Source organism: Vitis riparia, chromosome 14 (genome assembly GCF_004353265.1).
Source record: "Vitis riparia cultivar Riparia Gloire de Montpellier isolate 1030 chromosome 14, EGFV_Vit.rip_1.0, whole genome shotgun sequence".
NCBI classification, from domain to species: Eukaryota; Viridiplantae; Streptophyta; class Magnoliopsida; order Vitales; family Vitaceae; genus Vitis; species Vitis riparia.
In genome coordinates this window covers 8,207,671-8,268,618 of record NC_048444.1, presented here as the reverse complement: position 1 = coordinate 8,268,618, position 60,948 = coordinate 8,207,671, and the positions used below count along the sequence as shown (strand labels likewise).

Here is a 60,948-nt window from a genome sequence, read left to right as displayed (position 1 = left end):
GCACCTTATTTATAATGTCAGATTGAACAAAATATTTTTGGGTTAATTTCTATTTTTACTCACCTTTTTTCTTATTTAAAATAATGAAATATTTGACAAAATTTCAAATCAACGAGAATCAGATGAAATGAACTCGATATTTTATGTCACAAACAAGAATCACCAATTATAAATTTTTAATTATTTACTGAAAGTATATTATCCTTGCACAAATTACAATTAATGTTAATTGTAAAGCATGATAAATTGAACCATTCATAATCCGACCTAATTCTCATCCAAATTTTAGTCAAGTCTACTGTCCTAGTGAACTATCACCTTCCATTTTCAACATCTGAAGCAATAACTCATTCCAAGTATCAATGGGGCCAGGCAGGCACCAATGGACGCAGTCAGGTATCGTCACATTCTCATCTACCCTTTTCCCATAATAGCTTGGATTCCCCGTCTGGCCTCACCACCATTGCCTCAGTAGTATCCAGCAATCTAAATTTTAAGCCCCTCTTCCTCCCTAACCTTGCTGCTGCCTTCAGCTCCTCCACTTGAGTTGAGTACATCTCCCGATACAGCCCTTCCAACCTCATTTCTTTGCTGGAAACTGGCTTAGTCCTCACACAATTCCCTCCTGTATTCCACTCCCCATACTCAAAGTGTGATGGTGACACTGTCCTCAAAAATGTCACTCCCTTGAAGTTTTTTAACCTCAAAAGGGTTCTGAAAGTCGTCTGAAAAGCTTTTCTGTACCCATAGAGCGCTGTAAGGTTTGTAACGTTTTTGTTGTGGCATAAACGGCACCCAACAATGTTACCATTTTCATAGTACACTTGTGGCCTAAAGAACCAAATTCCAGCTGAGACGATCACATAGCTAAATTTCTCAATTTGATTCATCCAGGCCTCATGTGCCTCATCTACGAAGACATTCATGAGGCTATTGGCGGTCCCTGCAGTGGGTTTCGCATCAATGTCCTTGACCAGGTATGGGGACCAGAACGATGCTACAGTGAAGTTGTAGTCGGTGTAGAGACAGCTTTTGCTTAGTGGATATTTTGTGTTTGAAACAGCTATAGGATCTCCCTCCTGAAAAATAATCAGCTTAATTAGAAATTAAAGATCTAAAAATGAGCAGAGGGCACCTAAGTAGCTTCTACATCATAGGATCTCCCTCATTATGTCATTCACCATAGTGAACTCATTATAACTGAAATGTACTTACACTGGCTAAGAGGCACAACAAAGATTCCATTTGGTTTCTTGCCAGCGAGTCCCCGATGAATGCCATTGACTTCCCTCTAACAAGCTCCAAGAACTGCGCAGCATCAAAGAAAGGCAGCTCACATTCATCTGGTTTCCACCTCCATTTTAAGAACTCGGTGTCGGGTCTGCCAAACTTCATGCAGTTCTGCTGATCCAAGATGTGATGACAAGTTACATTAGTGTAATAAGGTCCTTTGGGGAACTGAACCCATCTTCCACGGAATATGTCACATTTCTTCCCTAGTTTTGTACTCACAGGGGACGGCCATGGTGAAGAAAAATTATTGAAAAGGTTGAGAGGGATCATAGCTAGGAGAATTAGAGCTATGGTTACCATGATAATCTTCATTGTGGCATTGTGTAGTAGCTTTTTCCCGGTGGGAAGCAGCTCCATCAAATGAACCGTCGCCGGAGAGGAAAATGATGAAAAATGAGTGTCCATTTGGGTTATCATATAGATGGGCTAGGTTTGAATTTTGAATCGCACGAGAAACACGCCACCTTCTTTCCTTCTTTTGGGAGGCAAGGGTGGAGTAAAGCTAGCAAATAATCATGCGATCCTATCATATAGTGCCACGCAATTTCTTTTTTCTAAACAGCAAAAGGATTTACACATTTTAATGGCCAAACAAATTTAACAAGTGTGAGCTTTTTTCACTTGATCAAAATTGATTATATGATTGAATATTTTATTTGGAGGGTATCTATTAAAATATAATAATTTTGAGTTTAATTACATGATATGTAGTATAGGAGCTTATAATTCATTTTCATTTACTAAGAGTATAATTTTTTTTAAAAATATTTGAGTTTATATTATAAATCCATAATGCATTATTAAAAATAAATTTATTTTATTTTATACAAAAAATATTTTCATAGCATAAGTTGTAAAAAGTAGAATACATTAATGTTTTTATCAAATTGATTGAAAATGATTTAATAATAATAAAATAAATTCAACAATGTTCCCATTTTCATAGACTAAAAGAAAAACTTAATACTTCACACTATTAAATACTATTTATATTTAAGTTAAATTAGAATATATTTAGATTTAAGATAAAAGAAACAAATAAATGTCACCTTTATGAAAACTTCAACAACGGCAGCATTTGCATTCCTAATGCTTTATAATAAGATCGACGATAATTTGTATTGGTACATTATGTTTATTTCATGTTAAAACTTAGACATTCTATTAATAGGTCAATCTAAATACGACATAAATAATAATTGGGTTAAAAATATAAACTCAAATATTACTTAATTATTAAATAGGTAACATATTTTGTAACTTATTTAATTAATTTAATAATTAGATCTTTTTATTTAATAATCAATTTGAGTTAGGTTTTTATATAAGTTTATATTATTAATATCTTAATCAAATATGTTTATAACTCAATTGATCTATTTATTAAAAAACAAATTTAAAAAAGAAAAAAGAAGAGTTAAATAATTTAAAATTATAATTAAATTAATTAACACAATTATTAAATGGGTCAATTCAAATTAAATTTATATTATAAAGATTATTTAAATATTAATATAACTATACAGTAGAAGAAATAAAGGAAAAAGATGAGAGATTTCAATATAGTTTGACCATCAATGCAAGATCTCTACATCCATGGAGCTCCACACACTAGAAAATCCACTGATCCAATAAAGATAGAAGGTTTACATTGGTGAAAACCCTCTTTCTCCTATCAATTATAATTGCATATAATTGTTCATTCACTAATGAGCCCCGAGAGTTTAGGTGAGAGTTCGACCCCCAAGGCCCCAATACTAAAACCATCTATTTATTGAATAAATTATGTGAGTCAATACGAATATGATCTAACTACTATTATACATAATATAAACGTGAGAAAAGTATATTAGATTAATTCGAGTTGTGTTGAAAATTTTTATCGTGCTTTGTAGTCTTGCATTTATTTAGAGGAAAAAGTATAGCATAAGAGTTAAGTCTAGCCTAGCCTACGGCTGAAGTAATTGATATGCTATGTTTCTGTCTTTGAGGGCTGATTCTTGGTGTAACGACCCGCACCCAACCATGTAGATATTGTCCGCTTTGGGCCCAAGGGGACTCTCACGGCTTTAAAACGCGTCTACAGGGTTAAGAGGAGTCTTTACATATATAGCGCCAGGAACATTCTCCCCTATCCGATGTGAGACATCACAAACACCCCCCCATGCAGACACAACGTCCTCGTTGTGTCCCATGGGATTGCGGGGCCAAACAAACAAACACCCCTTACGGGGCCAACAAACCCCCACATCGGGGTCAGGGATCGACTCTGATACCATTTGTAACGACCCGCACCCAACCATGTAGATATTGTCCACTTTGGGCCCAAGGGGGCCCTCACGGCTTTAAAACGCGTCTACTTGGTTAAGAGGAGTTTCTACATATATAGCGCCAAGAACATTCTCCCCTATCCGATGTGGGACATCACAAACACCCCCCCATGCAGACACAACGTCCTCGTTGTGTCCCATGGGATTGCGGGGTCAAACAGACAAACACCCCTTGTGGGGCCAAACAAACCCACACCAGGGTCGGGGATCAACTCTGATACCATTTGTAACGACCCACACCCAACCATGTAGATATTGTCCGCTTTGGGCCCAAGGGGGCCTTCACGGATTTAAAACGCGTCTATTTGGTTAAGAGGAGCCTCTACATATATAGCGCCAGAAACTTCCTCCCCTATCCGATGTGGGACTTCACAAATACCTCCCCATGCAGACACAACGTCCTCGTTGTGTCCCATGGGATTACAGGGCCAAACAGACAAACACCCCTTACAGGGCCAAACAAACCCCCACACCGGGGTCGGGGATCGGCTCTGATACCATTTGTAACATCCCGCACCCAACCATGTAGATATTGTCCGCTTTGGGCCCAAGGGGGCCCTCACGGCTTTAAAACGCGTCTACAGGGTTAAGAGAAGTCTTTACATATATAGCGCCAGGAACATTCTCCCTATCCGATGTGAGACATCACAAAATTTGTAACGACCCACACCCAACCATGTAGATATTGTCCGCTTTGGGCCCAAGGGGGCCCTCACGGATTTAAAACGCGTCTATTTGGTTAAGAGGAGTCTCTACATATATAGCGCCAGGAACTTCCTCCCCTATCCGATGTGGGACTTCACAAATACCTCCCCATGCAGACACAACGTCTTCATTGTGTCCCATGGGATTATAGGGCCAAACAGACAAACACCCCTTACAAGGCCAAACAAACCCCCACACCGGGGTCGGGGATCGGCTATGATACCATTTGTAACGACCCGCACCCAACCATGTAGATATTGTCCGCTTTGGGCCCAAGGGGGCCCTCACAGCTTTAAAATGCGTCTACAGGGTTAAGAGGAGTCTTTACATATATAGCGCCAGGAACATTCTCCCCTATCCGATGTGGGACATCACACTTGGTATGAGAAATGAATGTGGCTTCTCCCTTAACTTCGATGATCTTAGAATTTTCCATGCTTGAATCAACAGGGATTTAAGTACAAAAAAATTCAAAGATTTATTTATCATCATTGGGGATGGCCACGTTCAAGGCATGTAATTAGTTAAATAAAGTTTCAAAGTTTCAAATTTTAATTATATTAAAATAAATATATTTTATAAATAATTAAAATATTATAATTTTTATAACTTATTTTATTGAAAAGTATTTATTATTATTATTATTAAAAAATAGGAAATAAAAATTAAATTAAATTAATTTTTAAAATTAATTTTATGTATAATCGGGGTGGGACGGGATGGGACAATACCCAAATCCGCCTCGAATCCTACTTGAACTCACCCTCTTGTCCTGAGTTAAAATAAAATAAAATAAGATAAAATCTCAAACCTATGCTTGACCTATTAATTTAAATTTCAAAGTTATCTCATTAGAAGAAGGATGGGTATATAAAAAAAACCCACTCTATTGTTATCTCTAGGGGTGAGGAGACATAGTATGGTGATAGATAAAAATATGCAAATTTTAATTGATGGTGTTTAAAGATTAGAAGAACACTAAAAATTAGTATTTTAAGATTTAACTCTATGATAGAGTTTTAAAAAAAGGTAAATATTTGGAAAAATTGCGAGAGTTGTTGAGATTTATTGACGGGTCATTTATTATCAATATTTAATGTTAAAAAATAAAATAAAATGTTATAATGGAATCACATTATTGTAAATAAAACAAGTAGTATTGTTTTAAATACAATGAGCTGACGTTAAGACTTTCATGATCGACCGGGTCGCTAAATGGGTTGGTGAACCGGCTCGGGCTCCCCCTTTGTTTAATGGGGCCTAGTCCTTTCTTGTCTATGATAGGCCCAAGCTCTTTTTTTCCCCTCCCTTCCAAAACCCAACATATATTCACCCAATCCATTAATATCCCATATGTGGGCCCTTCACGAATAACCAATTTAAAGAAGTTTTTGGCTTTCTACGTTTCCGATATGGGAAGTTTTTGCATGCGGGTGATTTGAACCTGGATCTCTGATAAGTAAGGTGAGCAAACATGAAAGAGCTATATAAACCTTATTGTAAAATTTAAAATGAATATCAATTTTTATAATTTAATTATTAATATATATATATATATATATATATAAATCGGGAGATAGTAATATTGAAATTCAAATAATAAAATCTTATTTTATTTTAATAATTAAAAGTTAAATATTTAATAAAATTAAAATTACCAATAATTGAATAATTTTTTTGTGTTGTTTATTATAATTTAAGCTATTAAGATTAATGATAATAAAATAACATAATAAAATAATGAAGTATGTTTAAAATTATTTATTTATTTCTTTTTTTTTATAATTATTTTTATTTTTACTAATATATAAAATATTTATATTTGCGATGTCATTGATTCAACTAGAGTTCAATCATCCCTGGTTCGTTGAACCATGAATAAAAAACTTTTCTAGTTCAGATTATGAAAATATTATTTAATACAACTATCTCAATTGACAACAATGATATAATTATTCATTAAAAGGGGAATTTAAAAGAAATAAATTTGGCGTTGGTTAGAATCAATGTAAGGTAAAATTTTATGAGCATTAAATTTTGCTTTTTATTTATCTGTTATCTTCCATGAACCAAATATATATATATAAAAAAAAAAGCAGTCTTAAAATGAAAAACACTTGGACAACTGAATTTGAAGAGATGTCCAACTACACCTTGGTAATTGTAAGTGAGACCTTCATTCCCTGGAGGGCAGATGGTGTTTTACCTTTCCATTTTCCCTTAGTTTTTCTCCCAAATAACTCCAAATCTATCACTATCCAGTAACCACCAGTGAGGTCTTATTTTCTTGCCCCCACTTCTTTCTCCCAAGTGACTGAAAAAGTTCTGAATGAACCCTTTTCATAGCATTAGGCTGTTTTCTTATGATCAAACTGTTTGGGATTATTCATCCTGCTAATTTTTATTTTTTTTTAATGTTCTATTATGAGGCTTATTTGCGATTGGAAAGTGGTGTGATCATATTTTCTTGTTTTAACTGAAAATTCTTGGTAGCTAGCTATTCACCCTCTCTCTCTCTCTCTCTCTCTCTCTCTCTCTCTCTCTCTCTCTCTCTCTCTCTCTCTCTCTCTCTCTATACATATATATATATATATATATGTTCTGGTGAAATTTCAAACTCAAAAAGGCACTCTCTCTCTCTCTGTTTATGTATATATATGTTCTCGTGAAATTTCAAACTCAAAAAGGCGCTCTCTCTCTCTCTCTGTTTATGTATATATATATATGTTCTGGTGAAATTTCAAACTCAAAAAGGCACTCTCTCTCTCTCTGTTTATGTATATATATGTTCTCGTGAAATTTCAAACTCAAAAAGGCGCTCTCTCTCTCTCTGTTTATGTATATATATGTTCTCGTGAAATTTCAAACTCAAAAACACACGATTCATTCTCTCTCTCTCTCTCTCTCTATATATATATGTTCTCGTGAAATTTAAAACTCAAAAAGGCACTCTCTCTCGCTCTCTCTGTTTATGTATATATATGTTCTGGTGAAATTTCAAACTCAAAAACACACAATTCATTGTTTGATGTTGAGTGAACAACATTCTATAAAATCTATAGTATATATCACACTATATATTCAAAAAACACAAATTTCAAACATAAACTATTCCATTGGATTCTCATTTTCAGACTACTTTTCCAATAGCCATGGTGACTTAAGTCAATTTCTTCATTTTATAAAATTAGGAGTATTCATTGTCTGATGTTGAGTGAACATCCTAAAAAATCTATAGTATATATCACACCATATATTCAAAAAACACCAATTTCAAACACAAAACTATTCCATTGGATTCTCATCTTCAAACTGCTTTTCCAATAGCCATGGTGACTTATGTCAATTTCTTTATTTTATAAACTTAGGAGTATTCATTGTTTGATGATGTTTAGTGAACAATATCCTAAAAAATCTATAGTATATATCACACTATATATTCAAAAAACACAAATTTCAAACACAAAACTGTTCTATTGGATTCTCATCTTCAGACTACTTTTCCAATAGCCATGGTGACTTGAGTCAATTTCTTTATTTTATAAACTTAGGAGTATTCATTGTATGATGTTGAGTGAACAACATCCTAAAAAATCTATAGTATATATCACACTATATATTAAAAAAACACCAATTTCAAACACAAAACTATTCCAGTGGATTCTCATCTTCAAACTGCTTTTCCAATAGCCATGGTGACTTAAGTCAATTTCTTTATTTTATAAACCTAGGAGTATTCATTATCTGATGTTGAGTGAACAACATCCTAAAAAATCTATAGTATATATCACACTATATATTCAAAAAACACCAATTTCAAACACAAAATTGTTCCATTAGATTCTCATCTTCAGACCGCTTTTCCAATAGTCATGGTAACTTAAGTCAATTTCTTTATTTTGTAAACTTAGGAGTATTCATTGTCTGATGTTGAGTGAACAACATCTTAAAAAATTTATAGTATATATCACACCATATATTAAAAAAAACATTAATTTCAAACACAAAACTATTCCATTGGATTCTCATCTTCCGACTGCTTTTGCAATAGCCATGGTGACTTAAGTCAATTTCTTTATTTTATAAACTTAGGAGTATTCATTGTATGATGTTGAGTGAACAACATCCTAAAAAAATTATAGTACATATCACACCATATATTCAAAAAACACCAATTTCAAACACAAAACTATTCCATTGGATTCTCATCTTCTGACTGCTTTTCCAATAGCCATGGTGACTTAAGTCAATTTCTTTATTTTATAAACTTAGGAGTATTCATTGTCTGATGTTGAGTGAACAACATCCTAAAAAATCTATAGTATATATCACACTATATATTCAAAAAACACCAATTCCAAACACAAAATTGTTCCATTAGATTCTCATCTTCAGACCGCTTTTCCAATAGCCATGGTAACTTAAGTCAATTTCTTTATTTTGTAAACTTAGGAGTATTCATTGTCTGATGTTGAGTGAACAACATCTTAAAAAATTTATAGTATATATCACACCATATATTAAAAAAAACATTAATTTCAAACACAAAACTATTCCATTGGATTCTCATTTTCCGACTGCTTTTGCAATAGCCATGGTGACTTAAGTCAATTTCTTTATTTTATAAACTTAGGAGTATTCATTGTATGATGTTAAGTGAACAACATCCTAAAAAAATTATAGTACATATCACACCATATATTCAAAAAACACCAATTTCAAACACAAAACTATTCCATTGGATTCTCATCTTCAGACTGCTTTTCCAATTGCTATGGTGTCTTAAGTCAATTTCTTTATTTTATAAACTTAAGAGTCTTCATTGTATGATGTTGAGTGAACAACATCCTAAAAAAATCTATAGTATATATCACACCATATATTCAAAAAACATCAATTTCAAACACAACTATTTCATTGGATTCTCATCTTCGGACTGCTTTTCCAATAGCCATAGTGACTTAAGTCAATTTCTTTATTTTATAAACTTAGGAGTATTCATTGTCTGATGTTGAGTGAACAACATCCTAAAAAATCTATAGTATATATCACACTATATATTCAAAAAACTCTAATTTCAAACACAAAACTATTCCATTGGATTCTCATCTTCGGACTGCTTTTCCAATAGCCATGGTGACTTAAGTCAATTTCTTTATTTTATAAACTTAGGAGTATTCATTGTTTGATGTTGAGTGAACAACATCCTAAAAAATCTATAGGATATATCACACTATATATTCAAAAAACACCAATTTCAAACACAAAATTGTTTAATTAGATTCTCATCTTCAGACTGCTTTTCTAATAGTCATGGTGACTTAAGTCAATTTCTTTATTTTATAAACTTAGGAGTATTCATTGTCTGATGTTAAGTAAACAACACCCTAAAAAATTTATAGTATATATCACACCATATATTCAAAAAACACCAATTCTATATATTGTTGGTTTTAAGGGTATGAAAACAAAGGACTAGTTCAAAAGACACAAACAAAGAACAAAATGAATAAAAAGAAAAACTTATCGGTTGAGGTGTGACAAACACTATCATTGAAATAGATCTACATTCCTCGAATACGAACTCGATGCACTAGGGTACCAATGGTCTACCTCTATGATTCAATAGTTAGAGAATCTTGTCTTAGGCGCACTCTGTAAGCGAGACACATCTTCAGACTACTTTTCCAATAGCCATGGTGACTTAAGTCAATATCTTTATTTTATAAACTTAGGAGTATTCATAGTCTGATGTTGAGTGAACAACATCCTAAAAAATCTATAGGATTCTCACTATATATTCAAAAACACCACTTTCAAACACAAAGACTATTCCATTGGATTCTCATCTTTAGACTGATTTTCCAATAGCCATTCACTAAAAATTAAAATAAAAAAATAAAAAATATTTTGAATTTTGTAAAAATTAGCCGAATTCACTAAAACACTTTTTTAGATTTACACTTTTCCAACATATATCTATCCCCTAAAGGGTACTTATCCTTGTACATGGTGGAATGATAATTCATAATTTCACTCAATTCGCATCCAAAATTTTTTTCAAGTATGTTGTCAAATGAGCTATCACCTTCCCATTGTCAACATCTAAAGCAAAATCTCATTCTAGGTATCAATGGGGCTAGACAGACACCAATGGACACAATCAACTATGACCGCTTATTCTCATGCGACTAATGTCTATAATGGTTTGGATGCTCATCTGGCCTCACCACCATTGCCTCAATAGTATCCAATAATCTAAATTTTAAGCCCCTCTTCCTCCTTAACCTTGTTGTTGCCTTCAACTCCTTCCATCTTCATTCATTACTTTATTCGAAACTGGCTTTAGTCCTCACGCAGTTCCCTCCCCCATTATCAAAATGTGCTAGTGACAATGTCCTAAAAAATGTTACTCCCTTGAAGTTTTTTAGCCTAAAAAAGGTTCTAAATGTTGTCTGAAAAGCCTTTTTGTATCCACAGAACATTGTAAGGTTCACAATGTTCTTTTTTATTATTTTTATTTTTTATGGCATACATGGCACCCAACAATGTCACCATTTTCATAGAACACTCCCAAAAAGCTAAGTTCCAGTTGAGACGATCACATAGCTAAATGTCTCGATTTGACTTATCCAAGCTTCACGTGCCTCATCAAGGTACACATTCATGAGGCGGTTGAAGGTCAGTCCATTGAGCTCTACATCAATGGCTTTAACCAAGTGAGGAGACCAGAAGGATTCTAAGTTGAATTTGTACTCATTATATAGATGATGTTTGAATTTTGGATCTTCTCCATATGAAATGTCTATAGATTCTTATCCCGCCTCGGATTCTGGGCAACCTAGAATTTGACTCGTGATTCCAGGTCAAAGGTTTGACCCTAAGGGTTACACCTATCCATGCTAATAATCAATCCCAATAACCTCATTTTTTTTTTTCTCAACAAAACAATGTCTAACCCCAAATAAATTTATTAAGCTAAGACTTACTATATCATATTATTTCATTTCATTTTATTTATCTCCAAAACCAACCATCACACCATCATCTATTCCCAAGTATAATAAATTCGTCAACCCGCTCACCACCCAAGGTGATAACCCAAATATTTACAATAATCTCTAAGTCAAATATAAAAAAAGGTTTTACAAATTAACAAAATATAATTTAAGTTACAAAAGTTTATATAACTCGAATTAGTATATGTCCAAAGGTAATATAACTGAAAAAAAAAAACAACCATTATTATGGTTCTTTTACTTTTTAGGGATTTTTGGAACACTTCCTGTTCTTCATGTAGTTCCTCAAAACTATATTTGCATCTAAAAATTTTAGAAAATAAAAGGGTTAGAATTTTCACATTACTCAGTAAGATGTTTTTACACCCAAGTAGGTTTGAGATTCTAGGTTAATAGAACATAATCATATCACAAAAATATAATAGTACATCTACATTGCATATCTGAAATGAAATCTTAACCATACAAATTTAAATCAATCAAAATTATTACTTTTCTTATTCAATCATGTGTATAACATATCAAACAATTCTAAATTTACAAAATATATGTCATTTTAATCTTGAATAATATATTCAATCATACAATTGATGTCAATCCATTAAATAATACAATTCCTTATTTCAAATGCAAACATGATGTGGATGTTTACACACAATCACACAATGCACTGTTTTTCTCGAGCTTTCACCAAAGGATATGCATCTGTACTCAAATACACTTCCCATTCGGAGTCTTCTCGGGGTAAACTTTTGGGTCTTTTACCCTAAGGATCTCACCCCCTTCTTTATTTGCTATCTCCAGGGTTCTTTCATTTCTTATTTATCTTTTCTTTCATTTTTAGCCTCTTCAGGGTTTTTTCATTCTCATTTCCATTTCACTTTCTTCAATTCTTCTTTTTCTTCACACAACCATGTGCATATGAAGTGCAATCAAATCAACTTTTAATATCCACAATTTTCCAAGACATAATTCTATTTACTTCTATTATATATATATATTTTACTTTAATCACCATAAACATCAAAGAAAAACTCACAAATAAGTTGTATATCATCAAACATAATTTAAACCTTAGCCACATAAATTTTATTTAGTCCTAATATGCTTAATAATTTCCAACAATCAACACAACAATTTCTCTTCAATTATATCATCCCAAATATCAACAAAAACATAATTTATACCCTAATTTTTACTTATTCCCAACAATCTCAATAATATAAAATAATCAGTTTAAACATATATCTGTACTCAAAATTTTCAACAAATAATTCATATATATATCACCAATAATTTCTATAATTTCTAACATGAAAACAATAAGAAAAATATATCAACCATTATTCCAATAAAATATTTCACAACCACAACAATCCAGTAAATTCTATCACAGGAACAACAACTAAATACCAACAATTCCAACATTTTGACCTTGCATTAAACTTTCATTCACTTCCCATTTAGCATTTTCAAAACAAAACCAAATCATTTTACATGTTTAGGGTTTCCTAAAGCAATCTAAATGAAAACTGTATGACGATCTACTACAACTCAACAACTCACCCATTTCTATGAAGGTTTTTGAAAGTAAATAAAAGCAAAACGAAAAGCCCCAAAAAAGTCAAGAGAAAATTTTCAGGAAAACACACCCCTACTTGTACAGTAGAATCCAATTGTCGAATCGAGAATTTGACTCCACACAAGTGTTCACCACATTGAATACTATCACTTTATGAGATTTTGTCACAATCGGAGGTCGTTTCATCGTCAGATGCACATGGATGACTACATCTCCCATTTTTCTTTCTTTCTTTCATTTCATTTTTTTTTCTTTTTAAAACTCCCATACCCAACGACTTCATTTTATACATACATACATATATATATATATAGATAACTCAATCCCTGATTTCCTAACTTGTGAATTTTTGCAGGATTCACAAGATCATGATCCCTAAAAAGGAAAAACAACCTTTTAAGCCCATTAAGAAATCCTAAAAACCTAAGAAAACCCTTTCAGTTATTTCACAAAAATTCATGTCGTTATACTATGAGCCTGTTGATGTTGTAGGTTCTTAAAGCATGTTCCCAAATTTACCATATTCAGAAGCCTTTAAGATTTCCTCATCCCCTAGCAAGGATAATGAAGCAAGTTCAAGTTCGTTTCTAAGCATGTGAAGTTACAATTTGAGAGAAATGTTATATTCCCTTAAGATGGATGTTTGACTATTGATCCAAGAAAGGGCTAGAGCCATGACAAAAGATAAACAAGTTTTTATATCTTCTTATCTTCAAGACCTTCATTTGCATGTCTCAACTATCCAAAGACTTCATGTTTTAGGTTTAATTAATCCATTTTCAAATTTCATCATTGTCTATATTGATGATGTTTTGATATATTCTACTTCTGTTGAAGAACATTTGAAACATCTCAATAGGTTCGTCCAAGCTGTCAAGGAAAATGGTTTAAGCTTGTCTGCCTCTAAGATTAATTTGTTTCAAACTAAGATAAGATTCTTAGGTTATCATATTTACCAAGAAACCATAACCCCTATGCAAAGGTCATTCCAATTTGCTGATAAGTTTCCAAATGAGATTAAGGATAAGAAACAATTACAACATTTCTTAGGAAGCCTTAATTATGTGTTAGAATTCTTTAAGGACATAAGCCAGTTATGTGCCCAATTAAGACAAAGACATAAGAAGAACCTTGTTCCATGAAATGAAGAACACACCAAGATTGTTAAGACTATTAAGTCTAGAGTTAAGACTTTACCATGTCTATCCTTAGCCAACCCTGAAGCCTTTAAGATTGTTGAGACCGATGCTTCAAAGATAGGTTATGGTGGGATCTTTAAGTAGAGAAATGGTAACCAAGAAAAATTGGTTCGGTTTACTTTAGGAACCTGGAATAATGCCCAACTCAATTACAATGCCATAAATAAAAAAAAGATTTTAAGCATTGTTTTGTACATTTCAAAATTTCAAGATGATCTTTTGAACTAAGAGTTTTTATTAAGAGTTGATTGTAAATAAGCAAAATAAGTTCTACAAAAAGATGTTAAAAATATAGCTTCTAAGTATATTTTAGCAAGATGACAAGTTATTTTAAGTAATTTTGATTTTCAAATTGAGTATATCAAAGGAGAAAATAACTCAATCCCTGATTTCCTAACTCATGAATTTTTGCAAGATCCATGAGATCATGACCCCCAAAAATGAAAAACAACATTTTAAGTCTGTTAAGAAATCCCAAGAATCTAAGTAAACCCTTTCATTTATTTCACAAAAATTCATGTTGTTATAGTATGAGCCTTTTGATGTTGTAGGTTCTTGAAGCATGTCCCCAAATTTACCATCTTCAGAAGCCTTTAAGATTTCATCATCCCCTAATAGGGATAAAAGAGCAAGTTCAAGTTCTTTACCTTCTGTGGAGGATTCTTTTCCCACAAATTTATCTATTTATGATACTAACCCTGTTTACAAAGAATTTTGGTATTTCAAGAGTCTTTGTGACTTGCAAGAAAAATTTAAGACTTTGGAAAGTAAACTAGAAATGGTTGATTTTCTTAAGTCCTAACTCGTTGTCCTTCAAAATCAAGCCCCTTTTTTCCTACTAGAAAAATGTGAAAAGAAGTAGTCCACCCCACTAGTGGATGAATTAAAATTGAGTGAGGATGAGTGGAACAATTTTAAGTTAATAATGTACTTTTATAAGAGAGAAATTTCATATTCCCTTAAGATGGATGTCCGACTATTGATCCAAGAAAGGGTTAGAGCCATGGCGGAAGATAAACAAGTTTTTATATTTTCTTATCTTCAAGACCTTCATTTGTATGTCTTAGCTATCCTAGGACTACATGTTCCAGATTTAAATTCAGTCAAGGATATTGAATTCGACGATTCTAAGTTTTGTAGAATTGTTAAGGACTCTCTTCTTTACCAACAAGGTCTTAAGCAACTGTTTTGCAAATGCAATAGAAATTTCATAATCAGTCATGTTTGTCTGAATTTGCAGTATTACAAACCAATCTGCCTTCCATACAACTAGGAAGACTTGATCTTAACTCCAGACTTGCTCTTGGACTATGGAATAGTTTATCAGATTGTCTACTTTGACCCCTAATTAAACATTAAGTTTGGGAAAGAAGTTGGCTCTTGCTCTTCAACAAGGCTTTAAAATGAACAAGTTTTTTGAAGCAATTATCATCAGTAAAGCTCTAACACATGACCTCTCACCAAAAGGAACTTTGTTACCATGTGAGATTTAAAAGAATCATAGACAAAGGGAGAAAGGAAAAGAAAATGTCTAGAGTTTCTTATTAGGATCATTTAAAAATTAAAATATGTACAAAGCAAATGAAGTTTAAATAGATTTCCAATCAAAAGAAAATGACTAATTTACTCTTACTCCTAAAAAGAAATATAATAATTTTAAAATAGGAAATAGATATAATTTTAACAAATAAATATCTCTAACAAGTAGATGAGAACAACAAGAAGATTATAACAAGATCTTTTCATTTGAACCTTTCTTTGTAGGCTGCGGGGTACCTTAATCGGAATATGTCATATTTATTTCCTAGTTTTACGCTGGCGATGTTGGCTCCAAGACAGCCAAGGTGAAACAAAATTGTTAAGGTAGAAATTAAGGAATCATGGCTAGGAGAACTATGGTGACATGGAGGAGAAGTTTGACTGTGGGATTCCGTAGTACCTTTTCCCCAATGTGAATCAATACACATGAATTTTGAATGATACGATAGGCCTTGAAATGCTCTTAGATTTCTTTCCTTCTTTGGGAATTAAGTTATATCATCGAGCCATGCCCTTCCTTTTCCACATGAATTGATCAAGTTCGTCATGCACGTTGAAATACACTTACAAGCACCCAGCTCATACATATACGTGCCCTTCTCTAGTAAGGATTGACCATTTTTGTACTAAAAAAGAACATGCTAACGTGCCCATCTCTAACATTTATGTAAGGATTGACCTTTCTGCAATAGAAATTAAAGAATATGATAAATGGCGTAATGATCCTCTCTCCGAACAAAAGTTCTTAGAAAAGTGTGAATAAAAGATATTTAAAAAGTTGTGATTTCTTCTTTAATATGTAAATGGAAATAAAAAATTGGGTAATGTATATGATAGTATGGTTCAAAGTCGTTGGTGTCACTTAATATGGTAATTCTCGAGATCCACTTACCTCGATCTTGCATCTATATAATATGCTAGTTAAAAGATTTTAATAATATTCTAAAATACTAAAAATAATTTTTTTAAAAAAATTATAATTAGATGATTTCAACAAATTAATAAATTAGAATTTATCACATTTAATGTTAGCTAAATAATTATAAAAGCATGCTTTAGAATTGGTTCCTAACAATATTAAAAATTAAAGAGTTTTAAAACACTGCCATATATTTTTACACCATGTACCAATTTTAATAGTAATATATCTTGAAAATAAAAATTTCAATGGTTGATAAAAATAATTGTTTTGAAAATGAATCGATTTGGAATTTTTGTATTATAACTCTGAGTTATACCATCGGTTGCCCGAATGATTCATATTTGAGTTGAAACCGAGTTATTATCAAACCATAAGCTATCAACTTGAGTATTAATTGGAGTCATTACAGCCATAATCAAGATAGGTATGACTTGACTGATACATATCGGTGTAGGTATAGCCGAATAGGCCAATATTTTGAATTATAAATGGTAGTGGAAGTAATAAAAAAACTACTTACAACCCTTCCTTTTAGGACTGAATTATTCAACTAATGGTATCTGAAATCCAGTGAACCTTCGATGGAGGAGGATACGAAGGATAAAATCAACCGTCCATTTGGATTATTTTATATAAGAGTGAGTATAATCATGTACTGGTTCACAATGGTTGACTTACAAGTTTGAATCGAATCGTCCATAGGCCTTGGAATTCTTTCCTTCTTTTGAGAAGACCCGTTCGACTGAAGCTAGCAAATAATCATGGCGATTACATCATGGAGCCATGCCCTTTCTTTTCCACATAAATTAATTTATGAAGTTCCTCGTGCACGTTGACATACCTAAAGATCCTCTATCTAAACAAAATTTATTAGAGAAGTGTGAATACTTGAATGGATTTCTTATACAAAATTATTTTCAACCCTTCCTCTTTGTAAATCTCGATTCCTTAGGCAGTCTTTATTTGGATGAAAAATCAAGTATCAGATGAGTTGATTGACGGCAATAATTTGCATTTTTAGTAGGCACCCTTAAATTTTGAATACTATGTATGTAACATATGATATGATTGATGACGAGAATCAAACAAAATAGGTATTTAAAAACTTAAAAAGTAGAGATGACCCCATGAATAAGGCACATAGATCGGACCCACAACACATGAATTATGGCACCCAAATGACCCTATGCTATTATTCTTGTTTGGCTGCGACGAGAGAGTGCGGGCCGCTAGTGGCCTGATGGTTCTATCTTAGCAGGAAATGATAAGATAAAAAAGGCCTCGAGTAGTGCTAGCTCTAAAGAGAAAAACGTGTCACATGGAACAATGTTTCTAAAAGTTCAGGCATCCATGTGTACTCATCGTGCCTCCCAATTGTCTTATGCCATCTGTCATTAAGTGACCCCTGACGTGGCTTCAGAGCTAAGTTTATGATGGCTGTCAGCTGGACTCACTTTCTAGTCAACCCTCCTAGAAGAAACGTTAAAAATTGTTTTCTCTTAAAAGAAAAAGAAAAATATGTAAAAAGTTGATTAAGTCACGTCAACTTTTTACACCATTCAATTGGTTTATAATATTATGAAATTTAAAACTTGGTCGTTGGGGGGTCTTTTCTGTTAATTTAAAACTTCGTAGGTAAGAGTTGGTTTCTTTCAGTGGCTTAATCATCAATTTGCTGAACACTCGAAACTTGCTCAATGATTTAAATTTGTCCAATGATCCTTCAATTATGAAGGCAGCCACTTTCTGCTTTGGAAAAAGCCAAAGGCCAGTTTGGCTGTGTACAAGTTCAAATACTAGATGAGAAGCCAAATTCTTACTATATTTTTAATTAAGATCATAAATAATATTCACTCATATATACCACCACAGCATTTGACAAGAAAAGGAAAAAAAATCAGAGATCCGATGAATCACAGACCCTAATTAAAAGACACCAATTACTAAAGCCTTGAAGATAAAAAATGAACTAAAATAAATAAACCTATTGGACTTTCATCCTTTTCACCTTAGAATGAAGCTTTTCCTCATATTTTCTGGTGCCCTCCATCTTCAGCATCTCAAGCAAGAAATCACTCCATGAGTCAATGGGGCCAGGCAGGCACCAGTGGACACAGTCATTATACAATGTCACATTAGCGTTTGGCCAGTGTCCGTATCTGCTAGGATGCCCATCTGGTCTCAACCACATAGCCTGTGTCGTGTCAAGCAACCTAAACTTCAACCCCCTCTTCAACCCTACCCTTTCTGCAGCCCTATACTCCTCTATCTGGGTCATGTACAGCTCCAAATTTGGCCCCTCCATTGTAGTCTCATTGCTCATAAAAGGCCTCGTCCTTACACAGTTGCCTCCCTTGTTCCATAACCCATTTTCAAAGTGTGAAGGCGAAAAGGTTCGAAGAATCGTCATGCCCTTGAAGTTTTTGTTGCTGTTAATGGCTTTGAACACTGTTCTGAAAGCCTTTCGATAGCCGTAGTAAACTGTGAGGTCGGTGACATTTTCTTGGAGGCAGTAGTAGCAGCCGGACACCCGGCTGTTCTCGTAGAACATGGTTGGACGGTAGAACCATTGGCCAGCAGAGATGATAAGGTAGTCAAATTCCTCCATCTGATTTGTCCATGCCTCATCCAACTCATCAAGATAGAGGTTGAAGAGACCGGTCTGGGTTGGACCACCTGGGTCTGCTAATTTGGTTTTTATCAGAAAGGGTGTCCAGAAACTGGCCATGGTGAAGTTGTAGTCCGTGTACCTCCACCTTTTGAAATTTTCGTCTGTTGTGTACGAAACATCAATGGGGTACACTACCTGAACCAGCAAGGAAAATGTAGTACTGTAAGAAAGGAAAATTACCCAAGATTGAAAGATATTATAATATTCACACTCATGGACAGTCACGGACCCGGTACCAAAACGACATGAAGTTTTCTTTTGAAGGTGTAACTTTACTTTATTGCACCTCAGAAAAGAAAAAAAGTTGAAAAAGGAACATCTTTTTTTCTGTGTAAAAGAACACATACAGATCAATTATTTCTTAGATTCCTGTACAAGGAAGATAAAATATCACTCTCTCTGTTGGGTGTCCCACCTCAACGTCAGTGATATTATCTTTAAAATAATATAATGAGCGCATAGTGGTTGGGGGGTTTCAGCCACCAAATCTGTGTAAGGAGGACAATTGCTTTTGATAAGGATTTAGAAAAAGGAGCAGATAAAAAAGGAGGGGGCCATGTTATTGCTAGCTAAGCTTAGATTCCCTAAAGCTTGTCGTGAAGTTCAATGCAGATATACGTGAGTGAAGGAGGTAGCCGGAAAGGAGCAATCATACCTCAACTAACTTGACTTTTCTGCAAAAATAGTCGAATTTTCAAAAGAACAATCTGACAAAACATAAGCTGGCAAAACGTCTACTTTCAATTTTGTGCTGGGTCTTCCTTTGTTATCAAAAACATTGTGTGTGTGTGTTTGTGTTTGTGTGTGGGCTTCCCCCTTCTTTTGTTCCAAATTCTACTATCATATGATGGCATCCGGCTGTCCTACACCAAATGTGGGCATACCATATCAAGCCTGTTCAAAACTAAATCAGTGCAGATGATGGAAAACATCATCACTTCTACTATGAACCACATAGATGTTGATTGGTGACCCCCTTTCAATTTTCATCCTCTACCGTTACTTTATCAAACTTCTCAAGGTGTCAGAAAATCAAACAATATTCAATTGGTGCAAATAAAATGTGAAGCACATCTTCACAAGAATTAAAAATTCCACCGGGTAAATCATAGGTTTCGCCGCCATGCCCCCTTTTAAAAAGAATGATAATAATAATTTTTTGGGTTATTGTTAAAAATAATATTATGAAAAGAAGGGGACTTAATTTAACCCAAGAAAGAAAGGGTCAGAACAAACTTTCACTCTTCTACATGTGGTACGCCACCTACTTTACTCTAATAAAAATAAGTTAGCCATCGTTTTCAGATTCAGAACTGACGACTAGGCTTTTATTAAATTATTTAAGGAAGAGTCTGTCGGCTTAAGTAATACAAACTTCATAATAAAAATGGTTTTGAAAATTTGAAATTTGAACAAATTCTTTTGTAAAAAGGATGTAAGTATTATTTGTATGCATGTGGCTGCATGGAAATTTCAAATGGCTCCAATTATTACTTGCCATGTGAGATTCTACGTGGCAAGCCTATGCCACCCCAACTGAAAATTCTTTGTTTGAAAGGCAAATAACTCATTAGCACAGTAATGGCAAGGTATTGTATTAGGTGATGATGAAAGATTTTACCTAAACCTTGAATTTTGTGGTTAACTAATCTTGGCTTGACCAAATCAATTTAAACTGGAAATGGGGGAGAGAGTAGTTGATTAAGGATCAAAACCTATAAAATATGGGACATAGTTTAAAATAGTGATTTAAAAATAATAATAAAAAAAGCATGAAAAAGTAATTTTGAGATAGTAAAATTATGTGAATAAAGATAATGTTTGAAAGGGCAGAAGGGCATACCCTGGATAAGAGGCACATCAAGGACTGCATATGGTTTCTGGCCACAGAATCCCCAACAAAGGCCAAGGTCTTATCTCTCATGAGTTCGAGGAACTGGGCTGGGTTGAAGATGGGTAGCTCGCACCCATCTGGTTTCCATCTCCATTTCATGAAGTCCAGGTCTGGCCTTCCATATTTCATGCAGTTTTGATGCTCGTGGATCGCCCAACAGGTCGTGTTGATGTAGTATGGCGCCTTGGGATTCCGAATCCATTCTCCAGTGAATATGTCGCACTTCTTCACTGTTGGTTCTTCTACGCTTATGGGGTCATCCTCCAATGGAGTATTGACATGTGAAGAGGATGGTTGACTTGAAAAAGGAGAAGAAGAAGAAGAAGAAGAAGGGGAAGAGGAAGAAGAAGAAGAAGAAGAAGAAATATTTTTCAAAAGAAATAAAGGGTACCCTAGCAAAGGGTAGTAGAGTGGGATAATTGTGAGGAGAACCAGGGCTAGTGTTACCAGAAGCACCACCTTTGGAGTCTTCTGTAGGGTGTGGCATTTCCCATATGGAAGAATGTCACTCCCTTGGAGCTTCATTGGAGAGATGGACAGAAAGAGAAAAGTTGAAAAATAATTTGGGCATGAAGTAGGAAAAGAGAGGTAGCTGAACACATATGTTGAAGGAGAAGGTGGTGGGGAGATTTTATATGGATTAGTTGAACAAAGATGCCAATGTAAACTGATCATCTACAGGCTCCATCCAATGGGCCTGGGAATTTCATAATATTTGATCATGACCCCACATATTTTAGCAATATTCCCCAATTATATGAGAAGCATATGTGTTGAACCTCTTTGCCACAACATCTTTTGGATTAACCCACCTGGATTTTCATTTATTTTCTTTGCTCCATTATTGTATTTGTTGAATCTTTTGGTCCATTTCTTTACTCTGGGTTAGATTTTTATTTGGGATATTCAAAAGATTTTTTTGAACTTTTTGCCCCCACTCAAAGGTACAGTTTTCCAACCATTATTTACCGCATTGCCCATAAATACCACACTCAGTATAAGTCACAGTACAATCTTGAATCCTTAATTATAATCTCAGTGACCTTAATGTGCATTTAAGATCTTTTCAAGGTATATTATTATCAAGAGACATTAAAAATTGTTACATGTTTTTTCCTTAGATTACTTCTTTTGTTATACAAGGCATTATTAAAAAAATATTACTCTAAAAATTCTTTTAAAATAATCATGCACCCCCAAATCACCTAAATTTTGTAAATTTAATAATAAATAAATAAATCTAAATGTAAATAAGAAGGCAATTAAGCAGAAAGAGTGAAGGCACAGGCATTTATTTACCAAGCATTTGAGGGATGCTTCTCACCCAACTCATGATTTGAGGTTTGTTTATTTCTAATTAATTATTCCTTTGGTCAGTCCAACTCACAAGTGCTACTCGCCAACCACCAACTACATACATTTGGAAACCTTTGCGTGTGGTTCTCTTGCATGTGGGCATTCCTGTTTGAGTATACTCACTAGAAATCATTGTAAATCCTTCTATGATTTTTGAATCCTAGCCCTTTGATCATTCCTGATTAGTCCTAGTTGCTGATGAGTAGTGAGTAGAACTTTCTGTGAATTTTCAATACCCAAAAGGGTTTTCATTCTTAATTAGTCTCTCTCATACAGGATTCTCTTTCTTTGAAAATTTTATTCTTTGTCCTCTCATAAAGGATTCTCTTTTTAAAAATTTCCATTACCAAACGGTCAAATTCCTATTTCCTTTTCTTTTAATTTGTCGGTGTTTTCAAATTTTCCTGCTTACATTCTTAACCAATTTTCCAAGTTTACATTCTCCACACATGTGATAACTAAAATCTTAAACCATTTGCCTTTTTTCCCTTTCTTTTTGTTCTCTAAAGCAATTAGTTGCTGACAACAAGAGATTCCCACGAAAGCAAAAAGAAAAAAAGGAACAGAAAAGAAAAAAAAAAAACCAACACCACTGAGAATGTGATTAAGAGGGAGATGAGGTTGGTAATGGATTATAATCATGCTTTCACATCACTAATTCAATGCTTTCTTCAGATCACTGTTGATGATGCTTTTGGTGGCAAATAAAGATGGCCTTTAGTTCATTTATCTGACCCAAATTAATAGACTAGATGATAAAAATGTTGAACAAAAATGAAATTGATTAATTACTAATAGTATTTGGCCGCCTTGATAGTTGTTAGATTGTCATTTAATGGAATAGAAATATTATTTTTTGGTCTTCCTCTAGGTGGGTACGGTGTTACATCATGTATTTGCAACATATTCTAATTGGAACATTCAATCGCTATGTTTTTAAATTTGTTATGAAAATGACATGGTGGAATAGTGTCGGTGCCACCTAATTAATTGGAGATTAATTTTAAGCTAAAGTTATTAGGGAATAATAGAGATCGTCAATTCTTTTGGATTTGACAGAGTAGGCAAAGGAATATTCCAACTCCAATTTGAGTGATTGAATTTGATTAGCGTGATTAAACTAGTTGGTTTGGCTGTGCTTTATCAGAATTAGTGGATAAGTATGGGTTATTGAGGCCCATCAAAGGCCCATTTTTTTTTTATTATTATTTAACAGCAAGGCTGAATCCTATTCAATAATTAGGATTGGATTATACACCATTGTGGGCTTACCATTTTTGTGGTAAGAAGATTTGTCATGCATCCTAAATCAGAGCCAAGCCACCCAAAAAGGTAAGCGTGTATGTGATCTGGGCCAGGCTCACTCTTGGTAGGCCCAGACCCAGCCTGGTTTGGGCTCAAACTGGGCTATTGAGCCAACCCAGCTTTGGGCTGAAGGTTACAATTAATTAGTCTCGGAAAAGAAGAAGAAGACAAATGAAAGAGATTAGGTAGATAAGTGGATATATTGAAGGGGATGAAACTCCATAGCACCATCACCACACCTAAATTTAATATTTTTTTGGACAAGTGTTTGTTGCGGGCCTGGTTTTGGGCTATGTCCAAATTTCGTACGTGTATATAGGATGGGCTCGAGATTGAGAAAACAGCTGATTGTGCTTGGGCGGGTGAGAATAATAATCAAATCTTTATCTTGATTAGCGTCTAAGTATGTAGGACCAAAAATGATGTGATTGGCCACAAACTGGCATTGAAAAGAGAAGAAGGATCCTTCCGGGAGACGACCATGCAGACATTGCAACCAAGAATGGTGCGGCTTCCAAAGGCAAAATTCCAAAAATTAGGCCTGAAAGTAGCTTCACATTACATCTCACGCCCGCACGCCCATTCACAGGAGATGTTCCATCCATCAATTGCCCACCACTCCCACCAACCATTGAGTTATTGTTTTCCATCACATTCCACTCCTATTCTGTTTCCATCATCTTCTCCCATCAACTTTCCTGGGTTTTCTCGTTTGTATCCTCCTCTTCTTTTTCCCCTTTGAAAATCATGTATACCTCCCCCAAGCATTGAAACAAGGAACGAATGTAAATTTAATTGTCATATGATATGATATGATATGATATGATATATGACATATGATTATAAAATAATAAATAAGATATATTATGTTGTAATTATATTTAGTTTATTTTTACAAATAAAAAAAATAAAATAGAATATATATATATATATATATATATATATATACACATTATTTTTTAATATTTGATATTTATTTAAATAAAAAAGTATATTCTATTACTATTAAAAATACAAAATTTCTCTTACTTTTATTATATTTATGATTATAATATATAATTTATAAACAAAATTTCTTATGTTATGTTATTCAATATATAAAAATAATATATATTAAATAATCTATATATCATTATTATTTATAAACATTTTTTACCTTTTTATAAACAAAATTTTGATCTTTTAATCAAAATTTTATTTTGTAAAATAAGTATAACAAAAAAATTGAAAATTTCTTTTTAAAAAATAACTTTATATATATAAGATTGATATATTTTACATACAAGGGATATTAAAAAAATGTTTTAAATAAAACTCAAAACATATAATATCTTTACCAAACAAATAATAATTATCCTCGTGATATCAAAATCAATTTCCAGCATTGAGTTTTGTGCATACAAATCTTATATGGTCGAAGGAGCACCTCATATTTGTATAGGAGTTTGTAAATTATGATAATGAAAGTTTTTGAATTTTTTGAATAAACTCTAATTATTATACATTGATAAAAATTTTAGTTTTACGTCTAGGCATTATATGATTAAAGTTATGGATATTTTAATTAATAGATGACCCTTGGTACATGCATAGAATAGGTAGTAGGGTATAGGATAGAGAAACATAGAGATGGTAATGGTCCAACCCTTGTATGGTATTTTTTGAAAAATCCAAAAATAATATAATTTAAGCCGTCTAGATCTGAGTTGAAGAGTTCTATAACATGTGAGAACCAAAGACAAATGATTTACGCTTGAGGGGGGGCCCTTCTGACCTCATTTGACCTAAAACTTCTGAATAAGCTTAGTTTAAGATAGGATTAGGTGGAGCTTGGTTGAAGTTTTCCAGGCTTGGATTATGTTAAATTAGGTTGGCTTCAAGCATCTGGTCAAAGCTGAAGTAAGCCCAGGCAAAAAGTTAGATTGGAGTCATCAAGCCCAAAACCCAATTTATATGAATAGAAGTAAATCAAACTTGATTCAATGAATTTCAGCTTAGAATTGAAGAATGTTGTCGAGGTGGGCCAAATTGGCGAGCTATGTTCTTTATGTCCTTTTTTTGAATTTTGTTTTTTTTTTCCTTGGATGATTGACCTTTTTAGAATATTATAAGTTGAAATAATATCAAAATAATTTTAAATGGCTCAATTTTATATAAGGTCCAAAAAGTTGTCCTATGCTTAGCTAGGTTGAAGCATCGTGAGAACAATTTTCAAAATTGCGGATCTAAGTGAAAACAGGGTAGTTGGTGGTTGAGACGATATATTAAAGTTACTTAGACGGTCATGTCGTCTTGTACTATTGCCTTGTATTGTGTCCAAAATCTTCAAGTGGTATGCCAACCTTTAGATGTAGAATGGGTCATGTTGCCTTGCCATGCCACCTAAAATGTCATTGCGTTCCTCAATTTTCCTCGCTTGCTACACTTTCTTGATATGATCTAGGGCACCCTTTGAGGTCCCATAGTCATCAATATATATAGTACACAAAATTAGGCATTTAGGGAGCACATTTGATGCCAAGGAAACATACCAAGGATATGAATTGCAACCATAATTACGGAATATATAAGCTTAATAAGATATTTCATCAATATTTGACTATTCTTCTCCATAATCGTTACATAGAAATTTGAATATGGCATAACCAGAAATCTACACTGTGTCCTATTTGTGATAAGTAAGAGAAGAAATTAAGGGTCTGTTTGGTTGCTGTTTTTGAAAACTATTTTAGAAAATAATTTTTGAAAATAGTTTTTAAGAACAGTTTTTTATGTTTTCAAGAAAAAAAAAATTATGTTTAGGAACTGAATTCTGTAAAACAGTTTTTGTTCTCGAAAACACAAAAATATGTTTGGTTGAGTTAATAAAAAAAATTTAGAATAAGTAAAACAAAAAAACATATTTGAAAGTTTTTTTTTTTAATTAATAAAGTGTTTTCTTTCATTAACTTGATATTATAACTATATAAATAATTTTCATATGCACAATTCATTTAGATTAAAATAAATTATTCCATTTTGAAATTTTATACCAGTTATAATTTTTTAAAACAAATGATGATTTTGTAACCATGTGTAAGTATATTAATTTCAATAATTTAAGGAAGAAGAAAGGGCTTGCTCATGGGGATGTGGTAGTTGGATGGAACTCACATTTGTGGAAGCATAAAAAGTAATTAGGAAAACATAAAAAGAAGAAAGAGAAAATACAAAAAACAATCTATGTTTTGAACGGTGAAAAAACAATAAAAACATCTTTTTATTGTTATAAAAAAAAATGGTTTTTGACAACACGAAAAACACAAAAAATAAAAACACATCCCCTTCCTCAAACAAGTTTTTGGTATTTTTTATTTTCAATAACAAAAAACAATTCTTGAAAATAGGAACCAAACATACCCTAAAATACTCATATCCCGTCATACAAACTTCATTTCAAAATTGACATCAATGCACATTCTTTATATATATTGTCCAATTATACTTTATCATATCTGTACTATTTCCCTTAAAAAAAAAAAAAAAGCCTAATTTAACATATATATTATTAGTTGTTCATCTTTTGGCAAATTTTCATATGTTTTAATCATTTATTATTATTATTATTATTATTATTTTACACATTTTAATGAAAGATTGCATTGATATCAATAGTCCCCATAATATTTTGCAAAATTGAACTATCAATAACTTTTTTTTCATGAATTCATATTTAATTCTTAAGGTAATTATGAACTACCTAGATAGAATTCGAAATTTTAATTGAGCTTAAATATGAATAAATTAAACTTAGAATGATGTTAAGTGATAAGACTATTTATCTTTTATATACATTATATACATTAAGAATATCTAAAGAATATTTTTTTTTCTTTATAAAAAATAAATATTATGTTAAATATATAGGTAATACCATTACTTTTACCGCTATTACTAGAACCTTTTATCATGGAGATAATAGGAAAAAAAAATCTATTAATATGACATTATATCAATTTATTTATTTTAGTTGTTTATATTCATCTTTATGCAAAAAAAAAAAAAAAAAAAAAATTCAATATTTATAAAATATAATAAAGGCAAATGATAAGATGATGAAATTAACATTTTCGTAATAATGTAATGAATTAATTGGTTAAAAAAATAAAATAATTCTTATATTTATGAATTTAACCCATTTCATGTTTTTATTTGAAAAATAATCAATTTGTGATATAAGTGCTTTGACTATTTCAAATATTTATATGTATATTTTTTAAAAAAGTGATTATTTTTGTTTTTAAATAAGGATATTTTTGTCAAAACAAGATCAAAAAATAAAAAGGGATTAGATTTTTAAAATTGGGTTTTTAATAACTCTTTTAATCAAATAATCCTAATATGATGAATGATTTGAGCGAGAACCATACTTATCGGATAAAAAAATTTATTAAAATTTCCAAAAATACTAAGTTATGGGGTGTGATATAACACGCTGTAAGGAAAAAAGTACCCGTTGAAAAATTACCATTTTCACCTGAAGTAATTAATCTTAATTTTTTTTTTCTAAAGAATGGTTGTACCACCAAGTACCACTACCACCATGGAGATGAAGGAAAAGGGCATTAAAGAGAAATAAGTATTCAGGACCAGTATATAAATGATGCCACCCACAAGTCAGAAGCAGAAGAGTGTTGGTCTCAAATCTCAAGTCTCTTAAAAATTGCGTGGTCCGCCTTCCAAGCCCTTAATGCATTCATTGTGACCTCATTCTCCATTCATTCAAATTTTCTCATCCCCCACCTGGTCGCCTAGTCCTTCCCAACTTCCCTTTCCCTCTCAAATCTCCCAAAAATCTTATCTTCTCTCAACCTCCTCTCTCGTTAACATTTATAACGTTTACTTTTCTCAAACGCCTCATTTTCCTAAACCCCACAATTCCTCCTCAGGTAATTAATTTCTCTCATTTTCTTCTCTTTTCTTTTGGGTTTTCTTTTTGACGACTTTCTGATCATTTTTAATTCTTTATTGATTTTCCATTGTTTAAGAAGGTTTTTCCAGGTTTAGTTGCAAGTATGGTGATGATGGGGTTGGAGAGGTTGCTGGTGAATCTAAAATCAAAGTTGAGGTGTCTGAAAATGAAGAAGCCTTACGATAAGATCGAAAAGAGTGAGAGCATGAGAGTGGAAATTAGGAGCAGGAAGGCCCGGAAGCTCATAGAAGAGACCCTCAAAGTTGCAGACTCTCCCAAGACCAAAAGCTATGCTTTCTGATCATCACTGTGCTTTCATCAATTATTACGAGGCACTGGCTTATAATTTTCCTTTTTTCTCTTTTTCTTTTCCTCTTAGTCTCCGCCATATATGAATAATCATATGATATGGTGGCTTTTCTTCTGTTTTCACTTGTCACATGACCCTTCTCTTTCTCTGTCTCACTCACAACCGTCCATATATGTAAGTTCCAGATCATGAACACATGGTTTATATTCTTACAGGTCGTCTGGCTCCTCTGGATTTTGTTTGTTTGTTTCTTGCTTGTTTTTATTAGTCTAGTTAATTACAAGAACCAAACGAGCCCTTGAAGATCGTGAAGGGTTCTCAAAGTGAGAGCTCCAATTTTGGCCATGGATATTATAATTTGATTTTGGTTAGGCTTTCCGTACACCTATTTGTCATGTGATAAGCCCGCGAGTGTGTAACAAAAATAATAAAACATAAATATTCTTAATCTTATAATTTAAAAATCACACCTCTATAAAACACGTTACTACTAATTAATCAAGTCATAATTCAATAAAAAACATGAATGAAGAGGGATTGTTTCATCATGTTAAAATTCAAGATACAACATGAAGGAAATGAAAGACGAATGGTGCAATGATTGTTGGATGGATCAAGCTTGCTAGGTTCAAGATGGAGGATTTCCATGTAGTACAAATATAACTATAGAATGTGAAAGTCTTCATCTCTTTCTAATAGGTCAAGGCCGGTCACTGACCTAAATAGTGAGCAAAAAAAATGATGATATAGTCACTCACTAGATCAATCATTATCATAAAGCAATATATCCAATGCATTCCAAGCAACTGTCTCATTTTGATTAACACCCGTTTCTTGTCTTCATGTGAAAAAGCTAAATGCTTTATTACAAGAGTATTTTGTTTGGTGCTCCTTTGGTAAAAGAGAATCCAAGATGAGTCGATAGCCATCAAAAGCAACAGCAAATGTTGTCATTATATATAAATTATTTTTATTGTATAGGGATCGAGTATTTGATTTGGAGTTCCTCTTTAGCCGTTTTTGAATTCTACTATACCCTCGGTCCATGCATTAGGATCCTAAAATAATACATCGTGACGTGTTTCGAACAATAGTCTCACATTGATTAACACACATCTCTTGTCTGCATATAGAAAAGCTAATGCTCTAACAGAAGAGTACTTCATCTGCTGAAAAGAGTGAATTTAGGGAATCAAAGAGGAGTCATGGAGAGGACAACAAGTGTATAGACAAAACATGAAAGGCCTACAGCAATTGGCCCATTTAGATGTCATGTGTGTGTCAAGAAAGTGAAGCGAGTGAGATTTGAGGCTGAGGATTGAAGGAAAAGGAGAGTTGGTGGGGATGTGGAATTGTTTTCACATGAAAATGAAGCATGTTTGATGAAGGCTGAGCTTACTGCATATGGTTCATATACATATATATATATATATATGATTAAAACTGTTCATTTCCTCCAAAGCAATCCCACTTTCTTCCCCACTGCATTATATAATTTTGAGTGCAAAGTATGTCCACTGAAATAAAGGTGAAGATGGTCTAGTGCTGATTAAAGTTGCTTTTTAAAGTGTAGGGTAATTGCCTTCTTTTCTTCCCCTCCATATGGTGCTGTTAATTACCATGCTGTTGATTTTTGTATATGTACATGATTAAAGACAACACTTATCAAGGGTGTTTCAATTCATACCTAAAATATTCTTTGATTACACTAAAAGTTTAAAAGTAAAAGTAAAAAACAAAACTTTAGAATATCTTGTTTGAAAATTAATCACTTCTTTATATTGATCTTTTTCCTCTTTCTCATAGCTTCCTTTTTTTTTTTTTTTTAATTCTACTTTTTTATGCTAATATTTTTTTTTAATTTTCTTTGAATATTAGAGTTTTCTTAATTTTAATAAATTCTTAAAAAATTTTATTTTGTAAATTAATGGTAATAATGAAGTCTATAAAATTTTAAAATTATGTATATGAATAATATTAAATTGTATGTCACTTTCTTTAGTTGATGGTTTTAATGGTTTCCTATTTCATAAGATATCATTTTTTTTTCCTTACTTTTAATAAGAATAAAAGCATATTTTCTATGATTTTGTTGTATTAATATTTTCTTTTTTATAAAAACCTATTTTTTCAAATAAGTTAAAATTATTTGTCCAAATAAATTAATTTAACTAAACTTGTTTGATTATGTTTTGAGAGGACAATATTTGCTAAAATATTAAGTTTCTACACTTAACAAAAAATAAAAATAAACTCACCATTTTTACATGAGGCAAATCATTATTTTAATTGAAAAATAAAATTTTATTATCAATTGAAAACAAACAAATATCTAATGTTTCTCCTCATGTTAGCAATGCTAATGAAGTTACAAATCAAGTAGAGTTTTTGAAAAACCTAAGATCAACGAGGTAACACCTAGAAGAGAGGTGAATGAGTGGTTTTTTAAATATTATAATATGAGGGTTGAGATTTTAAACCCAATCTAACACGTGAAAGAGATTTAAACTTCTTTAACATTTATTAAACATTGATAGATTAAAGATATCAATGAAAATTCAATCACATACAAAAGACAAAGATTTTTACATGGAAAATCTTCATACTAACTGTGGAAATAAATAAAAAATCATAGGATCTAAGATTTCAAATCAAACATCTATCATTTGAGATTAAGATAAACATATTTGCTTACATGCTTATCTAAAGACTTACTCTCCAATACCTATATCATAATATGCATCTGCAAGGTAGCATATTAAATGCTCCAATGGATTCACTTTAACCATTGAGAGGGATGCAGGTTCTTCAATAACCCATAATTCGAATGTACAAATTGTTGAGAGTTGTTTTGGGAATGATAGGATAAGTTAGGGTTTTCTTTTTTAAGAAGCATACAAACCTAAAACACATTTAGGTAAGGTATATGTAGGCTCAAGAGCCTAGAAGGTTGTAAACGAAATTTTCTTAAAAAATAAAATCTCAACTTTCCACAAATTAGTTAAAACATTTTAGCTCAATTGTAAAACTTTTGATACAACCCTACCTTATCAAATAACTAACTTGTCTTTATTTAAACCTTTTCAAACTTACCTTTGATAGTCCAATTGATTAAATGACAACCTTAAATCTTCAATGGAGAGTAAGTCATTATCTAAAAAGATTCTATGCCAAAATGAAAACAAACAAAATTATCAACAACAAAAACAAAATATAATGTCCTAACAATCTCTCTCTTTAGCAATTTTGTGACAAAACAAAGTTACATAAACCCTCCAAAACTCTCAAAGGGAGTTTACATAACACTTAGTAATGCTTGTATACACCTATTCAATTGACCACGTACAAAAGATAAAACTATTCATCCAATAGTGCTAAATATCTCTATACTTGCAACCTACACACACCACACAATAAATACCCAAGGTAAAGCTATGTGTGGGAAATGATATAAACAACGAAACCAAATTAGGATAATAGGAAAAACAAATCAAGATTGCAAGTCATGCACACATGTGAACTAATTGAAATCATCGAAATTAATCTTATCTCTCCCTTTTTGTTGCAAAATATGACAAAGAAAAAAAAACAACAAATATCCATAGATAGATAAAATAAAAAAAATTATGGATACAAGAGATAATGAAATAAGAAGTATACATCTAAATCAAGTAAGTTGAACAATAAAGAGAAGATTGAGTCTACATGGCTTTAATGTACACAAAATTGAAGAAAAACCATTGATAAAGCCAAAAAATTCAACTTAGGGCTCAATTTAACTGAATAAACTTGAAAAATTAGAAAGAACAATAATAAATCAAATAAAAGATCTAGAGAAAAGTTTCAATCAAATAAAACCAAGGCGGTCTCCTTGTTTCTGTGGAAGACAGTCTCTTTGTTTCTATGGGGAGTGGTCTCCTTGGGTCCAAGAGACGTGGATTCGATTTGATGGTTGAAATATTAGACAAGAGCACTGAGATCTTTCTTACTAAATCTAAATAGAATTATTAATCACAATCTCAATTTGGAAAGAAGATCAATATAAATCAAAGTATGCGAAGGCCAAAATGAACCAAAGGTATTAATTTTCAAGGGAATCAATTTACTGTCTAATTCTATATTTTGAATTTGAATTCTTAGGAGCTATAAAACCATGTAATGACCTAATTAATTCACATTCAGTCAATTTGGCCTAAGTTCTTTGGATTTCTATCAAACATGACATTTTTTTTTTATCTATATACAATACAACTATTCTACTTCAGGTGTTGCTACCAGATCTACCTTTATATATTCTTCATTTCTGCTTTACTTTTTCACTCTCTTAAGGGACAGTGAGAGGGACCTTGATTAGGCCTTAGTTTCTCACTTAAGGGAGCATTTGTATAGATGATCTCCCGCTAGGGTGTTTCATTAATGTGGAGCGTAAAGAGTTATATTATAATCGCTTCCATGAGATAGAGTTAAGGTTGAGCATGATGTCACAGAATTAGTATTTTCCTAAACTCATGTAGTACTTAGACAAGTCAAGACCCTTGATCTTGTTAAGTTAGCCTTAATCCCGATGCTTAACTTGCTAGGTTAAGATACACCCGACTTAGAAGCTTTAGAGGGTATAATATGCAACACTTAAATAATAGAAGCTTTATTGCTCAAAGGAAGCTTTACAAGTGCTTTAGAACTCAATTGGTTGGTTGGTTAGGTTCTTGGGTGGTGCCTTGTCCAAATGAGGGTCTCACCTATTTATAAGCACCTTAGGAAGTTTCTGGAACCTTAGAGGGTTCCTTACAAATCAAGAATAATCTAGAACATCCTACACAATTCTATGTACAAGCCTAGGTACAAGAATATACAAGGGATCCCTAGAATTCTCTAAAAAGCCTTGGACTCCTCTCATATCTTCCACCATACTGTAGAAATGTGTGGACATCTTTAGGCATCTCTAGAACCTTCCACACTCTTCCCACCAATGGCTTAGTGTAGATGGCTTTAGGAGTCTTTAGAAGCTTCCTACCCTCTATATAACCCTCATGGGGAGGGTCATTTGAAGCATCTTGTGACACTGAGCACTTCTTGCCATCTTTTTAGGACACAATGATCCCTTGTATCATGAAAGAACACCAACAACAGTCTTTAGCTTCCCTGATTGGAGCTACATACCCATATTATTTTTTAATGTTCTATGCAATCATCTATTCTATTACCCCTTATATTTTCTTTCAAGTCATTGTGTATTTTGCCATTCTAGTTTCTACTAAATCAGTTCGTTAGCCCTTACACCTTCATCCATTTATTGGAACCATTTCGTATTTTTCTCTAAAGGTTCATAGTAAGTGGTTATGATATCTGCAAATTTGAAATGATCTTATATAGGGAGTTTATGTTTAGTCTTATTATGTCTTATTATCTCACATATCTTGTTGGATGTTGGGTTTGGCATCTAACATAAGGTTGAGGTGTTAGGTTAACGTGCTCACATCAATGAGGGCTCTTGGTCTAAGCATATCAGACATATTAAAGAAGTAATCAAAATACCTACTACTGACGAGGAGGATGAGATACAAGTGGTTGAGCAGGGTAGTGAGTGACATGGCCCTAGGACTTAAGGACGAGGGAGTTAAGTTTATGTTAGTAGTTCTTGAGACTTGGTTGTTCCATCTCAACTCATCGAGGGTTCATTGTCATCAATCAATTGTGAGTTCACATTGATTCACACATTGATGAGGTTAAAGCCTATTTTGTTGCTCATTGGGATGCTTAGGTGACTCTACTTCAATCTCGTATGGATGTCCTCTTTGATAGTCCCAACATGTGGACGACTGAATTACTTTTGTATGATCGTTGGTTATTAATTCTCAACTAAGCTCAAGCTCTCGTGGCTTTCCACCTCTTGATAGTTCTAGCTAGCTTCTTTTGGGATGTATTAATTATATATGTTCGGCTAGATTTTTGGATGCGTTTTTATGATATTATGATGATCCTTATATGTTTTGGATATATTTTGGCTTTTGAATGTATCCTGAACATCATTATATACATACAGCTTCTTTGGTCATGTGTTCTTTATCTTTTCATCCTTCGTCAGTTTTGTGATAAAAGAGGAGATGTTGTATACTTGTTTAATTTGATTTATTGCTTAATGTTATGGTTCAAGATTGCTTCACATGGATCATTATATTACCATCAATTAGACTTTAGGCTATAACTATATTGCCTTTTTATCAATTTTTTTTTTCGAACACTACTTTTCACAAGTATTATTATTTAAGTATATGTAGGATCACAAGTTTAATTTTAATCTTCAAGAATTTTCAAGTCTAGCATCTTTGAGTTGAAAATTAGACCTTAGAATGTTTAGTTGAAACATGAGCAAAATTGAGTGATATGCAAACTTCATTTGAGAGTATTGGGAAGTTATGTAATGTATATTTTGTTGCAAAATTGCTAAAAAGGGAGATTGTTAGGTTATGTAGTTAAGTCAGATTAATTTTGTTCCATTCCTCTTAGATTAGGACCCTATATACATTCCTATGATTTACACTACCTACAGAGGCTCAAGGTAACTATAGGATCAACTTTGGATGATATAGGTAAGTATTATTGAGTGTATAAATGATAATGATGTTTAAAAGGCATAAAGTGCACAAAGGGAAAATTGAGTAAAAAAAAAAATGATAATAATAATTGAAATAGGAAATTTTTGAAGGAGTGCTCAATCTCCCTTGAATGGTCATAATTTTTTATTTTTTTATTTGGTGCAAATTTTAGCTAGTTTCAAATTTGTTCCTATTTCCAATTTCAACTTTGGTAAACTAAGTTTTCTAAATTGAGTCAAATTATATATATATATATATATATATGTCGTATATTGTGTGTTTTCATATTTTATGTGCCTAAGCATTACATCATTATCCTTTGTCCTTAACTCAAAGCTCAAAAGATTTCATCTTTGTTCGTAAGGTCGTGGCAGTAGGATAACATCCCCTTAAGGATTTAAGGACTCCACTAAAAAATACAAAGCTATTGCATTGTGGATATGAGGATAAATATAGGTATTAATAGTGTAAATCTCAAGAAAAGTAGTGACTATCAAGTAAACAAGTATACTTATTTTCCATATTCACTTGATTTAGCTCTGTAATTTCTTAAACCCCTGGTTTTTAGACCTACAATGTCTCTGAGAGCCTTTGTGAATGATTTTCCATATAAACCACTTGTCAATTAGTGCAATTGAAAATTTCAGGATTAACTCATAATTAATATTCTAATCAAAGAATTGGAAAAAAAATTTAAAGTTGAATATTTGAGCTAATATTTAAGAATTATCTATTCCCCCAAACTAGGCAATTCCATGACATAAGATCTCAAAATTTCAATTTATATTAATGTCTACTTTATTTAGACAATTTAAACGAGTAAACATGTATCTCTTTCATATTACCTAGGGTGTTCCTTCGCTTAAAATAAGCACAATTTATAATTAACTCTTGGATAAAAAAATTTCACTAATTTAAGTCTCATTTGGATACAATTTTTGTTGTTCGTTTTTTAAATTAAAAAATAGCAATAACTTGTATATAATAATTAACAGAAATTCTTCTACAAAATAAAAAATATATATATCATATGTTCTTAAAAATCACTTTTAAAAATTTTAAAATTATAGATAGTGAAATTTCCTAACACCTAAATTTTTTTAAAAAAAATTAAAAACCCATTACCTTTTTAACATAAGTCTTTTGCTGAGTTATCATATTTGATATAGAAGTTATTATTATTGTTTATTTTTAAAAATAGAACATAAGAAGTGTATTAAAACAAACACTTAACGTGCAATTATCTGATTTTGATGGTCGAATTTGATTACTACTCAAAAAGTGCTATTTCATAGCTTGTAATAAACTCTTTTAAACACTTTTGAGTAGTAGTTATCACATTTTAACCCAATTAACATATTAAGGACCCCTGCAATCAATTCTAATCAAATTGTGTTAAGTTTTGGTGTTTTGATAGCTTTTTGATCACCAAAGCAATAAGAGATTGAGGAGAGTTCTTTGGAATCCATGGCAAAGCAATGGAAAGCTCAGAAACATGTAGAATCGAAGCTTTGAAGTCCTTTTCCATAAGCAAATCCGGAATGCAAGGAGTAAAAGGTGTCCGGACAGGGCGTCCGGACAGAATGGCGGCGGAACGTGGGTTGTAGCAAGGCTTGCTCACTTTAGTCAATGTCCGGACAACATATCCGAATAGGATATGCTATCGTCCGGGTGTAATGTTCACGAGTGTTGTGTGCTTCTCCCTGAGGGAGTCCGGATAGGGTAGCACGCCACATGTCCTCTTGGGGAATCCAAATGGAGTTGATCTGGATAGCCTTGCGCACTCCGTGTCATCCGGGAGACACCTTGCACACGCAGACGGTCCCCCTTACAGTATAGCTCATTCCACCCGGGGAGGAATTCCGTGCGCCAACATTTTACATCCGGATATCTCACAGCCGGATGGGAGAGGAGGACGTTTCAACTTCCCCGGTCAGACATATCCGGATCCTCTGATAGCACTCACCCGGAGAGTATCCGCGGTCGACAATTCAGATTACCAGGATTTTGCACAGTCCCGCGGTGTTCTTTTGAAGCTTCCCGATATTTGCCACCGACTAAGTTAGATTTTTTCTCTCAAGATATTTTGTGTAAATTTCTATTTTCTCCTTGTAATCAATCAAAGATATTATTGGGATATTTCTTAGAAAATATCTTCTCTATATATATATATATCTTTGAACCAATGTAAAGAAGAGAGATAATATATAATATATGTAATCGACGAACAGAGCACTTGCTCTGTTTCTTCTTCATATTTTTGTTTTCTCGTTAGTTTTCTTACTAGTCAATCAAACTCTGAGCATTTTTCCTTAGAGGATGAGCGACTAGGCCCTTTGTCTCTTGGAGTGAAGAAAACCGAGTAAGTTTCCTCATGCATAAATAGGAAGTTTTGTTGTTTTAGTTTTTAATGAAGAGAAAGTGTGGCCCGTTAATGGTTTTTATCTTTTTAGTTAACTTAAAACGCCTTTAACTCACTTGAGCCAACACTTGGTAAGGCATGTGATCTCCGTCCATGGAGATGCACTTGTTTATCTCTTGCGAGCTTTTGGGAAGTGACTTGGAGGTAGGATTTTCTAGAATTGCCAACACTTGGTAAGCTTTTGGACTTTAAGGAGACATCCATTAGTTATCTCTTGCGAGCTTTTGACGGGAAATCCAAGGTTAAAGATCACCTTGAATGGCAAATGCTAGGTGAAAGGCACGAGTCATTGCAAGGTGCATCAGTGAGAGGGATTTAGTGTTTGAACCCATTAATGGGAAACATCTATACCACACCGGTTAGAGAATTAACTATATGTTAATTCTCTAATGCGAGGAAAAGAAACAAGTGACCGGAACTCTCCTTTTTGTATGAGGAACCTGAACCTAGTGATCTAAACTCCAAGAAACACTTTTCTTTGTAAGTAAAATCAGTTACTATTTTTGGTTAGTTTAAAACCAAACCTTTTTCATTTAAACATCTTTATGTTTTCTTTTAAAGCTAACCTTGAAATGAAAAGGCACCAATTCAGCTTTTGAAATAATATCAATTGTGAAGTGAAAACTCATCCCAGTGAATGACCCTAGAGCCACTATGCTATGCTAGCTAAGGCTATCCTAGTACATGGTGTAATAGGTTATAAATTTTGTTGATTACTCCCTGAGGACCACAATCAAGGGATACCAACTGGTCACGAATCAAATGGCACCACTGTCAGGGACCATTGAGAGGACATGAATCAGTTGAGACACCAATTGGGAACGAATCAAATGGCACCACTATCAGGGACCATTGAGAGGACATGAATCAGCTGAGACACCAATTGGGAACGAATCAAAATTCTATCATCATTTTTGGTCCATCATCTCAGTTTTGTTTCTTTTGCATTGTATTTTCTTAGATGATATAGTCTACTCACTTCATTGATATCTATTTTAACTTCAAGATCTTATGATTTGCTATTATGTTTGTTAATTTTCTTATCCATTTGAAGGCTTTTAATGTTGAGATCCCGTTAATCCAACGTGTTCACTGTTACCTGCCAAACTCTGTACCTTTCCCTATAGGAAATTTTCCAAAATTTTCGTGAATGAATCAATGAGATCCATATAAACGCCTTGCTAAAAATATGTATGCTTCTGAGGTAGAAAAATGGGTTTGTGACAATTCTCTCTATCAACAATATTCTGGAAATGAAAGAAGTGAAAATTTGTAAAAGCAACTTTTGGGCAAAATACTAGCGATCAACTGCATATATAAAATGTAGGAATAATTCTTCGAGGGTTGTGCCTTTTTACTACTCCATTTTGCTGACGTTCGATCTCTAATAGCCAATGATGAAAATATTGGTAATCACGGATATATTGGTACTTCGATTTTACGGATATATCGGAGATATATCGGTGGATATTTTGGAAAAAAATATCGGTAAGCTTAAAATTGTTAAAAACTCATGAAAATGTAAGGAAAACCTCATAATAATATAATTAAAAGTATAATTGACATTTTAAAGTTATTTTATTGAAAATTTTGATATATGTATTACATGATTTATCATATTTAATAATAATATCGTATGCATCGATAAAAATATGCATTTTATAAGTGTATATTTATTATTAAATTACACCTAATTTATGATATTTAATTATAATATGTCTAATTTTAAAATATATATTAGTATTAAAATATGATCCATTTAATTCAATTGCATTAAATAATATAAAATAAATTATGATATATATATAATTTTTTAATATTTAATTAATTATTAATGATATTAAAAACATTATGAAGAAAATTATATAATTTTTATATTTTTGGTAATTAATTAAAAGATTTTGCATTTAATTATAAAATAATTATAATTAATTTGCTCTTTAAAATATTCTTTTAATATTTTCTTTATATAATGAGTTTAAGTATATATAAATTTATTGCATATTATATATCAAAGGGCAAGTTAGCCCAGGTGGTAAGCGGGTGGGTTTGGGGTTCAAATCCCCTCGGCAGTAAGCAAATGGGAGGGCACTGTAGCGACATTGTAGCACGTTGACTGCACTGTAGCGCATTTGACTTTTGTTGACCCGCATTGACCATGCAATATTTTGGGATAAATCGGCCTATTTGTTTTTGTGGGATGCTGGAGTGTAATGAAATTCTCCTGTTGTTTGGGTCCGAGGATGATTCAATCTCGTTGCCTTTTGGCTAGGCCGCTAGGAACCTATGTCTTGGTCACAACCAAGGTACCATTTAGAACTGGGCCCATTATTACTGGAATAATGTTCTGGACAACACTAATTTTGAACTTCAGTAGGATTTAAACTCGCCTTGTAACGATTACTCAAGTTCTTCAAGATGGTTGATTGAGGAATTTACACCTTTTTTCTTATCCTTGTAATATAAAAGACAATATTTAAACTCAATCTCAAATGGGTGCCTTCCTCCTTTTTGATACTCATAATGGAAGGGTACGCCAATCTTCAGCCCTTATAATATTATTCACATCTTGGTATTCATGCATGTATTAGTTTTTGTTGGAGAATCACAAATCATACAAAATGATTATAAAAACTGATCATCTAAACAATAAATACATTAGAATCTCATATTAAATTTATAAGATAATAATATTGGAAGACATATTTGAATCCATTGAGATTATGTACTTTGGTTTTATCTTCTACGTCTGAAATGAGTATTGTAGCCTCAAAATCACTCACTGATGGGATGTGAATAATAAATAATTTTTCTATCTCCTCTCGTTTAGACTGAGGACCATAACCTTATTTATATCTTTTATTATTTTATTTTATTTATTGATCCATCATTAATAAATAAAATAAAATTGGTCTACATACTGCAAAACCCATACAGTCCATATATATAGATATGCTTTAAAGAATCATCATTAACTTAATTGATTATATTTAATTAAGTTAAATAAGATAGCTTAATGTACAATGTGTTAATATGTAGGTCCATAATTACCAAAATATCCAACAATTTCATTGGCAGCTTGCATTTACTTACTCAATGACAAGATGAAGATCATTGCTAGAGCTTCCATTGTTGAGTCAATTTGTACCTTGGACAAAAAATTATAAGCTTCCAATATCATTGAGTGAGTTTGTAGCTCGGAAAATATATATGTATATATAGCTAGCCTATCATAATTGCAAAATCTATTTCCTCAAAGGATTTTTCATTTCTCTTCTTAGAGAAGTGTCCCCCATTGCAGATTCGAAGCTCTCACAGTTGGCTAGGTATTTGGTTCTGAACTTCTTAATTCCTGTGGTTCTGTCCTTACCAAAGCCTTACTAGAACTCTTGAATCCCTAACATTGTCCACTCACTGCCTATGTCTTCTTATTTCTTTGAGCCTGTAATGCTTTCCAGTGAACACAAAGAGCTTTTCTTTTTCCCATTCAATATATATCAAAGGGAGAGGCAGATCCACCTTGCTTTGTTTTCTAATGTTGGGTGGATAGAAATGTTAACATTAAAGGCTGTTTTCTACATTAAACATGTAACTTGAGTTTGAATTGATAAGACTAGATTGCAGCAGTGGAGCCTATGATGCCTCCAAGTTAAGGGGCCATGCAAACCCCTTCAGCAATCTAATTTAAAGCACCGTGGTCTGTGTCATACCTCTTGGCAGAATTAGTTAGCTGTATATGTGAATGGGGCCATGCATGCCATCATGCATCTTCAAAATCCTACCATAATTTGAAGTCTTTGCATTGGAAAATCATCTGATTCCACATTCTTTTTTCATTAAAATTTTCAACTAGAGGAAAACCATTTGGTAAATTTTTAAATGCTTGTTTAGTCTTCCACCTTGCGGTTTCTAAACTTTTGTTTACTTGTTCATATTTTTTAGAGTCCTCTGGGAAGGAAATCGAAGCAATGTAGAGTGTCCGCCTTCTCTTAACCTTTTTGTTTGAATTCATTGGAAAATACATCAAAAGTTTGTTTACAAAATAAACAGAAATATAGGACTGCTCAACTCTTATATCCACATCTCTGGTATTTGTCAAAAGCTCGGCTACTTCTGAAAGCACAGCAGCCGACCATGAAGTTGATGACGAGGAAGGCGATTAGGCAGCAAGCAATAATGCTTAGCCTCCACCAGTCCTCCTGTATCCTCGAAAGGACCCCTGCTTTGCACGACTCACAATCATAGCAGAGGGTATTCGGTTCACTACTCCACATAATGCAATCATGGTCTCGAGAAGCTAAGCCCGAGCTTGGGACTGTCCAAACGGTGCCATTCTTCAACTTATAACCACAGTGAGCAGGGGGCTTACAGCAACCATTCTGTAAGAAGAACAATTCTTTGTTACATGAAATCCTACAATGTTGATAAAATTTGTTGTGTTTGATGTGCTAATTATTATCAGAATTTCATTAGCATAATATATTGAGTGCTTGCTTTCTTTCCATATCAGTTGAATGCGAACTATTTAGGACATGTTTTAAGAAAACTTCTAAAAACAGTCTTAGGGACATACCTTAATGGGACGATATAACCCACGCGCCGGTGGGGAGATTTCTGGGCTTGAGCAAATTTTAGTCTCGCTAAGACAGGCCTTGATACCGAGCCAGTTCTGCCTGTCAACCACATTCATCTGCAACCAGTCTGAAAACTGTTGGAGCCGTGGACTTTCGCCAGACACACCCTTTCTCATACCACTATGGACCTCAACAACTGACAATACCGTGAAGCACAAGAGCACAAATATCAATAAGAACATCAACCATTGATAAAACCAGAGCATGAAGGTGATGCGATAGCATGAACCAATCATCCCCAGGATTGACACAACAAAAAGGACAATTCCAATCACAAAAAGGGGATGCAGCAGGTAATGACTACAACTTGTATGGCTAGAAAAATGCGTAATCATGACTGAAGCCATGAGAGGGAGTGATACTAAGAATGTCAGAAAGTTGGAGCATGCGAGCAAGCAGCGACTGGCTCCAGACATTTATCTTATCAGATTGAACAGCAGTGGATAAAATAGAAATAATCAATGGAATTGAAAGGGGAGATGCAGCAATGGTTGAAGAAGGAGAGCAATTGATGGTGTTTGCCGTTTGAGATGCACACAAGGGTGAAAAAGGTTAAATAGAGAAGGTGAGGAGGAATGCTTTTATGGCTGTGTTCTGCTGGCTTATAAAGGAGTGAATTGTCGTTGCGTTGGTGCATGGTTAGTTTTAGAACTGCTGATGCAGTTTGATGAGTTGTTTTCTTTTTTTTTAGTTGGATTTTTCTACCGTACCCGTGGAGGCAACGGTAGTGAGTTGTTTTTGTTGTCCTTTCCCCTCCAGCCTCCACCCTCCACCTCGGCACCTCCCTCGGGTTGTTTTTCTTTTTCTTTTTTTAATAAAATTTTAATTATTATTATTTACTAATCAGTCTTTTTCTCCTAGAAGTGAAATATTAAAGCCAATATTCATCACATAAAAGAAAGCGCCATTACGAATAGAACATAAAAGCATAATTAATATTAAAGCAAATATGGGAGCCCAAAATCAGAAGCTAATAAAACTTAATTAGAAGGCCTAAGTAAATGGGCCTCACAGTCAAGCATTAACCCTAAGGCTTAACTCTCTTTCCTTCTCTTCCTCCCACCCAGACCCAATATGTCTGCTGTATACCCTAAAGATCTCGGTTCCAAGGGAGATACTTTGAAATAAGAACCTAGGTTATCTTTTATACATGAGGATGGCAAAATGGGAAAGGTCAGTGGTGGTCTATGGTGGCAACGATGATTGGTGGAGAAGAGCGGTAGTGCTTCTGGATTTCGACAAAGCCATGCTTGGGTGGTGGCGGCATCATTGATTTGATGAAGATTAATAGCGACAACAGCCATTGGTGGAGAAGGACGATGGCTTGGTTAGCAAAAATATTGTTGATTAGCTGCAAGGGTGGAGGCCGGGTTCGGCCATGATGGTTTCCCCCTTGCTCCAGGTTAGTGTTGGGTTCGTTGATTCTCCCTTTCGACAGTGACCTTTCTTCAATTCTGCTTAATTTGGAAGTCATTGCAAGCATTTTTCATAATTTGGCAAACCTTGCATTACCTAATCCTTTTGTGAACAAATCTACTATTTGGTCATTTGTCTTTTAGTACCTGTAATGATCTCTCCTTAAAAGGAGCATCTCTCTAATAAAATAGTGCACTTGGATATGTTTTGTTCTTGCATGGAAGCTAGATTGGATTTTTAGCTAAACATATTGGTGATTTGTTGTCACATTGCAATGTTACTGCATAGTATACTAGTGTTGATTCATGGTCATAGTTTTCAAATCTTGGCTTTCCTCAACACATGGTTTAGCATTAGCTTCTATAAGTATGAAAATTATCTTTGCACTCTAGCATCTCATACTTCTGCAATAGATCATTTGCATACTTCAGTTGATATAAGAATAAACCTTCATCCTTTGTGGTCTATTTGGAGTCCTATAAAGTGATTTAGGTCCCGAAGTTATCTCATCTGAAACTTAACTAATAGGTTTTCTTTCATTACTTGTATCTTCTTTTTATTACCCATATGATGATCAAGTCATCTATATAAACTAGCCTTATCGCTAGTTTTCCTCCCTGAGCTTTTACGATCAAACAAGCTCGAACATGTAGGAGCAAGTGAATAGTAACATTGAACTAGAAACTGTGGTCCACAAAGTTTTTCTTTAACTTGCAAACATAGCTTGGTTGAGCTTTGTTTTCAAATTTTTTAGTTGCTCTATTTAGATATCCATGTAGGAATGCACTCTTGGCATCCATTTGCCGCAATTTCCATGACTTACCAGTTATAAATGCAATTAAGTTATGTCGTATAACTCCAGACCCTCGAGGCAATATTTTATTCTAATCTCTCATTTTTTTTTTTTTATAATTATGATTGCTCAATTTTGTGAGCTCGTTCATGACAACAGCCATCGTGACTCTCCTTTACTAGAAAACTTGGTCCTCGACCATTGAATTTTATGGTTCTAAACTGTACTATATCATGATATATCGCTGTGGAACACTTTCATGATTCTCACTTCTTGGCCACCAAAGACTTTCAGTTCTACTCTTGAAAACTTCAACTCAGTCTTCTAGATTACAAGCCGGTTCATCATCTCCATCCATCAGCTCAATCAATGCAGATATTGAATCATGCTCTCCCAATCAAACTTGATAATAATAACTACATTTGGAGAACACAGATGGAAAATGTGGTGTTTGCTAATGGTTTTGAAGATCATATTGAAGGGTTGAAGGTCTATCCTCCAAAAGTAAAAAGTTCTGGTGAAACAAATCTAGATTTTATTTTGTGGCAACGGTCTGATCCTAAGTTGGACTACTCTTCACTCACTCCCGAAATCATGGACAAATAATCGGCTACCGAACTTCTCATGCAGCACGGTATGCTTTAGAAAAGATTTTCTCGGCTTCATCAAAGGCCGGGTAATGCAGCTACCACTTGAGTTTCAGACCACAAGAAAAGGGTCTCTCTCAATGATGGAATATATCCTCAAACAAAAGAACTTAGCTGATAGTTTAGCTGCCATTAGAGAACCCATAACTGACATGGATCAAATTCTCCAACTTCTTGGATGTCTTGGAGCAGACTACAACGCCATAGTTGCCTCACAGCTCTTGAAGATGAGGTCTCTCTTCAGTCAGTTCATAGCATTTTGCTTACGTACTCATGAGTAACGCCTGAGCTTCCAAAATTCAGTGGCAGAAGATAATATTATCTCAGCAAATCTTGCTACTCCACGGCATCGGAATTACAACAATAAGAAACATTACAACCAAAATACTTCTATTCACAACAGAAATAACTTGGGCTTCAATCCAGGTAGAGGCTCAAATGGTGGCTGGAATCAAGGATCTCATGACAACCAACCACAGTGCCATGCAACTCTGTGAAAAGTTTGGGCACACGGTTGTTAGTTGCTATCACAGATTTGACATTAATTTCCAAGGATACATTCCAAAATCAGACTCTACTCAAGTTAATAAATCCAACCACAACAATCAGATGCAAGCTATGTTGGCATCTCCTTCCACCATAAACTATGAAGCATGGTTCTTTGACACCGGAGCTACACATCATCTTTCTCAAGATGTTGATCCTCTTTCAGATGTTCAACCATACAAGGGTAATGAGAAGGTGATTGTTGGGAATGGTATGCAAATTCCTATTCTTCATACTGGTGCAAAATTTTTTCCCTCTCCCCTCAAAGTCTTTCAGTTAAAAAGAGTCTTTCATGTCCCTAATCTTACCACTAATCTCATTAGTGTTTCAAAATTTTGCACTAACAACAATACATTCTTTGAATTTTGATGGACAGCAGCAGATACCTTAAGCTCCAAGCAGCCAACTGTAGCTTCAAGCATCATAACCGAAGTTTGTTAAACAGCTCAAGGTATCAAAGAACTGTTAAAGAGTTAGGAGGTTAGTTGCAGTGATCAGTTAGATAGTTCTAGTTACAATCAGTTAGATAGGTCAAGTATAAAAGCAAAAATGTAAAGAACAAGTTATATATGATCCTTCAAAGACGGTTCCTTTTTTGTTTCATGGAGGTTGTGGAGTACAATGAATTCCGCTGAAGGGGGGCATGCATTTTAGGTTTTCTCTAGAGCTAATTTCCTCTTGCGTAAATACCAGGATAGACAAGATGATGCATGTTGTCCACAAAGAGGGCTTTTGAGACAGGTTTAAGTCCTTTTTAGTCCATGGCTTTTGGGAATATTTGTCTCTATCTAAACAAAACAGATATTCAAAAGATTAATTTCTCAGAAATGTAAGGAGCAAAATAAGGACCAGAAATGATGGAAAACTAACCAGTGGTTTGGATCCGAGGTGTGACGATACACTCCCAACCATGTAAATATTATCCACTTTGGGTGTAAAAGGGTTCTCACAGTTTTAAAAGGTGTCTATAGGATTAAGAGGAGTTTATACTTATATGGCATCAGAAACTTTTCCCCCTATCCGATATGAGATGTTACAAACAACCCCCTATACAGAAACAATGTCCTCGTTGTGTCCTATAAGATTGCAAAATCAAATAGACAAACAACCTTACGGCAATATTGCTACTTAGCTTTAGTCTATCCAAACGTTTCTTCTCTTAATCGCAGCAATCTGACAGTAAAATTTCATCTTTATAGGATGTACAGCTAGTAGGAAAATTTCATTAGACGAAGGTGAAGATCATAGGTAGCTGGAGGTTCCATTCTTGGTTAATTAAGTTTGTAACTCGGTCAAGAAATTGTTATTTAGCTGATAAAAATTGTGGACAATACAGTAATTAAGTTTGTAACTCAACCAAGAAATTTATCCAGCTGATAAAAACTGTGGACAAAATGCAAGAATCCATTACAAATCAGCTAGATTCAAAAAAAGGGATTAGTAAGGTATCTCAATTGGAGTTTCCATGTTTCTGGTACTGATCAACACCTCGGCTGCCTCTGAATGCACAGCAACCAATCACGAAGTTGATGACTAGGAAGGCAATGAGGCAGCTAAAGAAAGCGCTTAGCTTCCTCCAGTTATTCTTTATCCTGGCGAGAAACCCTGCCTTGCATGAATTACAATCGTAGCACATTATGCGCGGATCATTACTCCATGTAACACAATCGTGATCTTTAGAACGTAGGCCTGATTTTGGGACTGTCCAAGTGGTACCATTCTTTAACTCATAACCACAATAAGCAGGTGGCTTGCAGCAACCTTTCTGTTCCAAAAATAAAAATTTAATTATTTCATGAAAAAAAATATTATAGTCGATTAAGCTGTGTACAAGACCTTTAGAATGAAGCTAGTATATGCACAGAATCAGATTCATGAGATTGATATATACCCTTCAAACACATTAGAAAGTGGTAGGAAAGATGAGTTCTATGTTTTGCATAGCTCCATTCTGGAAATGAGGTGATTGTTTGGCCTTCCTAACATTTGAAAAGAGAACACTTCACGTAATATGTATTGAAGCTCCTTTTCAAGATTGTATGCAATTAATAATTTGCAGATGAAAGTGCACAGGATGAACTGATCAACTCTAATATATATTTCCTTATGTGCATAAGAGAGAGATACCACTGCCCCAGGCTGTTTTTGGCCCTCACAAAATAAAGTCTCAGAAAGACAGCTTCTAATGGCATTCCAGTCCTCTTTATCAACAACGTTAAGCTGCAACCAATCCGAGAACTGACGGAGATGAATAGTTTCGGCTGGTTCACCTTTATAGCTGCTTTTATGTACTCCCATGGACGCCAACATGGTGAAGCACAAGAGGAAAATTATGCATAAGAACAGCACCCATTCATATAACCAGAGCATAAATGTGACGCGACAGCATGAACCAATCATCCCCATGAGCGACACAACGAGAAGGAGGATACCTATGACCGTGATCGGTCCTTGGATGTAGCTGATGCACTTTGAATGCCCACCACTATTTATAATCAACGCAAGAAAAAGGATAGGAAGCGAGGTTAGGAATGTCAAAGAGTTAGTGAAGCAAAGCAACCCACGACAGGCTCCAGACATTTTCTATGATTTTCGATTGCAGGACTCTGAGAGAAAGAAAGAGAGAGAGGGGAAAGAGAGAGAGAGAGAGAGAGAGAGAGAGAGAGAGAGAGAGAAAGAGAGAGAGAGGGGAGACAGAGAGAGAAAGAGAGAGAGAGAGAGAGAGAGAGAGAGAGAGAGAGAGAAACAGATGGTGGGTTAGGTGTTTGAGATGAATGCAATGGTGAAAAGGAATGAAAGGGTCTGCTTCTAAATCAAGAGGTTTGGAAGACGGGAGGCTTTGAATTATCACAGCTGTGCACCCTGGCAGGTCTAAAGAGTGGGTTGTTTTCTGTTATTTTTTCTTCCAAAAATCATTTATGTTAAGATGGCTGTATTTGGAACAGATAACTAAATGCCTTTCTAATTTGTGGCCATCGGTGAGGGGAGGATCAGACTTAGGAATTCTATTGGAGGAGTTTAAATGAATTAAGGGCTAATCTGATTTGAATAATTAATTTATTATTAATAATATTTCCCAATAAAAGGAAAGAAGAAACTCATATCGTAATTGAAAGAGAATGTTTTTAAAAACTTTTTCACCATTCATACCTTAAAAAATGTAATCATAATAACTTTTATAAAAAATTTAAAGACTCTTTTTGGAACTTACCTCAAAAAGATAATAATTTAAAAAAATGTTTAAAAATTTAAGATATTAAAAAAAAATTACTACTATATTTTTTAAAAAATTAAAATAATTTTTAAAGATATAAAATAAATCTATACTTTTTTTTTTCTTTTTTAGAAAAGATATTATAGTTTATATAGAAGTTATTATTACTTTTTAATTATAAAAACTAGAATAGAAACTTGGGCAAGTTAGTTAGGTTGATGACTAATTCAAGTATAATCTGAATTAAAAAACAATCAATCCAATCATAACACAACCAAATCTCAACCCAAGTAGCTCTCAAATTTATTTCAAAATCAATAAAAAAAAAATATTTTCTAAAATCATTAAAAATTATACGGGAAAACTAAAATCTCTAAAGAGCAAAACAAAATTAAATTTGAAAATTAAGCAAAGCCTCATTTCATAAATTATTAATGGGCTTGAAAATGGGTAAAAATGCCCAAAAGAAACTGAAATTGAATCAAATCAACCTTTAAAAACCATTTTGCAACAACGTATTCATGAGATTAAGCAGCTTATTAAGCAAACAAAAAAAAAAAAAAAAAAGAGAAAAGAAGAAGGAGAACAACTATAGATCATGAATAAATAACTAATAGTCCAATGTATGGCCTCCAATATGCACACCTAATAAGCAAATAATCCAAGGTACAATAGAAAATGTAAAAGAACAGAGAATGAGAAGGAGAAAATGAAATCAAACAAAGCTTACCTAGATTTCTCCTCACAAGTGCAAGCACTTAGCTTCTTGTATGTCAAACCTCTTCCCCAAGCAAGGTGATTCTTCAAGTATTCCAAAACCCTCTTTCTAAAATCAATTGGGCAAAGTCTCCCCCTCCTAAAATATATATATATCCTCCCTAAAATTGAGCTCCCAAGATCCCTTTGGGTAAAGGAGAGTGGAGATTTGGACATTTGTCTTTATTTCCTCCCAAGCTCAAAGTCTCTAAAAACTTCTTAATCTAATTCAGGGTTAAAGGTCACCCAAACATTTCCAAAACACACTCGTGAACCCCTCAAAGCTAACCTTAAAAATGGGGCTCGAAAAGAAGCTAAAACATGCCCAAAATAGGCAAAACCTGATCAACTAGTCAAGGGAACCGATCAACTTGTTTCAACTGATTGACTGGTTGCCTTAACCGATTAAACCAATTGAGCTCGATTGGTTTGACCCCAAAAAATGTCTCAAGTCACATGAAAGGGTCCTAAACATGCTCCAATGCACCAGAACTTTGGGGAAACCTAGGGTGTCACTAAAGTCATGCGACAGATCTAAAACCTCCTCCAAAAGGTCTCTAAAAATTGATCTAAGAGTTAATGCCAAGATTGAGTAATAGGCATACCACCAAGGAGCACGATGAATGGCTAAGCAAAAGGGGATCCTATGCGTGTACTACACAAAAATGTAAGGCGAGGGGTAATAAGTATGATGAATAATATGTGCTATGGGGACAAAATGGAGGGTTTATACTTTATCAAGAATATTGTCCTTACAAAATGGAGATGGTGCATGACTTATGACAAGACATGTTCTTAAATGTCTTGGTATTGATTCTAAAAACCTTGTAATAATATAACTATAATTAATTTATGTTTGGACCTCAAGGAAGTTCAAAGTACAAGCTTATGTTCCTTCATCTCATTTCCTACTTCTTAGCTTTTTAGGGGCAACCCATTGATGAGAATGAAAAAAAAGATTAAGGTGATAAAGACTTATGGGAAAATAGCTTAGCTTAATGGCTATAATAACATGCAAAATGACAAGGCTAAAAAGAAATTAAAAAGTGTCCAAGAAGTTGAGTGCCAAGAAAAGTAAGAAGAAAAACCAAGAAAACAGTAAAGGCAATGTCAAAGTAGGAAGGAGAATAAGAAGAGCTCCCTGAAATGGAAGAGGTTTTGGGGTTTAAGATGACTCAATGGCCTAAGAACCTACAAAAAGGAGAGCTTCAACCACCTACATGTTGGAATATCTGGATTAATCCATTTTGAGCACTAGATCATAGGATGCATGCTACTAACATCCTAAGGGTACTAGACCTAAGTAAGGAAGTATTTTTTTTACTCTTAAACATTATATATAAGTGCTTAGAAAACAATACATGCAATTTAGATGTTCCTTGATCAATTTCAATTGATGAAGGTGGTGATACAATTCTTCAAGCCTAGTGATCTTCCACTCAATCACTATTTTTTTTTTTTTTTTTTGTCATAAAAATGGAGAGGCACATTGTAGTCAATTAACCTAGTAATCTTTTGTGCCGAGAGGTGAAAGAGTATTGAAGCTGTTTATATGAGAAGCATGCCAAGAGATGTATGGGCACTATGTCTATAAGGCACCATGATATATGAGATCTGTTGTCTGCAGATGCATATATGATATATGCCGATGGAGAAAAGGGCATTGTAGCAGTTATATTGCACGATATTGGGATGTGCAGAGGGTTGGAAGTAGTACTCGTGGATTATGCATGTGTTTGATTGATTATACATTGGGTTGTTTGATGTTGTATGCTTACTAGATTGTTATACTATATATTATCTACGTTGAGTATTACATGCATGATGTTAAAACTCATATTTCTATTTTGGATTGACCATCCTAAAACTTGCATCATATCATCATTCATTGAGTTATACTCACTTTGTAGCTAGTTCCCTAAAATTTTCAAATGAGGACATGGTATAACCAGATATCAAACAAGTTTCGGACGACAAACAATAAGGCAAATAGTCGTTGTTGTATTTTCTTTTTTGCTTATTTTTGGATAGACTACTGGCATGTAGCCATTTCCTTGGGTATGTACAAGTTTTTGGTTCCTTAAGGTCAGCTTTTATGTACTCAAAACTTTGTGCCTTGGAAGGGTAATGATTATGTAGTTCTTTTAATATGATTCCTTGTACTACTCTAACATTAATCACAAGTTAATTTCCCTTCATAGAATTGTATCTCCATCTCAGTCTTTGAACTAGAGAGAAGGCATTGCCTTGCGGGAATGGCACATGCAAAGGGTGGGTCATCACACAACAACCTAAGAACCAACAAAAAAGAGAGCTTCAACCACCTACAAGTTGGAGTATATGGATTAATCCATTTTGAGCACTAGATCATGGGATGCATGTCCTAGGAATACTAGACCTAAGCAAAAAAAGTATTATTTTTTTTAACAAAAACATTAGATCTAGGTGCTTAGAAAATGAATACATGCAATCTAAATGCTCCTTGATCAATTCCAATTGATGAAGATGGTGATGCATATCTTAAAACCTAGTGATTTGGCACTCAATCACTCCTTCTTTGATCCATAGAACTTGTGTAGAGTGGCTACACACCTTAAGAGGAGAGAGAGAACGAGGGTAGGTATCAGGAAAACTAATGGTTTGAAAAGTTAGAGTTTAATTAACCTAAAACATATGGGGTTTATATAGATATGGGTTTAAGTGAGTTTAGCCCTACAAGGTCCTAATTAATTTATTAGACTTAATAGGCTCCAATTAATTAATTAGATCAATCTAGTTAATCATAAACTTACGTGCAACCTTAAGCTCTTACCAAAGCATCATTATGCACATAAATGATTAATTCCTTATAAATCCTCAAACCTTTATGTCAATAAAAAAATATAAGCTCAAGTGGGCACCATTAGAACCCATAAGAAAATACCAACTTCCTTATAATCAAATTCTAAAGTTGACTCAATATTCCACTAAAAAGAGTTAATTATACTCTTATATTCTATGTCATTACATCGAGATAAGAATTGATTAACTCCAATTTAATCAATCCCTTCAGTCCATGACGTACCATCTACTATATGAAGACTTCTAATGAACTGATGTTCATAATCTAATGAGATAAATGATATTAACCTCTTAAGATTACCTCTACAATTCTTGAGTTTTAAATCCTCCAACTATGTTATCAATTAATATTCTCTAACTCTCTAAGAACATATGTCAAATTTCACTAAAGGAATTACTACAACACATAGATTTTATGATCACAAGTCTTTAAGATTACTCAATGGGACATACTATCTCAAACCCATGAGATATCATATCATGATATCTATCTTGAAAATACCTATTGCCACATGTTTTATGTTACATTAGGAAAGATTTTAGCTTAAATGAGCCCAAGGTAGAAAATGTTGCAAGGTATAGGCCACATGTACCCTTGGAGAACTCACCTAGGTGAGAGTTCTTATAAAGTTGTGATTATAGGATTGAGTTATTTCCTAGTAACTCTTGTGAGGATCAAGATATCATTGCATGACCATTAATAGTGTTAACTCATTTAGAACCAAGTCCTATATCAATATTATATGTGTGATAGTTGTAGTTTGGTTCAAGAACCTAAGTCTAAAGATAAATCCTCAAATATTGGAAGTTGTTAACACTAAGTGATGGTTCAAGTTTGGAAGACACATACACACGTTATTTAGTATAAAGTTGCCCAATTTATTTCATTTTTGTATGTATTTATAATTTATTTTTATTGTTACTTTTGAAGCTTTAAACTTTGTGTGGGATTGTTGGGAATTTGATAAAAGAAAGTTTAAAATTTTAATTATGTTAAAAATAAAATAAAATAAAATATTTTATTGGTTTGGTAAGTCAACATTCACTTAATAGGTAATTGATAGCCTTGAACATTTTAGACCATTAGGTGGGATTTGTGAGTGTTAACAACATGTTTATCCATTATGTTCACAATATCTCTATCAATGTCCATCTAAAACAAAATCGTTCTTACCATACCTTTTGGGATGACCTGAAAAAAATCTGCTAAGTTCTCTAAAATATGAGTTTTTTTATTCTAAAATTTAAGATGGATGTAGTGAAGATATTGTTGAGAGTTATAGAGCTCGTATCTTGAAAACCATTGATTATTGATATCCATATATAAGGAGCTGATAGTAGCTTTAGGACATCGATGTGTTTACATATGCCTCTCCAAATTTTTCTTGTCTTCATTTATTTTATTTATTACGCTATAGGGGCCAAATGTATTTTTCTATTTAAGTAGAAAATGTTGATCGCAAATTATACCACTTCCACAAGTATTACAAATGTAGTCTTTCAGCATGGGAACTCGACGTTTTGATGACATATTCTCCTAGCTAGTGAGCACACTCTCGATAAAAACAGCCAAGCATAGTCACATCATAAATAAAGTAATATAAAATCTTTAAAACATTATAAATGTCAATTTCTTCTTTTTCATAGTATTTTCAATGACATAAACAACAATTTCAATCGATGCATAATTTCAAATTTTTGCTTAGAAAAATCTAACGGATGGGTAGGTGGAGATGTTTCAAACCTCGTCAAAAATAGCGTCAAATCCACCCATTTAAAATGGAAAGATTGGTAACTTTTTACCTGCATTTTCTATATTTTTCATTGCATAATTTAGTTGTATTCAACGGATCAAGAATAAAATTAACTCGGAAAGCAAATCCAAATTTAACTGCTACCCCCTAATCATTTAATCAATAGGCCATGAATCTCTTAATTTAGCATAAAATACAGCTAATTAGTTTAATTTAAACGACAATTTCATCCCTCTGTCCCTTGCAGTCTCTCCAAACATAACAAAAAAACCAACTCAAACGATGGGTGTAACAACACATTCTTTCAATCTGCCTATGGAGATCACAACTCTCAAAATTGCTTTCCCCCTTCAACTGTCATATATATTTAAGCAATATCATCTTCATTTCCTTTCACCATGGTTAATAGACCTCAACCTCCCTCTCCCTCTCTCTCTTTTCAAACAGTTCTTGCGTTTCTTCCTGTATATACTAACAGAGAGTAATTTTCTCTGTCCTGGTATTCAATCGTATAGAAAATGTCAGCCAGCCGTGGCTGCCTCATCTTCACCAACCTTCTGACCTTCTTAGCCTCAATAATTATCGTGGCTTCGGCATTGCTAATACGATTTTATGGACAGACAAAGTGCAGTGGCTACGTCCAAGGACCAATCTTGGTGATTGGTATCGTTTTATTTGTGGTGTCCCTGATAGGGATGATTGGTTCGTGTTGTCGCCTCACGTCCGTGCTCTGCGTATATCTGTGTGTGATGTTATTTGTGGTGATTGGGCTCTTGTCCTTCACCCTAGTGGCAATCGCAGTGCTGCCCATGAGTAACCAAAAGGACGCATCGAGTGAAGGGCTGTCTCCCCTCCAAGAGCACTCATATTTGTTAAGGAATAATCTGATTGATGAACATCAGTGGGTTGGTATCAAAAGCTGTCTTTCTGAGACCAAAATTTGTTCAGGATCAGAAATGGCCTGGACCAGGTCCAAAGCACTCTCACCCGTTAAGGTATTGCGAATGCCTTTCTGAGTTGGATCACCCTCCATTTTTATAGTTCATATAGATTGCAAATTGATGCATAGATTATTCAAGTAGAGTACTAGGTTTACTAACATAATTCTAATGTACTATAATCATATGTTTTACAGGTGGGTTGCTGCCGTCCCCCTTCCTATTGCGGTTATGACTTAATGAACAGCACCTTTTGGCCGGTTGTGAGAACAAGCATGCATAATTCTGAATTCAATGATTGTCGGACATGGAAAAATGAACCCAATGTGATGTGCTATGATTGCGATTCATGCAAAGCGGGGTTTCTTGCGAGGATAAGGAATGACTGGATGAAGATAACCACCGTCATCAACTTTCTCATTGCTTACCTCATAATCAACTTCTTGATCGGTTGTTGTGCCTTCAGAAGTAGTGTAGTTGCTGACCAGAGATACAGAGATTACAGTTGAATCTTGTTGTCTATTTGGTTTGTCCACAATTTTGTACTGCCTTTTCAATGGATTCTTCAATTTTGTCCGCGAATTTTTTCAATGGAAACTTTAGGATGCTATCAGCTCTGTCATTGAGGAAGAAAATGCCATCTTTCAATAATATTTGTTCATACCAGCACACCTTCAGCATGAAAAATAAATGGGAATCAACAAATGAATGATTGTGTATAAATTTTGATGGATGTATTTTGTCATAAACAATAAAATCACTGCATAGAAGCTCAAATAAAATTAAGAGATTGGAGGAGGTGAGATGCATCACAATCGTGAAAACCATGCAGCAACAATCATGAAAAAAAGGGAAAACCATGCAGACTTTTTGCAAGATATATATCAAATTTGTGCACACTAAACCTTAGCTCCATCTAACCTTAGCAATGCCCCTTTAAGTTATGTTTAGTTCCCAGAATGTATTAAAGAAAGAAAAAAATCTTTTAAAAAAAACTATTTTCTCATGTTTAGTTATATCATAGTAAATATGAAATAAAATCAAATATAATTAAAATTAGTTAAAAAAATTCTATTTTAAAATTATTTAATCTTTATATTGAAAATTTAAAATAAGTAAAATAAATTTGAAATAGGATATAAAAATTATTTATTGACTTTAAATCTACTTTTTTTCCTCTCTATTTTCATTTTCCTTTAAATTTTTTCTCATGTTTTTCAAGAACCAAATATAGCCTTAGGAGAATTTCGTGTCCGAGTAATTGATAATGAAATGAAATGTCAATATCTAATTCTACTGGTGTTGCATCACATTGTTAGGCTTGTCAAGGTAGTAATTGAATTGATGAGCAAGAAGAACTAGTGTTTGGTAAAATTGAATACTTTTACTTATTGACTTAAGTTGACTTTAAGTTAAATTATTCTTAAATGATTTGCTTAAGGCAGCTTAGTCAATTAGAGTTAGTTTACAAAACTATTAGGATTGGTTAGCTTTGAAATTAATTAGGAGTTCATTACATATGAAAGAGTTATTTAAGACAAGGGTGTAATATGTATTTTTTTCAAGTCTTTATAAAAAAAGCTCACTTCAAGTCCTTTTATGCCTTTGTTTTATGGGGACAAAGTGCATCTATTTTTCTCACCTTGGACTGTGATGAAGTTAAGTTTTTTCTAGTATTTGAAAATGCAGGAAGGCCAAAAAAATGGAGAATAGAGAGAGATGAGGAAATAAATTTAGTTAGAGAAGTAAGAAGGGAACTACAAGAAACTACTCAATTACTAAGAGGTCAAGGTTCAAGGAGATCAGGGAATAACTAGGCCTAGGAAGAATCCAATCATTCTTAGAGGAGAGTTTGCCTAACTAGGGCAGTTATGAGTCAAATGGAAGCTATGAGGAGATTCATGGTGATGCAACCCCCATCATTTATTGGGGAACCATGGTGGTAGAAAATTGGTTGAGTCATGTTAAAAGAATATTGGAGGGTTTGGACATTCTAGAAAACAAAAAGGTCAACTTGACAATGTGTATGTTAATAGATAAAGTAGACTTTTGGTGAGAGACAATGAAGAGAATATATGACACATATGCGATGAATTGGAGTAATTTAAAAGGATTTTAAAAAATATATATTTTGGGGAAATGGCTAAGCATGCCAAGAGGATGAAGTTTGAGTATATTATCCAAGAAACCATAACAATGTTAAAGTATGGGTCTTATTTTTTTGAATTGTCCAGATTTGCTTTAGGTATGATCAATAAGAAAGGAAAAAATGCAAGAAAGTTCCAACAAGGATTGAGGCCTACTATTATAAATAGGGTGGTTCCATTAGCCATAAGGGACTTACCTAAGTTAGTCAAAAAAAGCCTTGCTGGTTGAAGAAGATATAGATGATACCAACCAAATTCAAGAACAAAAGAGAGATGGGAAGGGAAAGCAAAAAAAAAAAAAAACTCCTAGATGAGGGCTCAAAATCAATAGTAGAAGCAACAAGGCCAACAATATGATAAGCATTTGTCATTTTGTGTTAGCAATGAACAAGTGTTCAAAGGGCAAAAGCCAGTAAAGCATGTTTTGGTTGTAGGGTAGGAGACCATTTGTAGAGGGTTTACCTATGAAAAGGTGCATTCAAATCTGGTTTCATCCTCAAGGAGGCCCTTAACAAAGGCTAGTCTTGCCCTTTCAGCCTCCCCAAGTTCAATTGTCTTACTACTAGGCACCTTAATTACCCCCGATAATGTAGGGAACTAGGACAACTACTACAACTAGCCAAGCTAGATCATCTCAGGAATCAAGTGCTAAAGGTAGAGGGAGATAAGCATCATCTAGAGTTTTTGCACTAATCCTAGTAAAACTAAAGGAGAATGCCATTTTGGGAGAAGGTATGATTTCGGTCTATAGTCATTTGGTGCATATTTTGTTTGATACAGGTGCAACACATTCTTTTTTCTCTATATCTTGTGCATATACATTGGGGTGAAAACAGAAATGGTGGAAAACCTACTATAAATTATCTCCCCTGTGGGCATGAATTCTAGAGTTGATAGAATATGTAAAAGATGTGTTATCACCTTAACAAATAAAGTGTTCCAGATTGATTTGAGGGTTCTAGACATGATTGGATATGATGTTATCTTATCTATGGATTGGTTACTAGTATATAGAGAACTTATTGATTGTCATCATCGTATGATAATATTTTATTTGCCATATGGATTCGAGAATTGTTTTGTTGGGGGAAAGTGTGTTAATTAGCCATTTACACTATCTAATCCATGTTATCAACATTGATTGAGGAAAAGATCAATAAGTTCTCTACTATTTCTCTATAGTAAGATGAAAAAAAAAACCCAAAAGGACATTATAGAAATTTCAATGTTAAAAAAGTTTCACTATGTATTTTTAGATGAACTACCGAGTTTACCACCACATAGAGTTTGATTTTTCTCTTTAGATATACCCAAGAATAGATCCCATTTCAATGGCACCCTATAGGATGGCCCCTCTTGAGTTGAAAGAATTGAAAATTCAATTAGAAAAATTATTTAATAAGGGTTTTATTCTGCTAATTACATCACCATAAGGAGCCCTAGTGTTATTTGTGAAAAAGAAATATGGCACCTTAAGGTTATTTATTGATTATAAGAAGTTGAATAGAGATACTATGAAAAATAAATAATATCTTCCAAGAATACATAATTTATTTTATTAGTTGAAGGAAGCCCAGTATTTTGGTAAGATTGATTTGAGAACTAGGTACCATTAACTAAGGGTTAAAGAGAAAGATATCCCTAAAATGGTATTTAGAAATGGATATGGGCCTTATGGGTTCTTAGTCATGCCTTTTGAACTAAAAAAATGTTTCCGTTGCCTTCATGGATTTAATGAATAAAATATTTTATGCTTACTTGGATCAAATTGAGAATTTTTTTTTTTTTTTTTTTTTTTTTTTTTTTTTTTTTTTGTAGATGGCATAAGAACCAGAATGAAAACTTATGTCACTACCATCTAAAAGAAAAACTATTGGAAACAAGTAAGTCTATAATATCAAACATGATAGCAATGACCAAGTGGAGTGGTATCATGCAAGATTGTGGTTAAAGGATCTACTCAAAAAGAAGGTGTTAATTTCAATGAGATCTTTTCTCCAATTTTTGGACTTACATCAATTCAAGTAGTCCTAGCTATGTGTGCTAAATTTGATTTACACCTTGACCAATTAGATGCAAAAATTATGTTTATTTATAAAGAGCATAGCAAACTCAATTTAGACCATTGTATATATTATAAAAGGTTTAAGGGTGATGATTTATTATCTTGTTGTTATACGTAGATGACATGTTGGTTGTAACTCCCAACAAAGATTGAGTTCAAAACTTAAAGGCACAATTGGCTAAGATATTTGAAATGAAGGATCTAGGACTATCGAAAAAAGATTCTAAGGATTCAAATTCACCAAGATAGACAAAACAGAAAGATTTGACTTTCACAGAAAAACCATTTGAAGAAAATTTTACATTGCTTCGACATGCATGATTGTAAGACAGTGTCTACCCTGCTTCCTATGAATTACAAATTATCTTCAAGTATGAGTCCTAGTAATGAAGCAGAGAAGATGAAACTATCTCGAATGTCGTATACATTAGCAATGGGAAGCTTAATGTTTACTATAATTGGTGCAAGACCAAACATTGCATAAGCAGTGGGAGAAGTAAGTCAGTTCACGGAAAACCTAGGAAAAAAGCATTAGAATATGGTTAAGAAAATACTTAGATACATCAAAAGAACCTCAAATGTTGCATTATGTTTTGGATAATCAATATTCATCATTAAAGGCTGTATTGATTCAGATTTTGTAGGTGATCTTAACAAAAAGAAATCTACTATGGGTTATATGTTCACACTTATAGGAGAAGTTGTAAGTTGGGTTTTCAAAACTCCAAATTGTTATGGGCCTATTTTGTTGCTGTTTTTGAAAATTGTTCTGGAAAACAGTTTTTTAGAATAGTTTTTGGTGTTTTAAAAATAAAAAAAAAAATAATATATATATATATATGTTTGGGATCTGAATTCTAGAAAACAGTTTTTGCTTTGAAAAACCAAAAAAAAAAAATGTTTGGTTGAATTAATAAAAAAGTTTTTTAGAGCAAGTAAAACAAAAAATATGTTTGGACCTTGTTTTTTTTTCTAATTAATAAAGTGTTTTCTTCAATTAATTTGATATTATAAATATATAAATAATTTTTATATGTATAATTCATTTAAATTAAAAAAACTATTTCATTTAAACTAAATGGACTTTATGGGCCTTGTTCTAG

General features: G+C 33.4%; 5 protein-coding genes and 1 long non-coding RNA gene across 6 annotated transcripts; 2 read left to right on the top strand and 4 right to left on the bottom strand.

The window, feature by feature from the left end:
• Positions 1–246: 246 nt before the first annotated feature.
• Positions 247–1,617, bottom strand: LOC117931290 (protein trichome birefringence-like 19). The gene is made up of 2 exons (XM_034852230.1): positions 1,216–1,617; positions 247–1,079 (listed from the first exon to the last, which is right to left on the bottom strand). The coding sequence occupies exons 1-2, from the start codon at positions 1,603–1,605 to the stop codon at positions 411–413; spliced, it is 1,059 nt and encodes a 352-aa protein (XP_034708121.1). The 5' UTR covers positions 1,606–1,617; the 3' UTR covers positions 247–410.
• Positions 1,618–18,386: 16,769 nt separating this feature from the next.
• On the bottom strand, positions 18,387–21,776 carry LOC117930867 (protein trichome birefringence-like 19). Its single transcript, XM_034851627.1, has 2 exons — positions 21,104–21,776; positions 18,387–19,395 (listed from the first exon to the last, which is right to left on the bottom strand). The coding sequence occupies exons 1-2, from the start codon at positions 21,677–21,679 to the stop codon at positions 18,574–18,576; spliced, it is 1,398 nt and encodes a 465-aa protein (XP_034707518.1). The 5' UTR covers positions 21,680–21,776; the 3' UTR covers positions 18,387–18,573.
• Positions 21,777–28,488: 6,712 nt separating this feature from the next.
• LOC117930903 lies at positions 28,489–29,322 on the top strand. Its single transcript, XR_004653953.1, has 2 exons — positions 28,489–28,743; positions 28,843–29,322. It is a non-coding gene; the product is annotated as an uncharacterized LOC117930903 (long non-coding RNA).
• A 12,836-nt stretch (positions 29,323–42,158) lies between these two features.
• On the bottom strand, positions 42,159–43,144 carry LOC117930437 (tetraspanin-8-like). The gene is made up of 2 exons (XM_034851100.1): positions 42,668–43,144; positions 42,159–42,473 (listed from the first exon to the last, which is right to left on the bottom strand). Exons 1-2 carry the CDS (start codon positions 43,142–43,144, stop codon positions 42,159–42,161), a joined length of 792 nt encoding a protein of 263 aa, XP_034706991.1.
• Positions 43,145–47,459: 4,315 nt separating this feature from the next.
• LOC117929513 (tetraspanin-8-like) lies at positions 47,460–48,693 on the bottom strand. The gene is made up of 2 exons (XM_034849817.1): positions 48,258–48,693; positions 47,460–47,895 (listed from the first exon to the last, which is right to left on the bottom strand). Exons 1-2 carry the CDS (start codon positions 48,534–48,536, stop codon positions 47,581–47,583), a joined length of 594 nt encoding a protein of 197 aa, XP_034705708.1. The 5' UTR covers positions 48,537–48,693; the 3' UTR covers positions 47,460–47,580.
• A 6,520-nt stretch (positions 48,694–55,213) lies between these two features.
• LOC117930436 (tetraspanin-8-like) lies at positions 55,214–56,142 on the top strand. Its single transcript, XM_034851099.1, has 2 exons — positions 55,214–55,690; positions 55,831–56,142. Exons 1-2 carry the CDS (start codon positions 55,214–55,216, stop codon positions 56,140–56,142), a joined length of 789 nt encoding a protein of 262 aa, XP_034706990.1.
• Positions 56,143–60,948: the final 4,806 nt, after the last annotated feature.

Excerpts from the sequence above, each read along its gene's own strand:
- LOC117931290 (XM_034852230.1), bottom strand. The coding sequence starts at position 1,605 with ATGAAGATTATCATGGTAACCATAGCTCTAATTCTCCTAGCTATGATC. Across the intron at positions 1,080-1,215 it reads TGTTGTGCCTCTTAGCCAGT|GAGGGAGATCCTATAGCTGT; the intron begins GTAAGTACATTT and ends ATTATTTTTCAG.
- LOC117930867 (XM_034851627.1), bottom strand. The coding sequence starts at position 21,679 with ATGAAGCTCCAAGGGAGTGACATTCTTCCATATGGGAAATGCCACACC. Across the intron at positions 19,396-21,103 it reads TGATGTGCCTCTTATCCAGG|GTAGTGTACCCCATTGATGT; the intron begins GTATGCCCTTCT and ends TTGCTGGTTCAG.
- LOC117930437 (XM_034851100.1), bottom strand. The coding sequence starts at position 43,144 with ATGTCTGGAGCCAGTCGCTGCTTGCTCGCATGCTCCAACTTTCTGACA. Across the intron at positions 42,474-42,667 it reads GGTTATATCGTCCCATTAAG|AATGGTTGCTGTAAGCCCCC; the intron begins GTATGTCCCTAA and ends TTCTTCTTACAG.
- LOC117929513 (XM_034849817.1), bottom strand. The coding sequence starts at position 48,536 with ATGGGGATGATTGGTTCATGCTGTCGCGTCACATTTATGCTCTGGTTA. Across the intron at positions 47,896-48,257 it reads AAAAACAGCCTGGGGCAGTG|AAAGGTTGCTGCAAGCCACC; the intron begins GTATCTCTCTCT and ends TTTTTGGAACAG.
- LOC117930436 (XM_034851099.1), top strand. The coding sequence starts at position 55,214 with ATGTCAGCCAGCCGTGGCTGCCTCATCTTCACCAACCTTCTGACCTTC. Across the intron at positions 55,691-55,830 it reads AAGCACTCTCACCCGTTAAG|GTGGGTTGCTGCCGTCCCCC; the intron begins GTATTGCGAATG and ends TATGTTTTACAG.